Source organism: Populus nigra, chromosome 17, assembly GCF_951802175.1.
Source record: "Populus nigra chromosome 17, ddPopNigr1.1, whole genome shotgun sequence".
Taxonomy (NCBI): Eukaryota; Viridiplantae; Streptophyta; class Magnoliopsida; order Malpighiales; family Salicaceae; genus Populus; species Populus nigra.
In genome coordinates, this window is record NC_084868.1 from 2017344 (window position 1) to 2078291 (window position 60948).

Sequence of the window (60948 nt, forward strand, 5' to 3'; positions counted from 1 at the left end):
TTATTAAAGAGCATATATTTTTATTTGGGAATGCAATTGAAATTATATTTTTTAAAAATTATTTTTATTATTTAAAATTATTTTTTTAATATTTTTAAATTATAATATATTATATTATAAATATTTTAAAAAAAATCAACTTGACTTAAATACAAATATACGAGTTGAGTGGTTATTAATGATTACTGCTTGACATTCATGTGCTGTGCTTGCTCCAATTCACTCCACTCCTTTTCCCTTTTTTTAGCTTTTCTTTCATACGAGTCACGAGATTTTTGTTTCTTGTGAAAGGAAAAGGGTACAATTTGTAATTAATGAAACTATTAAATTTAGTTTTCTTTTTCTTTTCAATGTGTGTAAATATTATAATTTTCATTTTATATTTATCTCTAAATTAAAAATTTTAAATAGGATAATGTCATTAAAAATTAAAATCAGTATCTTATTCATTATTTAATAGATAAAAGATTGAGATATTTATATTTATATAAATCATAAAATATAAATATTAAAAAGAAATTTGTATCTCAAGCCGGATTAAAGAAGACTCATATTATACTCTGTCTATTATGTATTAAATAAGGTAAATACCTGAGAATCATACTTATTTAAATCAATTCAAATCAATATTCATATAAATTGAAATGTCGTCCTTGGAAGTCAAGAACCACCAAAGATTCTAAGTAGTAAACAAAAAAGAAATTGGCATCCTATAATTAAATAATATTAACGAGTTTCTGTTTATATATTCGTGGGCTTGAAGAAAAAGCAAGTCAAAGGAGTCAACCTATCAAATACCGCAGACAAGTACTGTTAAAAAAGCGGGTTTGGTGTGGCTTAGCTGTGCCCTGGTTTTGAGCCCTGTTTCGTTACTGGCTAGATTGCAACAGGACCTGGAAAGGGACCAGTGGCCACCGCTCTCAACTCAAGAAACCCAGAAAACGGCGTCGTAATTACGGGTGAGACTGAAACCACGTACGAGCTCTTCCAAAACCACTTGTTTCCCAGAAAAACCAGTGGAGTTGCTGGTAATTAGTGGACAGCTGCTGAATTAAGAATAAGTGGGCTAATTAGAGCATTCCACGTGGATTGCATCAACCTGTACATGTTACTGGAGCTTTCCACTTGGTTGATCGGTGGCTGAACATTGACCCAAGGATTGAGACGAGCGAGGTAGCAGGACAGAGATTTCTTAGGCTGGACACTTTTTTTTTATTATTAAAACACTTTCATCCTTGAAAAGTTTTATTTTTATTGTTAAAAAAATAAAAAAATAAAATCGGGAATTTCCTTTTTATCTGATATATTTTGAAGCTGTATAATATTACAGGAGATGTTATTTTTTAAAATGTATTTTATTTGAATATGTAAAATATTTTTTTATTTTTTAAAATTAATTTTTTATATTAATATATTAAAATAATCTAAAAACATCCAAAATATATATTTTAAAGTAAAAAAATTAATTTTTTTAAAATTATTTTTGAAATTAAAAAAACCGAGGCTCTTTGTTTGATCCTAGAAATGTAAAATGATTGATATTTTTGTTATTTTTTCTCAGTAATTATAGGAATATGATTATTTTATCCTGGAAACAAATTATGATATTTTGAGGAATTAATTGCTCTTTGTTTTATCCTAGAAATTATTTTTTCTCAGTAAAAAAAACAAATTATGATATTTTGAGGAGGTTGGCAGCACCGCAGAGCAGTGCGAGAATATAAGCTTTGCGTTGCTGCGCTGCGTGGCATCGAATATCACCGCAGATTGGATCACGTGAGCTCAGTGGACAGGAGAAGGTTTCCGTCAACAAAAGCAAGAGTCGCGATGGACAACCGACCATTTCACCTTCCTTGAGTCACGTGACAAACGAGAGACAGCATCAGTATAAAGTTGAAATCTTCAAATATTATAATTATTAGCTGCGTGATTGATGTTTTTAGCCAATCAACCACATGTTGTGTTCCCTCTTTAAAAATATATATATTTAATTACTCAAATTAAAATAATATATTATTTTATTCTAAATATGAATTAAAAAAATTAAAGCTTGGTATAAACTTAAAAAACACATATACTTTTTTTTAATAAAAATAGAATTTAAATCATCATTAGGAAATTATTTAACGCTCCTAATCAATCTATATGCTTCATTTTTTTTACAATTTTTTACAAGCACTTAAAAGTATTTTCATAAAAAATAGTATTTATTTAATATATTAAATTAATATCATTGATTTTTATTTTAGTATTATTAGTTGCGTCATTGACGCGTGATGTCGAGCTGCCACTGTTTTGGGTTTCTTCCTTCCCCGGTTGTCGGTAGAACCAGATAGCTATCGGAACGTTGGACTTCAAATTGTGAAAGGAAAAGCATATTCAAGGTAGATACTATATTGGAGAGATAAAATAATTTTTAAAATAGTATAAATATAATTTTTTATTATATATTATTGAAGTGCAAGAAATAAATTCTTTTTTAAATGAATTTGATGTTATTTTTTATTTACATGATTGTATTTAAGTGATTTATTTGTTTTGTTGACACCACTTTGTTGGTTTTGATTTTTTTAAGAGATATAGAAGAATAATATTTTTGAGATAGAAAATACATTTTAATATTTTATTTAACATTCCTTTTTGAAGCATGTAAAATAAATACGGAAGAGCCAAAATCATTTTTTTTTTATTTTTTTGCTTTACAGAGCACCCTTTGAAGTTGATCTAGGGTTTGTGTTTCGAATAATATTAAAAAAGATTAAAAATATTTTATAATATATATTAATGTTAAAAATATTTTTTTAAAAAAAATTATTATAATATATTTTTAAATAAAAACAAACAATTACTATCACATTACGTGATAGTTACGGGAGAGGGTTTATGCTTTCGTAAGGGGAACAAATGAGATTAGGGTCACGTCTATGCCACCTAATTATTTCTTCTAATAAAGTGTAGCTTGTTCAACTCTCCTTTGGTTTATTTCGTAACAATATTTAATGTAGCGCTGAATAAAATCGGGTATAAAAAAGTGTAAGGCATAACGAATCTCTATGCATTGATTCGTATCAGATAAATTTTTATTCTCTATTAAGAGGATATTTGCTAAAATATATATTAATAATTTTTTTACTTTTTAAAAATTATTTTTAATATCAATATATCAAAACAATTTAAAATATATTAAATATATTAAATTTTAATTAAAAAATTAAATATTTTAAAAATATGGTGCAACGTATTCTTATAATGATAAGTTTTTTGTTTTATTTGCCAGGATCAGTCACACAGGGGTCAGTGTTGTGGTTTGGTTGTTTTCGATTTTAATTAGAACACCATACGGGATGTCTTCGGTGCCTGATGGCGATCTTTTACTGGTCTGGGCTACTTCCTTCGAGCTTCTTCTAAAGAGTCCTTGGTCGCTTCTATCTCGCAGTAGTTGCCAGAACGCTAGTGGTGGGGGGAGAGCAGCACATGTTTATTATAGTTGCGGTTGAATTAGTTTTTATTAAATTTTAATTTTTTTTAAAAAAATAATTTTTTAATTGTTTTGATACGTGAATATTAAAAAAAATAAAAAATAAAAAATAAAAAATATATATTATTTTAATATATTTTGTGAAAATTAATTTGAAAAAGAACCTCAACCACATTATCAAATAAATTCTTAGTTATTTTGTTTGATTTGATAAATTCAGTTTGGTTTTTAATTGACCTAGCTTTTAATATTAAAATAAATTATTAAATTCTAATTTAAATACGAATCAATTTTTTGATGAAATCTCAATAATTTTTAATACAAAAAATGATTTTATAATTTCTTATTTCTTTAACACCATTTTTATCATGAATTAGATTTTTATATTCATTGATATGTTAAAATATATCCTTTTAGATTTTTTTTCTTGTCAATTATATTAGAAAAAAATAAGAAAAACCATTCCAAAATTTCAATTAATTACAAATAGCATCAAAGAACTAAACATCCAAGTCAAACAATATAACACATAAATATAAACATAAAATTTATTTGAAAATCAACTTAAAAAAGAATGAAAAAAAATCACAAAGAGTTTAACAAATAGGGTAGTAGTTTTATATGAATTCTTAATATTAAGGTTATATATGAGTGTTATTCGGTTTTCAGTTACTGAATTAAAACTATAAAAAAACTGAATTACACTATTCGGTTTTGAAAAAACAAATTGAAAAAAAAAGAGACAAAATCTTTAATTTGGTTAGATTAAACAATTTAAATCGAAAAGGAAGGATGATATCAGTAAAACACATAATGCATTTGACGTAATAGTAAATCTAACTGTGGTTCAATATTTATTTTCCGTTTAGGATTGTGATCTAAACAAAGATGAATTAAATTTAAATTTATTTATTTTTTAATATGCAGATATCAAAATTAATTTTTTAAAAAATAAAAAATTATTATTTTAATATATTTTAAATAAAAAATATTTTAAAAAATAATAATTACCACACTTTTAAAAGCATCTATCAATATTTTGAAAGCCATGTTTGAAATGAGGGGTTAGATCACTGTCGAACCTCCTGATAGAACATGGACTGCTGCTAACTTGAAAAACGTTGGAGAAAGACAAATCAATGTTCTGGTTAAGAACATGGAATTATCAAACTTCTATCAACCCACGATTATTCTGTATGAAAAGAACCTAGAATCTCAACTCGATTACGTACACCATCTAGACAGTGCCTACCTAAGCAACCTATCATCATTTGGAAAAAAAAATACTTGTCGTGGTAGAAAAGAAAAAAGCTTTAATAACTCGATTCCTCCTTTGACTTGGATACGTGAAAGCAATATCGGACATCAAGTTTCCAGTTTCCACAGTTCTACTTGACTGTCTGCAGCATAGCCTTCCCACCAGAGTTCCTACAAGGCTACAGGCCGCCCTCGTCAACTTCTACCGCTTTCCGCACGTTCTGCTAACACTAACAGCGTATATAGGAAGCATTCATTTTGACAAAGCTTCGTGGATAGGGGTGACCACAGCTTTAGAAGCTCTGATTATGCACCACAAATTGATTTGAGTTTCGGACGTTGGTATTGCAAGGAGCCATGCCGAACCTGCACAGAAGTTTGATTTGTGCAGCTGGACTTCCCAGAAAAGCGTGTTTGACGAGAACAAAATCACAAAGATATCAACACGGCACTCACTTTGGTCCGTAGACGCCAACAAAACTAGAAAATGTTTGCTATGGAAATGTTTGAAAACGTGATGCAATAAAAATTTTAAATATTTTTTTGTTTAAAATAAAAAAAAAATTATTTGCTATTGCAGTTAATATTTGAAAACATGATGAAATAAAAATTTTGAATATTTTTTTTGTTTAAAATAAAAAAAATTATATTTTCAGATTATTTTAATATTAAAAAAAAATTTAAAACATAAAAAAAATTATCTTAATATATTTTCAAATATTTTCAAGCTCCGCCGCTAGTACATCAAACTTCAGCAAGAAATTGAAACGGCGCAACAAAGTAGGGTAATTAAGTTCAGTTAGATGACAAAAATAAATAAATAAATAAATTACAGTCTCCTGACAACTGTGAGTTTGGGCTCCAATATGTTTTGACAAAATCTCTTCCCAAGGGCAAGAACTTCCCTGCTACTAATATGTAATATCTTGATATTGTGACACCACGAGAGATGGTACCTGGGGGAAAAGGACCAGTTCTTATATGTATATCTACTATATAGCAAGATCATGCATTTGATGATTCTAACTCTACGTAAACTTCACAAATCTAAGTAATACTGGTTACTAGCAGCTCTTTCATTTGAGGACAGGCTTCTGTCTTGTCTTGGTAAACTGCACGTCCCCATTAACAACAGAACTGATAAATTTTTCCACCTCTTCTGCAGTCATTTCACCTTTAAATGCTGCAAACTTCTGCGTCCGAGGTTTATAGGCTAACAATAACTTATCTGACGATTTGTATCCAGATTTGTCAAATGCGTTCAAGAATGATGGCTGCTTGGCAACATCTAAAAGAGTGTAAGAAATAGAATGCCCAGAGACAGAAGCTGCATTCCGTCGCCTTGATAATGATTTTTGAGAGACCTAAAACCAAAATCACATGACAAACAAAAACCTAGAGTCAGAAACCAAACGTTAAATTCTTTCATGTCCTTTGAAAAATCAATTTAGCTTATGTATTAGGGCAACATGAATTCCAATGGCAACTAAATCAATGATATGTGCCATAATGGTTGCCCATCTTGCTAGTACTTTTTGGTGCCTGGAACCATCTAGAAACCCATTACGTCAGATAGCAAATTGTAACATGCTCTTAAGTCATAATACAACAAAACATTTTCTTTTGTAACCATCTAGAGCTTAAACACCAAGCTAATCAGCAAGACAAAACCGAGAACTTTTAACTATTAAAGTGACAAATCTACAGAAAATTTCTGTTCGCTACAGTCAAAGACGAATACCCAACCTATACCTTCCCACCCTCTCTTCTTAGACCAGCAGGGTAGAGGCATTGGGTACCATACCAAGTTTTACAAGTTTCTAAGTGCATTAAAGCTGAAGTTCTTTTCACATCCATTGTTTCAACTTTCTTGTAAGTTGCAGTGGTCAAGTGTGATCATAAAATGACTTAAGCGAGGAGTGAGGATGTGAGGATATGGAAACATACTGTGCGAATCATCTATAAGAATTACAGTTATCTCCATCTGGAAAAAATAATTTGAACAAGATATCCACTTACCATGGACAGGATGTCTTCCAGCTTCTCCTTTACTTTCAAAGATCTGAAACCACCTATGATGCAAACAGGGGTTTTTCCCCCGCATAGAGCATCAAAATTTGATCCTGTCAGTAAAGATACATGTTTCCCACCAGAATCAGCCTGGGCTTTTCTATCCTTACTCGCTGCTGCTTTCTTGTTCTTTTTTTCAAACCCTTCAAGTAAGGTACTAAGATCATGAACAGCAGATTTCAAATCTTTCACAGAAATCCCCGACTTTAAGACATGCTTCTCCCCGTTTGATAACCAACCAACAATAGCTGGAAGCGCATCAACTCCTAACTTCTTTGTCATTGGGTCAGTAACATCGCGAACCTGAATAAACAACAACCTGAATTATTTTTCAGGGAGGGGGAGGGGGGGGGGTGCTCATTTTATTTTAAATATACTCCACATAAATTAACACTCAAAATAAAATATTAAGTTGAACTATTAGTGTGATTTTTGAAGAAATATATACTTGTCTAAATATCTTTCTACATTGAATTCTGACAGGCTATTAATTTCTAAATTTCTCATTCAAATGTAGAGGTGTAGATAATCTATCAGTTGATAATCAGGTCCAACGTACCTCCACGTCATTGAAAATGAAGCGTTTATGAAACAAACCACTAAGCGCACGCCAGATCACGGGTGTATCTTTTTTGGTGGAAAGAAGCACAACTCTGGGTAATTTTTCCTCCTCACCAGAATAAGACTGAAGATGTTTCAGGTCAATCCGCTTTGAAAACCTTGGTAAATGGTCTTGGCAAAAAGATTTTAAAGTTTTTGCGACCAAATCACCATTGTACTCCACCAAAGAACCCTTATCGCTTGCTTTGTTTGAATAAACAAATACCCTAGGCACTCGTCGTGGTTGAGTCCCAAGTTCCTTACAAAAGGACATTTCAGTTTCACAATTTATGCTCCCAACCTGCATAGAAAGAGAAAGAGAATGAATATGTAAACAGATCAATATAAAATCAAATGATGGAAATCAGTAGAAATTATGAAAATACCTTTAAAGCTCCTTTTAATGAATCAGCGACCTCCTGTATGATTGATTCATAAAATTGGCTCCCCTTCAAAGAGGAAGTATAAGATAATAAAAGCCAAGTCATTCCTTGGTCAGCAATTTCATTATTGAAGGCTTGAGAATTTATGGCTTTGATGCTCTTGGGAGTACTTCGAGAACCAGTTTGAGACCTAGATTGAGACCTGGTTGAACCACCAAAACCACCAAACTGCCCGCCACCAAGATCACCCCCAAAAAAATTGGAAAAAATATCATTCAGGCCAAAACCAAATGAACTCTGAGAACTGGGACCACCAAAGGAAAATGAAAACGACCGGGAATTTCCTTGTTCCCCCATATCCTGCCAGTCACCTGGTCTGAAGGTATAACTATTTTGCCCCTGTCCACCATTTGTGAAATAAGTATACCCACCCTGGTCCCCAGGATAGCCAGCATTAAATCCAGGATTGCCCTTCTCATCTCCATATAGATCATAATTTTTCCGTTTCTCTTCATCAGATAGAATCTCATATGCTGATAAAAACAAGAAAATAAAAATCAACAATATGACTGGAAGATTAGCAAAACTATGACTAAGTTTATTTCCTTCTAATAGTTAACCCCTTAGCAAACCATTTAATCCTGTCATGCCCATAAGATGCTGCTCAAAAACCAATTCAGCTCACGCTATAACTGAGCAGGTTTGATCAAGAAAACAAATACTAATACAGACAATATATCATTATTTCAATAAACCAAACACTGTCCATGGTTTTGCATATCAATATAATTGATGCATCAGCAAGAAATTATAAACATGCAGCAAAGTAAATAGCAACAAGAAAAAGGTTAAAGAAATAACATGACACACAATAAGAAAGAAAAATGAAATAAGTGTACAATACCATTATTGATCTCCGCAAACTTTTCTTGAGCGCCCTTATTTTTATTCTTGTCAGGGTGATACTGAAGAGAGAGCCTGCAAAATGACAAGGGCTCAGAATGAGAAACTAGAAAACATGCCACACAATTGTTTGTGTGCGTTTGTGCTATGTTGGTGGCATTTAAGTTTTCCCCAGTTTGTAAATTCATGTTCGTAATAAACTTTTGCTTTCAAGAAGCATGTATGGTAATATTTGTACACGTCGTATACAATTTCTGTCTGGTCAGACAAAATATCTCACCCCAAACCCGACATATAAGAAAGCAAGCTAACGTCTTCCACATAAATCCACTCACACGCAGCCGTGTCTATCCAAGACTTCAAAGTTCCCTCAGTGCACAGTACAGCACAATCATCATCTCTTCAAACGCTCAATATACCACAAAAAAACCCTAAAGAATGGTAACACATCCTCAAGCCAAAGCCAAAACAACTAATATTCACACTTATGTAATGTTTCAGCTTAGACCTATGGCCATTCATAACAAACTGTATACTTAAAAAATGTAACTTTTCTTCATCAACTAAGGTCACTTCTTGATATGCGCGCGCGCGCGTAATAGAGAGAAAATGCAACTACCATTAAAAAAAAAAGGGTACCAGAGAAGAAACAGAGAGCAGAACATACTTGTGGAAAGCTTTTTGTATTTCTCGTTGACTTGCGTTTTTCTCCACTCCAAGAACCTGGTACAAAAAGCACCGTCGATAAAAAACTTCAAAAAAGGAAAATCATCACTGGCACAAATGTTTTACTTAAACAAGCGAAAAGGACCAAGTTTTCTTCTCCCTTCTAAGGATTAAAGGCCTCTCATTTTATCAAGCCTCCATTCCTTCTGTCCTCAATTTACCACCTCTGCCCTACATCCTGCTCCCTTAAAAATCGCAAGCCACTGCTGACTAATTAACTAAAACATAAAATCCTTATCTTTGATTAACCAGTGATTAAATCCTCATTAACTAAACATTAAATACCCTAAACCACTTCAAGAACAATTAAGTAATTTTTTTATATATAAATTTGAATTAAGCAAATTGCAAATATAAATTAAAACAAGAATTTCGAAATTGCCAACAAAATTGTAAATATAAGCAGCAAAATTCGGTCCAAATAAATTATAAAAAAAAAACGCAGATAGAACTCAAAATTTTAACAATGTACGAATCATGTATCAATTTGGAAGTTAATTTTCCACAAACATCCCTAAAAAAACAATCAATCATACCTTGTAAGGGTCAACGGTTTTCGCTTCCAGCGTTAACAAAATCAGAGACAAAAGGAGGAAGAACGGCACCGTATATCGCGTTTTCATCTTCTGTTGTGCGCGCGAAAGAAGAGATTTTATCGAGCGTCTGTGCGGTGCAGCGAGCAAGTGAGAGAGAGAGAACGAAGGAAGAACTTAAGGTCCCGGCATTAAAATAGTTAGGCTTGGCGGGGTTGAGAGAAGCTCTAGATACTTCGGGTCGAATGCCGTTATGCATACGTGGCAATCTTAAAAAAATTACACGCCCTCTGGCCAATAGGATTTTAGATTTCTTTTATTTTGCACCGCTCCTTGTAGGGTCAAGGGTGACGTGTCTTGTGGGCCAATATCTGCTCCCAAGAAGAACGATGGACTTTTTTATTAGTATTTTGTCAGATTAGATGCTTTTTTTATTATTTATTTATTTATTTACTGTTTATTTTATTTTAAAATTTTATTGTGGGCTTATAAATAAATATATTTAATAATATTATAGCTATAAATCAGTGCTAGATAAATAATAAAAATTAAAGATATAATAAAGTAAATATTTTATGATGAAAAAAATAGTTGTATTGATGATTAAAAACTTAGAAACTGAATAAAATGATTTGTAGCAATCTACAGTATTTTTTGAGGAAATATACAGTCCTTTTGCCACATAATTTAGCTTTTCAGTTAATAAAAAAAATTACAAAGCTAAATTCTCTACCAACTTAATATTAAAAAAAACCAACAAAGATAATTTTGGAAGGAAAAAAACCCATGAGAAAAAATATTATAGCAATTGACAATGTTTTGTGAGGAAAACTATAGTGTTTTTTCCAATAAAATAAAATAAAAAATCATTTAGAGAAATATTATAACAATCCATAGTGTTTTGTGAGAAAAACTACAACGCTTTCCTCATATAATTTAGCTTTATTGTAATTATAATTCTTAATCAACTTAATATTAAAAAAAATCGATAAAGATAATTTTGAAAAAAATCATAAAAAAATCACATGGAAAAACACTATAACAATTCACAGTGTTTTAAAGAAAAAAAATTACAAAGCCAAATTCTTAATCAGCTCAATATTAAAAAAATTTGACAAAAACAATTTTAGAAAAAAAAATTAACAAAACAAACACTAAAAAAAGAGAAAAAAATCATATTGGAAACACTGTAGCAATTCACAGTGTTTTGTGATGAAAGGTACAGTGTTTTCTCACATGATTTAGCCTTATTTGTAATGACTTATAATTGTAATTCATAAACAACTCAATATTAAAAAAATAAAATTGAAAAAGATAATTTGAAAAAAATTATAACAAAAAAAAACAACGTGGAGAGACACTGTAGTAATCTACAATGTTTTCCCCATATGATTAAGCTTTATTACAAAGTTAAATTCTAACCAACTTAATATTAAGAAAAATAAAATCGATGAAAATAATTTTGGAAAAAACATTACAAAAAAAAAAACACAAAAGAAACTGGAAAAAAACCATGTGAAGAAAAACTGCATCAACCCATAGTATTTTGTGAGAAAAAAACCTGTATTTACTTGTAATTGCAATTCTTAACCAACTTAATATTTAAAAAATAAAATTAACAAAAATAATTTTAGGAAAAAACATAATAAAAACAGGAAAAAAACATTGTAACAATCAACAGTAAATTTCTAAGAAAGTTACAGTGTTTTTCCTCACATATTGTAACTGTAATTTTTAACCAACTCAATATTAAAAAATAAAATAAAAAAAAGATAATTTCAGAGAAAATCATTAAAAAAATCATACGGAGAAACATTGTAGCAATCAATAATGTTTTAAAAAAAAATTACAAAACTAAATTTCCAATCGGCTCAATATTAAAAAAAATCGACAAATATAATTTTGAAAAATAAAGAAATAAAATAGAAAAATTATGTCAAAAAACATTGCAGCAATCCACAGTATTTTAAAAAAAAAATTACAAAGTAAAAATTTTAACCACGTCAATATTTAAAAAGTAAAATCAACAAAAAAAAATTTGGAAAAAAAATAAAAAAAAAATAATTTAGAAAAAAAAAAGAAAAAAAAGGAAAAAGTTAAAAAAAGGGGAGGGGGGAAGAATCACTGTGGATTACTGTTGTAATCCATAGTGATTTTGGTGTGGGATAACTGTGATTCTCCCACACCATTTAGAGTATGTTACTAGTTAAATGACCCGTGCGATGCCGCGGGTCAATAGTTTTTGCATAAAAAATATATATAAAAAGTTAATGTCTAAAAGTATTAGGTCTTTTTGCAAAGTTATTATACCCAAGAGTTTTGGGTGTGGCTGCAACGCTTGACCCAAGAGTAATATTTATAATATTAATAATAATATTAAACTTGTATGACCCAATAGTTTTGGAAGTGGGTCTAGCTGCAAGGTCATGTCATAAAAACGTGATAATTAAATAGATTAATTAAAAAGAAAAAAAACCAAAAGGAAGAAAAAAATTAATGAAAAAAATGAAAAAAAATATGAATTAACTGGGTTAACCCTTCAAATCAGGTTAACCCGTCAAACCTTGGATTCATGTCGTGAAAGTTTGATAACTAAATAGAAAAAAAAATATTGACAGATCAACACAAAATTAACTGTGCTAACCCATTAAACCCGGGATCCGTGTCATGAAAATTTGATAACTAAATAGGAAAAAAATTGAACATTAACAAACTAAATTAAATGAAAAAAATTAATTAAAAAAGAAAAAAACAAACAAAAAGGCGTCAACTTTTTCACTGTGGACTCCAATGTGCAGTCCACAGTTAAAGGCATAAAAACAGCAAAAAAACAAAAGGAAAAAAAAAAGAAAAACTAAAGGCATCAGTCGATAACTAAATAGAAAAAAAAATTAATATTGATAAACTAAATTAAATAAAAAAATATTAAATAAAAAGAAACAATAAAAGAAAAAAAAACTTATAAGAAGAAAAAAACTAATGAAGAAAAACAAATCTAAATTAACTGGATTAACCCGTCAAACCTTAGATCCGTGTCATAAAAAACTGATAACTAAATAGAAAAAAATTTAATATCAACAAACTAAATAAAAAAAATAATTAAAAAGAAAAAAAGAAGATATCAGCCATTTTACCATGGACTGCACAGTGCAGTCCACGGTGAAAGGCATAAAAAAAGCAAAAAAAAAAAAAAACTAAAGGCTCTAGCCTTTCACTGTGGACTGCATACAATATTAAAAGATGAAATCGGGAGAACAAAACTAATGAGGAAAAAGAAAAAAAATCTGAATCAACCTGGTTAACTTGCCAAATCAGGTTAACCCGTCAAACCTGGAATTTGTGTCATGAAAGTGTAATAACTAAATAGAAAAATGATTTATTAGTAATGAAATAAATTAAAAAAATATTAATTAAAAAGGAAAAATCAAAGAGAAAAAAAACCTACAGGAAGAAAAAAACTAATGAAGAAAAAGAAAAAAATATGAATAAACTAGGTTAACCCATCAAACCTGGGATCCATGTCATGAAAGTCTGATAGTTAAATAGAAAAAAATTAATATTAAGAAACTAAATTAAAAAACAAAAAAAAAAACTAAAGGCTGCTTTTTCACTGTGAATTGTATTGCGCAATCCACAGTAAAAAGCTTAAAAAGAAAAAGAAAAAGAAAAAGAAATACACGTCATGGGTTAAATTTTTTTTCTTGCATAAAAAATATCAAAAAAAAGCAAAAATCTAAGAGTGTTAGGTCTTTCTACAAAGATATGCCCAAGAGCCTTTGATTTAGCTGCAATGTTTGACCCAAGAGTATTATTTATAATATTAAACTTACATGACTCAAGTTTAAGTGAGTCTGACTACAACACCGAACCTAAGAGTCTTGAATGTGGGTCTGACTGCAAGGTCGTGTCATAAAAGTATGATAATTAAATAGATTAATTAAAAAAATAAAGAAAAAAAACCAATAGAAAGAAAAAAACTAATACAAAAAAGAGAAAAAATCTGAATTAACTGGGTTAACCCTTCAAACCAGGTTAACCCGTCAAACCTGAGATTCATGTCATGAAAGTTTGATAACTAAATAGAAGAAAAAATTAAAGGGTTAACCCGTCAAGCCCGGGATACATGTCATGAAAGTCTGATAATTAAATAGAAAGAAATTTAACATTAAAAAACTAAACTAAATGAAAAATAATAATTAAAAAGAAAAAAAACAAAAAACAGATTTCGGGTTAACTCGTCAAACTTTTAAAAAATAATAAAAAAAAAACTACAGGTTAACTCATCAAATCAGGTTAACCCATCAAACTTGGAATCCCTATCATGAAAGTTTGATAACTAAAAAAAAAATAACATTAACAAACTAAATTAAGCAAAAACATTCATTAAAAGAAAAGGAACACAAAGAAAAAAAGCAAAAAATACCCATAAAGGCATAAAAAGCAAAAAAATAAAATAAATAAAACAGAAAAAAAATTAAAAACAAAAAAGAAAACAGCTTAGCGTTTCACTGTGGACTACACAGTGAAACACTGAACAGTTTTAGTATATGTTATTAATTAAAAAGAAAAGAAAAAAAATTCGGGTTAACTCGTCAAATCAGGTTAACCCGTCAAACCCGGGATTCGTGTTATGAAAATCTGATAACTAAATAAAAAAAATTAACATTAACAAACTAAATTAAACAAAAAAAATTCATTAAAAGAAAAATACACAAAGAAAAAAGCAAAAAAAAAAACCCATAAAGGCATAGAAAACGAAAAAAAACAAAAAAAAATGGGAAACAAACAAAAAAAAAAGAAGAAGACTGCTCAACATTTCACTGTGGACTTACACAGTGAAACACTAAGCAGTTCTAGTTTATTATTAATAATTCTAGCATGGTAAAAGTGATTTTACTATATACGAGACGTGCTCGTGCAAGTCAATTAGAAGAATATTTAGCCCAAGATAGATAGTACATATCATAATCTAATTTTTTTATCCTATTTTTTTCAAATAATAAAAAAACTTAAAAAATACATTTTCAATAAACATATTTAATTTTAAGCATTATTTTAGTCACGTGTAATATTTAATTTTATGTATCAAGAAATATCGAGAATATAACAAAATAAAAATAAAAATGATAATATCTATATATATAACACAATAATAAAGAACAAAAAAATACAATTGGGGTAATATTTGATAAATAATTGAAATTAACAAGTCAAGGATTGAGTTTGAGAAGTTAAAAAAACAAATTTAGGAATGATTTAGATTGTGTTTGAGACTTAATTAAAGAGAAATTGAATAGAAATAGCTTAGTTTGGCTAAGATTAGAAAAACTAAAGAACCATGGATGAATTTTAAATAAATGGACAAATTAAAAATTTAGCTAGGGGATTAATTTAAGAAGAAAATTGAAATTGGGAGCCAAATTGGTCAGAATTATATAATTTTGAAAACTAATGACTAAACTGAAAAGTAACCAAATTAGAAGGGTCAATTAATCCAATTTAGGGATTAAATTGAAAGAATATCCAAAATTAAAATGAAAATTGAAAAATCCATAAGTCAGGGACTATATTAAAAAGACAAAAACATTCCAGGATCCAATTGAATTTTTATCCTACTTTGTTTTGGTCCAAAAATTAGTCTAGCCTAATTTTTCCAGTCCAATTAATTCATAATTTTATTCAAATGAAGTCAGTTCAAGCAAATTAATCATCAATTCTAGCCTTTCAATCTCAAATCCTAGTTAATTCTCTAAAATTCCAGTTCCATTTTAGAATTCCAACCTAAACTGACTGTATTCAATCAATTCTTCAGAAATCCAATACCAAAATCATCTCATGATTCTAGCTCATCTATGTTAAAAAGACCATACACCAATAAATAAAGGAAACAACAACAACAATACTAGGGAGAACACCATCACTACCCAATGTGCATCTCTTCCATACTAATATCTTTTCTATTCAAACCCTCACTCAAGATCACAAATCATTTCAATCAATACACCCATTATTAACTAACAATTTCACAAAACCATCTTTCCTAACCATGAAAACCACTAAAATTTGGTTTAAAACATGGTTATTGGCCCATTTGAAAATAAATTAAAAATTAAGTCCATTTACTTTAAGTGCTAAAACTTTGTTAAAATTTAATGGTCTATTTGAAAGTGTGATTGTGGTTGCTTTTCAAAGTGTTTTTCACTTAGAAATACATTAAAATAATATTTTTTTTATTTAAAAAAATCATTTTGACATCAGCACATCAAAATAATTTAAAAATATCAAAAAAATATTAATTTGAAATAAGAAAAAAAATAAAAAAAAATTAATTTTTTTCAAAAGCGCTTTTGAAACACAAAAACAAACATCTTCAATATAAGCTATTTAACATGAAATATTAACATGTTTCAAATAAATTATAGGTGAATATAAAATTTCCAAAAAAAATATTTCAAAATAATTTAAAAACACCAAAAAATATTAATTTAAAGTAAATAAAAAAATAAAAAAATTTTAAATTTTTTTCAAAAGCGCTTTTGAAACGCGAAAACAAACATCTTCAACATAAGCTCTTTAATATAAAATATTAACACGTTTCAAAAAAATTATAGGTGAATAAAAAATTCCCAAAAAAATGTTTCAAAATAATTTAAAAACACCAAAAAAATATTAATTTGAAATAAAGAAAAAAATAAAAATTTCTAAATTTTTTCAAAAGCGCTTTTGAAACACAAAAACAAATATATTCAACATAAGCTCTTTAATATGAAATATTAACATGTTTCAAACAAATTATAAGTGAATAAAAAATTAATCTCGAAGAATCCTTGGTTTGCATGTTTGGTAAAACCCAAAACTCTATAAAATAGGAAGTTGAGAAGTTAAAATTGTTAAAGGACATCCGAGCTTTTAGAATGAAAAAGTCTTAAGTAAATTGAGCTTTGGGCTTAAATTTACGGCGCACACTCAGTCTAGTTTGTGCTTAGCCTGGTTAGTGTGGATTACCGTTGGAAGCTGAATAATTAGACAACTTGTGGTTTGCGACAACTCAACTTTTAAAGAATTATTCAAAGTCGAAGAAAATCAAATCTTTAGGTAATAAATCCCCAAACAACTCTAGATTTGTCTAATGAAATTCTAGAAACTCCAAAATAATATTTTTTTACTATTTTTGCTGCATGTGTAATATTCAAGAACCCAACAAATATTTGGTCTTGATTTTCTAATATACTTGTTAGAAAATGAACCTTGAACCTAATCCGAAACGATGTCCTATTCTAAAGTTTCTTATTGGAAGGATACCGTTATTAGTGAAATTGAATCAATTATGAATAATCATACGTAAAAAATAACGAATCTTTCATATGAAAGTAAACCATTAGACCATAAATAGATCTTCCAAATAAAGATAAAAGTTGATGATACTATTAACAAATATAAAATCAGACTTATTGTTAAAGGTTATCAACAACAAGAAAGTATGGGTTATTTATACACATATTAACTCATGTCAATAATAATTCCCTTACAAATATTAATAGTCATTGGAGCTATTAACAAACTTGAAATACATATGAATGTAAAAACAACTTTATTAAATGGTGACCTTGATTAGAAGATGTACATAGAATAACCCGAAGGGTTTATTGTCAATAAAAAAGTTTGTAAATTTGTCAAATTATTATATAGTTTGAAACAAACATTTAAACAACAACATCTAAAATTTGAGAAGGTTATGTTGTCAAATGAATTCAAAATCAACTAAGTTGATAGATATATTTATATGAAAAACATAGATAAATGTTATATTATTATATGTCTCTATATGAATGATATGCTAATTCTGGACAACAATGATTACATGATCAAGTCTACTAAGAAAATATCAATTAATAAGTTTGATATTAGAGACTTGGGTGTCGCAGATGTCATGTTAAAAATAAAAATCTTTAGAATATTTGATAAACTTGTTTTATCCTAGTTTTAGTTTTAAAATATTAAGAAGATTCTCGATATTTTTTAAAAAATAACAATAACACTATCAAAGTATTAATTGATATAAGTGTATATATGTCTAACAATAAAGCTAAAAGAATAAATCAATTAGAATATTTTTGAATAATTGAAAGCCTAATATACATTATGAACTGTATAAAATATGCAAAATTTAAAACTTCAATGACCAAACTGAAGTTTTTCACGCTTTATTATATTAAAATAAGAAAAAAATTGTTTTTTTATTTTTATTTTTCTAACTATAAAATAGAACTTTATTTTATAAAATTGGAATAGAAGAATTGATAGAATTTATTTAGAAGTGCAATGAATTTTGTTTTTTTGATATTATTTTAATTTTAATGTGTTAATAATAAACATAAAAAATATTTTAATATGTATAAAAAAATATTTTAAAAAGTTAATCCAACTCAATACTAATCATACAATGAAAACACACTTTACAAGAAAGAAACTAGACTCGTCCGCACATGACCCGAGTCCCCAGATTTTCCAGGTTATAGAGACCACCAGAAAGGAACCCAAACCCATTATAAACTGCGCCCAAACAGCATCGTACTTCTTTCTCTTTTTAGCTCCTCCTCTCTCCTGTCCGGTTTCTCTCTCGCTTCATTATTCAGCTTCTAGAAACACCAAGAAGCACAATCACAAACATCAATCATTAAAGTACCATTTTAATGAGCACAAAATTAATTAAATCTTCAAAAAATTAATTCAAAATCACTTCAAATTTTTCTTCGATCCGATTCAAAGCGAGAGAGAAAAGGCTAAAAAGGAGCAGCAGCTATGGCGCTCTCAGCTTCCGATTTAGGCACGATATATTCTTTATTGACGAATTCAATGAGCGGCGATGAGAGCGTCCGTAAGCCAGCCGAGGCGGCGCTCTCGCAGTTCGAGAGTCGGCCTGGTTTCTGCTCCTGTCTAATGGTAAACCCTCTCTCGCTCGCTCTCTTCGGTTTTGATTTTGTATTTTATAGGGTTTAAGTTCAGTTCAAATTGCAATGCACGTGTGAATAATTGAATTTATTTGTAGGAAGTTATAACTGCAGCAGATTTAGCTTCGCAAGTCGATGTTCGATTATTAGCTTCGGTGTACTTTAAGAATAGTATCAATCGGTACTGGAGGAACCGGAGGGATTCTGCGTAAGACTCTAGTCTCATTGTTTTTATAATTTGAGCTGCATTTTTTGGATTTTTGTTGATTTTGGCGTAGTTTATGAGATGATATTTTGGTTTGTGAGCAGGGCAATAAGCAGTGAAGAGAAAAATCACTTGAGACAAAAATTACTGTCGCATTTGAGAGAAGAGAACGATAAGGTGATGATCTTAACTTTGTAAGTTGGAGCTCAAAAGATTGGGTTCTGATTTGCTTTGCTAATTTGTAATTCAAATGTGTTTTTTTTAATCGATGTAGATAGCTGGACTGTTGGCTGTTCTTATTTCCAAGATTGCTCGCCTTGATTATCCAAGAGAATGGTATGTGTTTGTGGCATTTTATTTCTATATCATATGCTTTCATCGGTGGTTGTTTTTCTAGTTGCTGGTTTTAGATTTTTTAAAAGGATATTTTGTTGTAAGTACATTTTAGTGTGGGTTGCTAATACTTGCCTGATGTTTCTTTGTAGAGATTGACTGTTGTTTCTCTCATGGAAGTTTCACTTTGATATTGAATATTAAATTTAGGGTGGAATACTCGTTTTTTTATACTATTTTTAGTTTTTTACTTTATGCATGAGCAGGGGATTCGGGGTTTTAGGGGGTGGGGTGGGGGTTGAACAAGATGCAGTTCCCTGCAAACAATGGGAGAATATAGTCTATTGTAATTCTGTTTCAATGTTTGTCATCCTTATCATTACTGTCTTGCTATCAATGAAAAGTTATGAAATTATCTTGATGAATATAAAGGTGAAAATAGGGTAAAAAATGCAGTTGCTTTTCTTACATAAGTTTTTGTGACAAAACATCACAATCTTTGACTAGCAACTACAAATAGATCCAAAGTTGTTATGGATGCTCCGAGCTGAATGATTTTTTTTTTTAACTAATGGTTATGCATTTAGTGATTTAGATATTGTTGAAGATTTTTTAGTTTGGCAATCTTGTACTTTTTGTAATTAGTGCTAACTCCTGTATTTATATTGCCTGTTGTTGTAATTACTGATCTTTTCCCTACTAGTAGTTCTTTCTTCTTTTCTGTTCTAAGGTACCTGAGTTACTTCATTCAGCTAACTTTATTTCTTGATCTCTCATTTCAATATTTTTAGGCCAGAGCTCTTTTCAGTTTTAGCGAACAAGCTTCAATCAGCAGATGTCCTTACTTCTCACAGGATTTTTTTGATTCTGTTCCGAACTTTGAAGGAATTATCCACTAAACGTCTTACTGTTGACCAAAGGAACTATGCAGAGGTATAACTTCCGAGTATTATCCCTTATGGTAGTATTCTTTATCCCATTTCCTTACATGCTATTCAGTTTCAAATGTCATCCAACCTGACAATGAAAAAAGTGCACTTCATCCAAATGTGAATGAAGCATGGATGGTAGGCCTGTTGTTGATGACTTTGTTCCTGAGTGGAACAGCATTTGTGTAAGCCTTGTGCCAGAAGTATCAGCATTTCAGGCTGCTGGATTCAGAATGTTCATAGATATCAGTACTGGCCTTATAATGAGTTAATGATATCAGTTATGGGTAGGCATTTCCTAGCAATGGTCATGATTTTTATGATCTTGCAACTAAAGTGCACAGATAGAAACTTGCTCTCAAACAAATAGTTATGTCTTATATCACAGAGTTATGGTCACATGTTTCACATATCACCATTTTTTGTGGCAGATAACATCCCATCTCTTTGGATATAGCTGGGGCCTTTGGCAGAGTGATGTTCAAGCTATATTAAATAGTTTCTCTACACTTGCACAAAGCTATACTTCTAATACTCTGGAACATCATCATGATGAGCTGTATCTAATGAGTGAGAGATGGCTATTATGTTTAAAAATAATTCGCCAATTGATTATTTCAGGGTTTCCAAGTGATTCAAAATGTGTACAGGTAGTTATTCAGTTCTTTCTCTTTATTTCCTTTCTTCAAATTTAAGAGTTTGGCACACTCTGTATTGCAATTTAACCTGGGAGATTAGCTTTTGATTATTTTTTTTTAAAATCTGTCAGGAGGTCCAACCAGTCAAGGAGGTTTCCCCTATACTCTTGAAAGCCATTCAGTCATTTCTCCCATACTGTGAGATAATGCTCTTGTTTTCAAACTTTTATTTGTTTTGCATATCCTAGCGGAGAGCTGTGGTAATCTGTGTTTGATAAACATCCCCCCCCCCCCCCAAGAAAAAAAAAACGAAAAAAGTAGTTCTAGAGATCCTATAAGCCATGCATTTGGAAAACGTGTATTGTGGCTACATATAAATTTTAAGTGTTGACTATTCAGTTATACAAGTAAGAATGTCCTAAACTGACATCAATTTTCATATTTAACAAACACTTTATTAACTAGAAAGAGCAGGAGAGAAAGTTATATAGAAATATTGAATTGGATTCATTATCCTGCATACCATTCCATATTTATATGCCAAGAGTGTTATTTCCATATGCATGTATAATTGAATGGAGAAGAAGCTTAAGCAGGCTCTTTTATTCTCAGCCTTTCCCTTTTCTTTCTTTTTCTCTTAACAGGTTACTTATTTAGGAATAAACTAATTTTCTTGTGCTGTGTTGTTCGACAGATTCATCTTTCCAGAAGGGACATCCTAAATTTTGGGACTTCATAAAGAGGGCATGTACCAAATTAATGAAGGTTTTGGTCACAATTCAGGGCAGACATCCTTATTCATTTGGTGACAAGTCTGTTCTTCCTCCTGTCATGGATTTCTGTTTAAACAAGATAACTGATCCGGATCCATATATTTTATCATTTGAGCAATTCCTGATTCAATGCATGGTAATGGTGAAGTGTGTCCTTGAGTGTAAGGAGTATAAGCTAAACCTAACTGGGCGGGTGATGGATGAAAGTGTGATTACAGTGGAGCAGATGAAAAAGAACATTTCCAATGCTGTTGGTGGTGTCCTGACTTCTCTTCTTCCAACTGAACGAATAATACATTTGTGTAATGTGTTAATAAGGAGGTAATGATACCTCTACTTGTGCTTAATTATTTTGCCTATAATTTATAAGAATACTCAATTTCAAATGCATGGGGGTTCAGTTCTTAAAATTGATTGAATGAAGCTCCGCAGCTGTATAATTTTTTTTTTATCTTATGATTGCTGCTCTAGGGTTTGGGATTCATAAAGGAAACAATTTAGCACTGTTGATAGGTCATCTCTGTATTTTGATGCGAAGCATGTACTCCAGAATCTCACATCTTTGATTACCCAAATCTTGGGCTCTTTTTCCCCTCTTTGATTTTTTGAAGAAAGTTTCTATACTCCATTAAATACAGGTTCAACTTCATGCTAACCATTCCTCCAAGAAAAGTACTTTGACATTCATCAAATCTAACTGCTACTTTAATATTCATCAATGTGTGTCTCTCCATGTGGGATATGAGCCAAATCTTGTTGCTCTAATCACATCTCAAGTCAAACATTGCTTCCCCTCCCCCCTCTTGCAGAATTTCTATTTGCTTCATGGATCTCTACGTGGTTGGGTAATTATAAGAGATATAACATATGGCACCAAATGCTTTATGCATATCTTTCAGCATTCTGGATCTCCTGTGTGATGATTATCTACTTTTCAAATAATTATGTGAGATTGATGTTTTGTCAGGTATTTTGTTCTAACTGCTAGTGATTTGGAGGAGTTGTATCAAAACCCAGAATCTTTTCATCATGAGCAGGATATGATTCAGTGGACTGAAAAACTGAGGCCTTGCGCGGAAGCTTTATACATAGTATTGTTTGAAAACCATAGCCAGGTAGGTGAAGTTTCAACTCTAGAATGATTGATATTAAAAATCTGCAAAGCACTCTGCTAACAGATGTGAGCTCATGTTGTTTCTTTGCTATTTGTAGCTGTTGGGTCCTGTTGTGGTGTCCATCCTTCAGGAGGCAATGAATGCTTGCCCAACATCAGTTACTGAAATCACTCCTGGGCTACTTCTTAAAGATGCTGCCTATGGTGCTGCTGCATATGTTTATTATGAGCTCTCTAACTACCTCAGCTTCAAAGATTGGTATAAGAATTCTAATCTATGCTACTGCTGTTATTTAATCAATCCGTATGTTGTTTGAATTAGTTATCATTAATTGCAGTCACATTAAAAGGTATTGGTTTTAAACACTAATTGTTTGCTGGTGCCATTTGCTTTAGAATTTTGTTAATGAAAAGGGGTTTGTCATTTGGGGATTACCACTTGCATGCCTGTAGTATCTACTTGCAAATTTAGTAAGCGTGGTTTTAGGGTGTTTGGATAGGCATGGATTTCCAGATTCGATAATGCTTCTGGAAATATGTAGAGGATATATTTCCAGATGCAATAGTTGTTTAAGGAACATGATGTCTGAGGAAAATGAGTAGGATATTATTTGATCACTAACTGCATGTGTTTTTCAAAATTTTTGGAATTGAAGTCACTGGAATTGTACTAGCTGGTTAGATTGTGGTTTCATAACCAAATTTAATCTACATGGTATATATTTTGATGGGCTATATGATGATCCATCCTTCTTTATTTCACTTAAACAATTCATTACAGGTTTAATGGTGCTTTATCCCTTGAACTGTCGAATGATCATCCAAATATGTGTGTTATCCATCGAAAAGTTGCACTGATACTAGGACAATGGGTTTCCGAGGTAATGGCACTTTTTAGCTTTTTGGTAGAGAACTCTTAAGTACTTGTAACATTTCCTTTTCCTCCTCAAGAAGAAAATGAAATTGTTATACCTCATTGTCAAGAATGAAGTGTGTATGCGTTTTGTCCTGTTTCTTCTCAGCATGTTGGTTCCTAGCATGATCTCTAGAAGTTGCCATATTGTGGCTCTATGCATGCTCAGGAGTTAATCTAGAATATTGCTCCTGTTCTTTGGAAATAAAGTAGGCTGATGTTCCCATGTGCTGACACATTATAAAGTTATTCTGGCTTCTGTACCAAGAGATTTGATATTTCCTGCTGTGGTTGCTCATTTTTTTTTGTTTGCAGATTAAAGCTGACACAAAGAGACCAGTGTATTGTAGTTTGATCAGATTGCTACAAGACAAAAACCTGTCTGTTAAGGTATGATGCTTGAATTAGCCTATGTTATGTGCCTTCACATCTCTCCTTTTTCCTCTCTTTTGGGGCTTTGAATGTTTTGTTTGTTCTTTGCATTTTCTGTTTCAACTACTGAAATTGTAATTCATTGCACTAGCTTGCAGCTTGTCGGTCTTTGTGTTTGCATGTTGAGGATGCAAACTTCTCAGAGCAAGAATTTGTAGATCTCCTTCCTATTTGCTTTGATTCGTGCTTTAAGTTGGTTGAGGAGGTTCAGGAGTTTGACTCGAAGGTAAGATGATACTTGTGGTTCACCTTGATAGTCATTGCATGCGTGGATACTTATGCTTGCTTTTCCTATTAACCTCCTGCATCTCTTTAAGGAACATAGATTATTGCCCTTCTCCTCTTTTAGCCATTCCAAATTATATACTCCATCTCCCAATGTGAAAAAAAGAAGAAGAAAGGGATGTCAAGCATTTATTATCATTGATTTTGGATGAATCTTAGGGATGGGTGTCCAATCGTAAACTAGATATAAAGCACCCTCCCTTATTCCCAACAATTGTATTTTTTTAAAATGCCAATCCCATAATTTTCTTTAAATGTCTATTTAGAAGCTATATAAAACCTTAAATAATATAAAAAAGATTTCCTAAATTATCCTTAAACTACATAGTACCTTATCGACACTATATTTTGACCATCAAAGCTTTAAAATGCTTAAAAAATAAGACAGTAAATATAAAAACATCAAAATTCAAAAATAATAATATTAATCCATTCAGTAATTATATTAGATTTTTTTTGTTTTACCTTGTCACTTTTGACTCTAATGTAGAACTTTATCACACCTTTAGATAATGTAATAAAAAAGGCATTTTATAAACTAAAGAATTCGTAGAACTTCTATCCATGCCCTAATTTTTAACTTTTTAAAACACAAGCTCTACCAAAATATTTGATTGTAGAAGTTTTTAGGGTATTTGTTTTCCCTACCTTTCAAATAAGTTATTCTAGCCAAGAATCTTATCATAGAAAAAAAATGTTAGTGCTTCCAGCCTTTGAAAAAAAAAAGAGGATCGTTATCTTCACCATTGTTCTTAAATACTTAATTTTAAAGAAATTATATGGAGCTAGCTAGAAAATTATTTGTAAGGAAATGAATCATTTGAGTGTTTATATATTTAATTTAAATTATTTAGATGCAATTTTTTATGTTGTTCATAGCTAGTTCAATAGTTTAAATATTTTTTAAAAAAACATAGCATGTTTCTTATCTCTGTAAAAGTTAGTTAAATGAATACTTAATTTCAAGAATTTGAAAAATGCATGTGTGGATGCATGTTCAGAAATCATTGATTCTGTACATCAATCTGATTTTGGATATATTCTATTTCAAGAATATCCTTCCACTTCTTTGTGATACCATCTTTAAATGCTTAAAATTTGTGAACCACACATTTCCAATCTGTGATGTGGGTAGCTAAAGCATCAATTACATGAATTATTTATGATTTCAACTGCCATGTTATTCTTACCTCATTAATGTGCTCTTAGTAGTTTTTCTATTCTTTCATGTAATTTCAGGTTCAGGTTTTGAATTTGATATCTGTTCTTATTGGACACGTCCATGAGATCATTCCATTTGCAAACAAGTTGGTGCAATTTTTTCAGAAGGTAGTTGACAAGCCATTATATTTTCTGTTATTCTAATGCTTGAACATGTTAGTGTTGTATACCATAAAGAAAAACATTTTATCTCATGTCTTTTTACATTGACAAGAACACAACATTTTTGTTAAATAAAGGTGTTCTGCTGAGTGAACTCTTTCTGAATTTCTGAGCGGTTAAGTTCAGAAGAACTCGAGTTAAAGTATGTGGAACTAAGAGTTTCACTCCAGTGATTCTTGAATATAATCATAGCATGCACATTTCACACATACTGTGGTTCGGCCTTTCTGATGTCATTGTTTTTCTTGATGCTGTTTGAAAGGTTTGGGAGGAGGCTTCCGGTGAGAGTCTTCTGCAGATTCAGCTTCTCATTGCTTTGCGGAATTTTGTGGTTGAACTTGGCTACCAGTCACCTACTTGCTACAATGTGCTATTGCCTATTCTGCATGGTGGGATTGATATAAATAGCCCTGATATACTCAATCTTTTAGAGGATGGCATGCTGGTTAGTTTCCCATGCCTTATTTTTATTTATTGTTTGAGTCTTCCATATGCTGCCTTCAGTAGTTAATTGATAATAGCAAATTTAACTGGCATAACCATGCAGTTATGGGAAGCTACACTTTCCCATGCGCCTGCAATGGAGCCTCGACTGCTAGCGTACTTCCCATGTCTCATGGAAATCATGGAAAGAAGTTTCGACCACTTGCAGGTTGGATTTATTGTAGTATCTATTATATTATTCATGTATTTAATGCTCAATGCAAGTGGTGTGCCTGTTCTTGTTGTCTTAAGTATAGCTCTTTTGTTCTGCGTCTAGTTTTGTCAACAGCAAACCTGCAGTTGCTATAATTGTTGATGAAATTTTGTTGACTTTAATATAATTGCAGGTCGCTGTAAATATCATGGAGGATTACATAATTTTGGGTGGGACTGAATTTCTAAGAATGCATGCTTCCAGCGTTGCCAAAGTTCTTGATCTGATTGTTGGAAATGTTAATGATAGAGGCCTATTATCAACTCTTCCTGTCATTGATATATTGATACAGGTACCTAATTTAAATTTTCCTGAATCTAATTGCAGCCTTTATCTGATATTTGAACTTGAAACAGCTCTTTATTTTGTTATCTTTTATGACAGTAAGTTCATCATTTATTTCTATGTTATATTAAGGAGGGAAAGAGAGGCTGTGTGCTGATTAAAACTGCAGGCTGCAGAAACTTTTGTGCTCTTAAATTTATCAATGTCCATCTCTTGATATCTGGCAAGTGCCTCGGTAAACACAAATTCTTGCCTGATGCTCTTAGATTATTTGATATATCTATACTGACTTAATCTTTGGTGCCTCAAAATTATTGCTGTCTGGATTTGTCTTTTTCAATCGAAACACGTTTGACCTATCTGGTGGGTCATGGTAATGTTAAACCCTATATGTTAAAATAGCTATTTATGCTGGTATTTTCTCTCTTTTTCTCAGCCGAAAAATTCAGTAAATCATGAGGCATCTTCTGGATTATGCCCATGTAGTTTTTTTCTAATCAAACATGCCAAAAGAAGAAAAATTGACATCAATCTGTGCTTCACGGAATACTCCTCGTTTGTATTTTTTTTCCTAAATCATTGCATCACCAATCACATACTTAAAATGCCCTACAACATACATACATAGTTTAATTATTTCTGCTTGCCAAGTTACATCAGTGGCACAGCCTATGGTTGTTATTGTGTACTGAATCATGAAGAGATAACAGTTTATTTTTGTACTCCTGGCACTTTAACCTTCCATCTTATTGAAATCTGTTATCCTGTTGTGTTAATGGAATTTGAAACAGATCCTTGTTATTTTTCATGGATCGCCAACTAGATCTCATATGCACAATCCATATAATGAGTAAAATTTTTGGTTACCATGGCATGTTCTGCAATATCTGTCATTAAATGACCATGACCAAGGAATATGTAATTAGTTTGTTTCTGTTTAACCTTTGGAGTAATATACTTATTAACTTCCTAACTGTGTCATGCAAAATTATGCTTTCAATAACCACTGAGAATGCTCTGATAGGGAAAAAAAAAAAGGAAAAAAAATGTACGATGAAAAACACAGACCATTTGGGAAGTTTTTAATTGTGAAAAAATTGTCATTTTTGTAGAGAATTGCTAGAGTACAAAATTGAAGAAAATGTGCTAATTAGTTAAAACTGAAAACTGTTCCCTGTAAAATTGGAATCTTTGAGCTTTTTGAGAACCTGGAAAACAAGGGACATGCTTGGTTTACATTTTTAATCCCTTTGTCAATTAGTCATTTAAGGGTGATCTTTCTTTCCTATTTTCAAAAAATAATACCTGGTAATGTATTTTCTTATTTTTCTGAAGAAATGTTTCCGTGATAGAGACAAAAATATAGATGAGAACTACAGAACTTTTTTCAAAGTTAAAGCAGTCTTGGTTTACCAGGGACTCTAAATTTTTTGTGATGATTTTGGGAGGTTTTTGGTCGTTTTAGCCACTGGAGGTTGTTTGGTAGTTGTGAGTACTCAGCTTTGTGACTTGCCTTTCTCATTTTGCAGTGCTTCCCTGCTGAAGTGCCCCCGCTTATTAGCAGTACTTTGCAAGTAAGTGCAGTTCATGTGTTAGATTCTTGCAACCTATTATCAGTTATGTGGTTTCTGTTTGATATGTTTCGGATGTCTTTTAACCATTTGTATGTTTTTTTGGTAGAAACTAATCATGATATGTTTAAGTGGAAGAGATGATTTTGAACCTTCCAAGGCAGCTGTTAAAGCATCTGCAGCTGCAATTCTAGCAAGGATTTTGGTGATGAACACCAATTACCTTGCCCAATTGACAGCAGAACCATCACTTTCATTGCTTCTCCAGCAGGCAGACATTCCAATTGAGGAAAATATACTTCTTTGTTTGGTTGACATATGGCTTGACAAGGTCAGTAAATCATGCTTTCATTTCAAAGATGCTTTGACTGATTTTGATGTTTGTTCTTTTCTAATTTGTTAAATTATTTTAGTTTCTACGCACATCCATTGTGGTGTATTTTGCAAGTAAATAGTTTCAAATGATGGTTAGACATTCCCATGCATAGACTGCTATAATTAACTGCAACTCATGCCATCTCTAGAAGTGAGGAAATCAATGTGCTGAATCTACCATTGATATATAGACTCCAGCATAATGCTTTTCTAGTGTTCATGGCCAGTGTGCCTTGCCGCGTTAACTTTGTCTTTGTTTTAATATTATTGTACAGATAGATAATGCATCTTCTGATCAGAAAAAGACATTTGGGTTAGCACTTTCAATAATTTTGACACTAAGACTGCCTCAAGTCGTTGATAAACTTGATCAGATCCTCAGGTGCAGTTTCAAATTTGAATTTTGATATCATTTGCTACAACTGCTTTCAATGACCTACACCTGCTTCATGAGCTTTAATTCATGCAGTGTATGTACAAGTGTAATTTTGGGTGCAAATGATGATTTAACGGAGGAAGAGTCAAGGTTACCTCCCTTGTACAATCCAATTTGATTTGGTGTTTACTTGGTTTTTGTAGTCTCTTGACTTGTTCTTAACCTCCTATAATAATTGCAGTGGTGATAACATGAGCTCCAGCAAGTTTCATGGTGAAGGCGTAATTCCAAGTAGAGAGTACAGGAAAAGACAGGTTAACATTCTTCTGTTTTACCTGAGGCACTGAATTTCAATGATGAAATCTGTGACAGTGTGTGATAATTTCTCTAACATGTTCTTCTCCAGATTAAATTTTCAGATCCTATAAAACGATGGTCTTTGGAGAACTCAGTAAGAGAGAATCTTCAAACATGTGCTACTCTTCATGGAGAATCTTTTAATTCAGCTATTAGTAGAATGCATCCAGCAGCATTTGCACAGTTGAAACAGGCTTTGAAGATGCCATAGACAGGAATAGTACTTTCCTTTTTGCTTAGTGGTCACGTATCAGGGCCCCTTCAATTTTTTCTGTCCCATGGTGAGAAGACATAGGGTAAGTTCTTGCTCCCTTTTGATGCAGAGGCCATTTTTCATGTCTGGCATTCATTTAGCGTTTCTATCTGAGTTACTTGGAAATTCTAGTGGTGGCACTTAGAATTTTGCTGGCTTGCATCTAACTGTGCACCTTGTTTGTTACTCCAGGTGATGTATTGGTGGATTGGATTTGTGGTTTGACATTCTTCGTGTTATTTCTTTGTAAGAATGAACTGGGTGGTTGCTTTACAACATCTACATTTCAACTTTCATTTGTATACGCCCCCTTTGGCAACAGGAAAATCTGTAAATAGCTTGCTGCTCCTTTCTTGTTCCAGATTTTCAAGGCACAAGGGTCGCAGCATTGAGGTCATAGGTTTTTGTCACGACTCTACAAATGAAAAGAAGATCTTATAGAATTGAAGAAAAGATGTACATTGTGCTGTTGAGTTGGAATTCGTTACCTGTTTTTGTTCTCACATGCCAATCCCATGTACTGCTTATGAACTCGAATGTTTGAAAAATATGTTCAGAAATGAGTGTTTATACGTAAATATCTTGGGAAAAATGCAAATGGACAAGAAAGATGGATGATCATTTATAATTCCTATTGACTTTTATGCTCTTGAACTGTGTTAATTCTCCCTAACCTGCGTCTTTCTCCACTTCTTTTTCTTTAGCAGGCCTGAGGTTTTAATACCTCCCATGTTGAGTTTTGATACTACCATGGTGCAGCCCCCGAGAGTCTGGGTGAGGCTGAACCTGTCGCCAAAGACCCGAAAGTGCCGGTCAGCTGCAAAATGAAATAGCACCTGGGGCTAAGTAAGAATCTATACCCCCATAACACCCTCGCTCAAATCCATCCATTGATTGCTTAGGTGATTTGTCTCCTCTGATCAAACTTGAAACATTCCGGCATTCTTTGATTCCAGGTCATTAATTGATAAAAAAATAAATGGGACGCATCACACGAGTGATCTTGGTTGTTGCTTTACGAAAAAGAAAAATCATCTTGATTGTAGCACGTGTCTGTATGTTGTTGCGGTGATTATTTGTATAGATTAAGACCTTTTAGTATGCAGAGAAAAAACAAGAAATTCTTGTTTTTTTATTAAATAATAAAACTATGAAGTTACCATCTAATATTTTAGTTATTAAAAATTATAACAATCTTCAGAGTAAGATTAATTTTTTATACATAGAACAATATTACTATTTAGTATATTTTATGCAAGGAAAGTTGCATTACTCGTTTCTTTGAAAATTATTAATGCACTATTGTGGTTTTTTTTTTAATCATTGATTTGTTTATTAGTTAAAGCATTTTCATTCTATTAGTGTGAATCATGACTTTATAGGGTAAAGTCTAAACATTTTTTTGCATTTTATTTCTTTTAATATCAAGACTGTTTTATGTACAAGTTTGTAATACTCAATATTAGAAATAAACAAATTAATTTTTTTGTTGTTTTTTAAATTTAGGTAAGCCGTCGTTGCTTTAATAAACTTATTATTAAAATCATAATGCATGCAAAATATAAAAATTATTTTTTATTTTTTATTTTTGTTTTAAGAAAAAATGCTAAATAATACAATTTTTTCATATTTTTTGTATTAAAATGCAAAAAATATTTTTTATTCGATACTTGACCATATGTAATTTAAATATAAATGTATTTTTGATAGAAGAATTTTTTGTTGTTTTAATATTTTTTAACAAAAAAAGATTTATTTAATATCAGAAAAACGCCTTACATATAAGTCTATAATCTTAAATATTAAATATTAAAGGGTAAAAAAATAGTGTAAAAGATCTAAAATTAATTGCAAAACCATCCTAAAAAATATATGAGATTTAATTGATATTTGAATAAGACCGTGTTTGATAAAACACACAAAAAAAAAAAACAGAAGTACAAGGCCACTAAAAAAATATTAGGGTATATTTGTTAAACATGATTTTAAAAATCCTAAAACACATTTTTTTTTAATAAATTTTCATCTTGTCAAACATGATTTTAAAACTCAAAAGGCTCAATCCATCCACATGGACGAGGCTTTCTAGCCTGGTCCAAAGACCAAGAACACAACTCACACTCTTAAAAGTAATAACAAAGATAAATAATAACAAAGATGAAATGAATATTTTGATTGAATTTTATCAAGAATATAATGAACATCAATATGAACTTAGAAACCTAATCGGAGATTCAAATTGATTACATCAAATAATAGGTAGAGAAATATAGAACATGGAGGATCAAAGTATTATAAGGCATCAAATATGAAAAATAGAGTATGAGATGCATGAATCAAAAGTTAAAAAATATGTTTATTAAAAGCTCGATTTATTTGTTCATTAAACAATAGAGAATGATAATATATAGATTTAGACTTTAATGTAAGCTCCCAAGAAATGCTAAAAAACTAGTTTATAAGAAATAATAATAAAAAAAGGGTTATGAACATTCAAATGAAAACTTAGAAAACCACAAAAAACTAACTAAACTTAGAAATAACTAAAAATCTTGAATGGTGACCTAAATCTTTTCGGCACAACTCAAACATGTCTATTACAGTTTGCTTGAAACATCAAAAACTTAAGAAAACTAAAAAACTACAACAATTACCCAAATCAAATCACTAAAAAATAATCAAAAACACATCTCTTCAACCATATACACCATTACATTGATCTAACATATGTTTTCAATCAATCTTAACACTAACAAGACTTGATTAAACCTAGCATCTTATAAAGAATAGCCTATAATTATATTTTTTATAAATCATTTATCAACTACTTAAATATATTAATTACAAGATACTAATAGTCATGAAAACATCAAACTATGCATTTAAATTCTTTGGAGCTTACTTTTCCAAACAATGCATATCATCTCCAAAATATATTTTGTTATATTAAAACACAAACATTACTTTGAAACTAATAAATAATCACTACAGATAAACAAATAATAAAATGTGAATTTAATAAGGGTGTGCTAATTGAGTTACACCCTCTTACAATATCCCATTTATACCTTTTCCACAATGTTGTTCTTTTTCTTTGGAATTTCTTGTTTCTTTCTTTTTATTATTAGCCCTTAATCCTTGGTTTCTGTGTTCTTCTTCCATTCTCCTTTCTTCTTCCAACCTTTTGCACTCTATTTTTCTATAAAAAAAAAACCTCTAGTATTTCTTACTATTTTCTTTGTAATTTTCATTTATTTTTATCCTTCCTCTTATTAAAAAAAACATCATCTTTTATAAGCAAAAAAAAAAAAAAACAAGAGATTACAAAACCTTGGTGGTTTTTTAGAATCTAGGTGGTTATGCCATTTCCCTCTCTCTTGTATAACATATTCTCAAATATTACATTGTTTTCTTTCCCTTTTATATGAATACTAATAGGAGAAAACACCTTAAAAACTTATTTTTATAGGGTTTTTTTTCAGTCAAGGCTGACTATGTAAGGTATTTTGTTGAAACTATTGTGGAACTTAAGACGTCAATGTGCCATTAACATACTTGAATCATGTAGGGGGGGTAAACCTATCATTGAAAACAAATCACACTTGATTTGGAGCTCTGTAACTTTACGTTCATTGATTTGAAGATTGGTTCTCAATCAGCTTAGATCTGTTCAACGCAAAAGAAGCAGATTGAAAATAAGATGTTGTGATTTAGTTGAGCCAAATGGAGTGTAAACATTTTTAGTAGATGGCTGAAATTTGTAGGTGAAGAGTTTCTTAGTAGTTTGGTGTCATGGTTAGAAACGATATATTCATTTATCTGAAGATGACTTCTTAATTAGCTTTTTAGGTGAAGAAAAGGAAGAACATTAATTAAATGACATGTCATGTGGTTTCTTCATTGAATTTCAAATGACATGTCGCACATTACTAAACCTTGAAAATTAGAGTTTTTAATTAGGATTTTTGATATTTCTATTTCGTCCTTGTACTTGCATCCTTATAATTATTGATTGGAATTCTTTAATCCGTACGTCTCTTACATTTTAGTCTTTGTGATTTTTTTCAATTTGATCCTTAACCAACTTTTAAACTTTTAAACTTTGAATCTCTTTCAAGCACCAACTTTTAAACTTTTAAACTTTGAATCTCTTTCAAGTAAGCCTTGGTTGCACCAATTAGAATCTTCAAAATTCAATTGGATCCTTGATTTTTCAATTATTGCAAATTAATCCAAATTAGACTTCCTTCAATTGAGTTCTTGATTAAGTCAACTAAACCTAATAAAAGTTTAATTAAATCTTTAAACTTAATTAATTCTTTCAATTTTAGTTAAATTAACTTTCAAACTAAATTTTACTTCAATGAAATCTTTAATTAAATCAATTAAACCCAATAGAAATTTAACTACACCATTAAACTTAATTAATTCTTTTATTTTTAATCAAATTAAATTTGAACCTTAAACTTTACTTTAATTAAACCCTTAATTAAATCAATTAAGTCATTTAAAAATTTAATTACACTATTGAAATTGATTAATTCTTCCTAATTTTAACTATCTTTCTAACATTTTAACTTGTTGCAACTTAAAAACTCATCTATTTGTATCCCTATCTTCATGCATCAATCATAAAATTCTTCAATGTTAAAAAAATATTTTTTTAAAATATTAAAAAATCCAAAAATATTGATTTTAAATTTATGATTTTTTTGGATTTTTTAATATTTTAAAAAAATATATTTTTTACATGAAAGAATTTTATGATTGATGCATGAAGATAGGAAGACAACGAATACTATGGCAACGGCATGTTTTCTGCTTTAGAATCGGAGGTTAAAACGCCAGCATCATCTTGTAAACAAGACCTCTAAAAGCATTGGAAAGAATAGATGAAAACACGGTTTGGGAGAAGAAACAAGATGACCTTGCAAGCACTCGTTCAGTCTTTCAGTCTACGGACCCAGATTTTTGCCAAGGAAAATGTTCTCTGATAAAATCTATTAACAATGATCCTATTTGACCAACAGGCAAACCAAAGCCAGCCGCCTTCCACGGTTCCAACACAACCACTGAACCGAATACATATACTGAAACCCGAGCAGCTGAGCTCCCTTTCATTTCTCTATGCAGACGAAGCAGGCTCGTCCTTCTTTTCTACCTCTGCCTTCACTTTATCGTCTGTAGTTTTGCTAACCTCTTTGACCGCAACAGGTACCTCTTCCTTTTCTGTTTCTTCCTTTTTACTATCCTCAACACTCAACTTCTCAATGAGTCCAGCAGCATCTGTAGCATCTTTACTCTCCGCTTTCTTTCCCTGAGTCTCAGCCACCTCTTCAACAGTCTCCTTGAAGGTCTTGCAATCTAATAAAAACCAAAGCATCAAAGATATCACAAACCCACGCTCCAGAAATAACTTGCTTCATACAAGAGAGAGAGAGAGACAATTGCATAATTAATTATGGTTCAAGATCAACATAAACAGAGATCAGCTTCACCACGGTTCAGAAGTATGTCAACAAAAATGTAAGACAAAATCAAAGAGAAAAATGATGTGATATCAAGGGTGTGTTGCTGAAAAACAGATTTCATTTGTTGAAAAAGACAAGTTTTTCACTGAAAAAATAAAAAATACATCAAGATTACAACTATTTTTCATAAAGAATAAAAACCATAATTTATAATAGTCATATTAATATCTTGTATTTGTGATAATCTAATTGTAGAATATTAATTTTATTTCATTCAAATTAAAACTTATCATGGAAATATTAACTCAAAAAAATATTTGTATTAGATTTCTAATAAAAATTAAATTTATGACTAACCACATATGAAAGTGTAAGAAAAAATAATTTTAATATTTTACATTGCGAAAAAGTGTTTGCATGTATATAAATGGGAAAAAAAATGTATTTTCCATGTCTTTTCTTTATTTGAAAAATAATGGAAAACTTGTAAGGCAATATGAATTTGAAAAATTGAAAAACTAATTTTCAAGTATTTACCAAATCAAGCCACAAACACAGGAAGTCCTCAATTTATTGTCACGCAATCGTTAAAAACTTAAGGAAACAAATCTTCAAATTGATGAAAATCAGGGGTAAACTGCAGCTTCAAGAAGTTTTAAAAAAAGGAGCTTTTTTGCGAGAAATTGTGCAATATCAAGTCTAAACTAATATGAGTCATGTCTATCAAACTTCTTGTACAATCAAAATCAGATTTAATGAGTTTGATCACTGTTTTATAACAAGATTCGAAATGCATTACGATGTTTATTGAGTGTTACATTTAATTGAACTACATAATTTGAGATACTGAAGTTGTGCTTGAAATCCAAAAGTGCTGAGCCCATATGTCATACTCAATCCCGTGGGTGACCAAACTTGCTAATCAACTACATAGCTATGCCCTTATATCACCTAAAATGCTCTTAAGTGAATTCATACGCATGAAAATTAGCAAATACATCACAATGCAAAGACAATCAACAAAGAACCTCTTTGCAGCCAACCCACCAGGCAAAATACACATCCAGAAAAAAGTTTGGATTCACTCATTGTTTCAGTTACATGAATTTACCAAGACACATGGCTACGAAGAAACTCCAATTATGCTTTCATTTCCCTTCCTCTCTCAGGCATTACACATCAATTAGTTTCTGCTGAGCCATTATTATATAAACCATAAAGCACGTCTAAAAAACTTTCCTACTTGGGAAATATTAAATGTTAATCAACATTCAAATTTGAAAAGAAGGCAATGACGACAGTCAAAAACCCTAAACTTCTACGAATTGTGACGCCGTAAAGCATGAAAGAAGACATTCTCGACATCAGAAGATAATGCAAGTAATAGCAGATCAAAGAGTAACTGATACAAAAAAGCACATACTTTCAACTGACGGAAATCTTATGCAGAAAAGCTCATCCTTCAATTCCCCATCAGCAAAATCAGCAGCATGCCACAGACATGATTTGTCATTTCCTTGATGCTCTTGCACATTAATTGTCGGCAGAACTGAAATGCAACATTCATGCAACACAATAAGGCAAATACTTGCCAAAAAACAAACATCACAGGAGAAAAAAACGACAGCCCATGTCCTGTTTCTACGAATTAAAACCATTAGCTTAATACATTTATAATAATATTAGCAGACAAAAGAAGAGAAACCCATCAAGAAATTGAAGAGTAAATTAGAGTTGATTTAACAAGAAAGACATGCAGACCTAGATGGTTAGCGCAGATCTTGAGAGTCTTAGATTGGCGAAAAACAAGACGAACTTTGGCAGATTCTTTATGTTTCAAAAGCTTCACAGTCCCAACTCCTCTCTCTTTCCACTGATTCCCTTCTTTATCAAATCTATACAACTTCGCCTTCCTAAAAAAAACCCCATCATAAACCATTCACATTGTACTCAAAAAAATACAAAATAAACCAAAAACGTACAGATCAAGGATGGCTTCTTCATCTTCCTCGCCAGTAGTAACAGCGACTTCTTCCAGCTTCACGATAGGTGCAACTTGAGCTCCAGTATCTTCATCCTCCGCTGCTCTAGTTGAAGTTGCATTCTCTTCTTCTCTTTCTTTGGTACTGTGCTCTGGCTCGCTTGCAGCTGTGGCGGAGATACTGCTTGCCATTTTTCAGAGGGAGAGGGAATTTGAAGGATGATTTTTATTATAATTTTTAGGGGTTTGGGAGCGGAGCCGGAAGAGAAAGGCGGATTGATGGGTGGCGATGGGTGGGTGGGGATGCCTGTGCACTGCACCCTTTATATTATTTGCTGTGAAAAGAGGAGTGAGGATTGCGGCATTGCATGCGACGTGGGTCCAGTTTTATTACCTTCTCTTTTGCGCTTGACAGGTGTAAGACTATTTTGGTACTGTGCTTTCCTTCCTTTTTGTTGTTTTTAAGATTGATATTTTTACCGTCTCGTAATTTGATTCGTGGCTACTTAGATCTTTCGCAGCGGGCTGAAAAAAAATATAGATATAAAAAATACTAGGATAAAAAAAATTCAAACCTCAAGTTACTGTGGTAATTTAAATAATATAAATAAATATATAATAAAAAAAATTGATAAAAAAACAACAAACAAAAATAAAATGAACGAGATTTGAACCTATGAAATAATTAAAAAACCAAATACTAACCTAATAAAAGGTAAAAGTAATAAATAATAAAGCAAAAATTAAAAAAAACAAAATCAGCTCTAAAAAAACAAAACAAAAAATTTAAATGAATCTTTCTAATTTTTAAAACTTGTAACTCGTTAAATCTTGAATCTTAATTTAATTAAAAAACTTAGCTTTCAATTAATTTAATTTTAAATGAAAAAATTGTTAAAAAAATAAAAAAATTCACAAAAAAATAGAAAAAACAATAATAAAAATAGGTTTTAAGAGAGAAAACTCCAAAGATGGAATTTAAAAAAAAATTCCATCCAAACAAATCAAATAACAATTAAAAAATTAAATTTAAAGATCAAATTAGAATGATTAAAAAACCATGCTAACCAATTATATGCAATGCACATGGTCAAATAGGATCAATCGCAAGAGCTTTTAAAAGCTAAGTGTGATTTACATAATTAAGCATTATAAAACCTAACTTTAACTATGACGGACTGGGTGTATCAATCCAAAACGTTAGGATTGATGTCTGATGAGTAAATTTTATTAAGTTTTTATTTAGCTTTTATTTGGTTATTTAAAATATATAGATTTGGTGTACATGTCAGACCTAATATATTTAAACTTAACAGTGCATTAAGTTCAAGGTAGTGTGGATGTGAGACGCTTGCTAGACTTAAAGCTGCTTGGACTTTACAGTCAACCAAATCTAAGGTAGTGCGGGTCTGAAATGCATATCAGACCCAATATACTTGGATTTAGCAGTCAACCAAGTCTAAAGTAGCTTGAGTCTGACACGCATGTCAGATTCAAGGCGTTTGGTACAAGCTAAGCACAAGATAACATGGATCTGGTGCTTAGATTTGACAGTTATCCAAGTCCAAGATAATGATTATTCTCCTTTGGCATAACTAGCCTCTCTTAGGTCTAATCTCAGAAAAAAAAAAAAACCCTAGTCTCTATATGCTTAGCTACACTTGACGTCTTAAACTCTAATCTCCATATATCTTTTTAGGTATATAAAAGTATTTCAAGGACCTATTATATTTTTATCGGATAAGGGATATTTATCCCTCATTCAATGCTATCAAAATAATTACATTGCAGACCTTTCTTTTCATAAGATCTTTAGAATAAAGGTTCACGATTTTTACTTTATATATATATATATATATATATATATATATATATATATATATAAAACATCTCTCTCTATAATATTCTTGTGTTTTCTCTTTCTTAAAAAAACTTATCTAAGCATTAGAAAGTTTTTATTTCCATCAAATGAGATCTTTTGTAGGTACTAACTACGAGTAACTTTGACCTATTAAAGATTAAGTATAAGCAATATACTTTAGCTAAAAACAATGAAAGATATTATTAGAATCAATTGATTAATCGATTGATCAGGAATTTTTTTCCATGCCAGTAAAATTTTGAAAAATTATCATTTTTTTAAAAAAATTAAACTAGATCTCACCCAAATTTTGATCATATTTGACTCAATCAACTCCTTCCCAGCTATGAAGCTCAACCCCACCAAGTCTTAAATCTGTGAGTTGACCCACCAGGAATACTGGTTGCAAAAGAATGCTACTGCATTGCAGGAATTTCATGCAATAAATATGACACGAATCAATGGTTACCAGGAATTTTGTGTGATATTCATAAATTCGTGCCCCGTATCATTTCCCAAATCAAAATAAATGAAAGAACTTCCTCCAAAAGGTCCTTGCAGTTCTAGTCAGGGCACATCAAGAAAAATTATCAAAAAATTAATACAGTTTATTGAATCTCAGCAAACTATTTCTGAGGATCATCTGAAATTTCAAATTCCATAAAAAAAAAACATTGATATAAAAAATACTAAGATAAAAAAGAATTTAATCCTCCAGTTATTGATTCAAGTGGTAATTTAAATAATATAAACACTATATATAATAAAAAAAACAATAACAAAAATAAATAAAAAGAACCAAACTTGAATCTATAGTCCTATAAAGAGAACTAAACAACCAAATGTTAACCTAATAGAAGGCAAAAACAAATAACAAAAAAAATAGCTTTAAAAAAAAAATCTAGATGAACTTCTTAAACCTGATCTAATTTTTAAAACTTGAAACTCGTTAAATCCTGAACTATGGTTCAATCACAAAGCTTAACTCTCAACTGATTTAATTTTAAATGATGAAATCGTTGAAAAACTATTAATAAAAAGAAATTACAAAAGAAAAAAAAAATTATGAAGATAAAATTTGAAAAAAAAAATGACCTAAAAAAATAAAGATCAAATTTAAAAAATTAAAACGTTATAGTGAGTGAAATAAAAAAAAACATTTGTAATCTGATAGATTATTTATAGCTTAAAAAATTATAAAGGGTAAAATTAAAAAACAAATTGTAGAGGGTTAACCCAATAGAATCAAACTGCAAAAAATATGAAAAGTAAACAAATAAAAAATGATAAAAAGAAAAAAGAAAAATCAGCTGAAAAAAAAAAGAAAAAAACAAGCAAAACTCGGACAAAACTCCTAAACCTGGTCTAATCTTTAAAACATACAACTTGTGCATTTTGGATATGGGTTCAATCAATAAGTATAAATCTAAAAAAATTAATTTTAAAAGATGAAGTCGTGAAAAGAATATTAATTACAAAAATAATGAAGATAAAATTTGATAGAAAAAAACCCAAGATGATGAAATTTGAAAAAATATAAAAAAATAATCTCAAACAAAATAAATAGTAATTAAAAGAATGATGACCAAATTTAAAAGATAGTAATTAAAATAAATAGTAATTAAAAGAATGATGACAAAAAAAATATAGAAATTAAATTTTAAAAACATTTATAATTTGATACTCTATTTATCCAAAAAAAATAATCAATTTAAAGACTTACAAGTTTAAATCACCAAACACAATTTAAATATTTAAAATACAAACCAAATTTAAAGTCAAATATATGAAGGTCAACAATCACAATTAATATTTAAAAAAAAATACAAGTCCTTGTAGAATGTGAGTTTTTCAGTATTCAAAAGAGATTTTTTTTAGCTTCGTTGACCTAATTGGGTTTGGACAGTCATTTAGATCACTAAAAATCCAACCAAACCATGTCCAACAAATTTTGCAGTTCAACCCGCAACTACTGAGTTTTACAATCTATCAGGTTCCACAATATCTTTTACACAGAGAAGGGAAAGCAATGAAAAGTGCAACTAGACCGTTCACTTCAAGAGCTCGGCCCCATCATATAGAGGAGCTTTTGATTAAAAAAGGATCGTAAGATTAAAGCCGTAAAATTATATTTTGGTAACATGGCATACCTGCTTGCCATTTAATATGGGTATGAGCGTACGTCTTAAGATGCCTTTAATGTTAGCATTATTATGAAGGCAACTGAAAGGTGCGTGCATTTTCGCTGCCCTAAGGGTGATAAAAACTGGATCTTGATATCATGGGCAAAGGGTACTAATCCAAGTGATTAACTATTCCACTTCTCCACTTTTGGATGAACACCTAAAACAGGGGCGATACAGGAAAGGTGAGTCATGGCAAGGCATATGCAAGAAAAAATCGAATTAGGATCACTGTCTAGACACTACTATATTAAATCATCTCAACCAACAAGAGGTACAACGAGGTGAATGGAGTTGCAAAACTGAACAAAATGGGCACTTGTATATAGAGATACATTCCTAGACGGCGGTGGCCCCATTTGTAGTTGCATCCATGGGTTCGGCTTCTGTTGCCTCCTCAGCTTTTTCGCCTCCTTTCTTAGCTGCAAAATTCAAGAAAAATAGAATTTGTATGTCAACACTGTTCATGCTGAACGATGAGTTTTTTGTACTCCGAATTATGCATTTGTATGATCACCTTTCTTCTTTTTCCCACCGCCCTTCTTCTTTGTCTTTGTACCCAAAGCTAGCCACGCCTTGATTTCAGGATCATCTATCGTTTTTGTAGGCTGCAACTCTTGCAGAGTATGTGATGTGATCCGATCTGATCCATTTGGCATTAGCAATACTGTGAACTTGATATGAGCAACGCAATCACCTGCAACATAATCAACCAAAGTCCCCAATTAAGCGCAGTGCTAGAGCCCATAACTAAAAGACACTACTAAGGAAGAATGCAAGGAAACAAAGATACAAGGCAACTCTTACCGGGCTTTTCATGAAGAACTGGATATGGCTGCAGTAGATCATGATTCACACATTCGACTAATCCCAGCCGAGCCCTTTTCTCTTCGAGGGCTCTATTACAAAGAAAACACTAACATGAATCTAAATTAATGGAACAGAGGAAAAAGAACAAAAAAAACAATTTAGCAAGTGTAGGAAATACAAACCTAGCAGAGAATGGCATGATAGGAAATTTCTGATTGATTTCACTGAAAATGAATCTGGAAGATTTCATTTTCAAGTGATAATTCTTATCTACAGCTCTCTTGTAAATTGTAGTCGTCTTCTCATCCAACAGCTTTGGCTGCAAAATCAATACAACATATATTTGAGCATGCAAGAGCACAAAATTAGCAACAATGAAGTACGGGTCATTTCATTATTACCTTGCCTTCCCCTGTACTTGTAAAGATATCCACTGCATACACTTCATTTTCCTCGAATTCTGCATCATCAACTCTTGTGTCTGGATTAGAGACACTCAGAATTACCTTGTTTCCATCTATCACAAACTGCTTCAGCTGGTGGCTTAGGACACCCTCAACAATTTTGCAGTCATAAGCAGCAGCAACTTTCTGAATTGCTTCAGTTACATCTTTATTCTGCAGAAAAATGAAATTCAATGAACAAAAAGATTGAGCAGAAAAGGCAGGAAAAAAAATGAAACATAATATCACTGACAGAAAAATTGACAGTAAAACATCAGTAATCAGGTGTAGCAGATGTGCCAATTCAGATTTTAACCTTCCACGTATCAAAATCTATTCAGTTTTATTACCTGTATTTTTCATAATAAACTACATGCAACCTCAAAAGGTTGAAATGGATGAAAGAAAAGCAAGAAAAACACTCAACCATACAATAGATTTAGGATGGATGATACAAAAGGACAACATATTTCTAAGTCAAAAGAAAAGAAGACAAAAAACATATAGGCTAAAGATGATTGAACATAAACCAACAATTGATAAAAAGGGTCCCAAACAATCAACAGTAGCCAGATTCAATATAGGCAACAGGAAAAGCAGTAAATTGATATTTAGCATCAATAAACTCGGCGAAGTTGCCTTTCTTTACACCTATGAATGTGCTCAGCTAACACTGTCTCACCTTTAAAGTAAAGCCCAACTAGGAAAACACGAAAATAAAAACCCAGGACAAATTAAAAAAAAAAATAATGCTTCCCTATCAGAGTAACTATGACATAAAAGCCTCACTTGGATGTTGGTCCATGGCTTTGGAAATATATTCATCATTTAGGGGCAATAAATTTTCAAAGATAGCTCGGCAAAATCAGATGCTTCTTTCAAAACAGCAACAAAAGGCTGAGTAAAATAGGGGGGAAAGCAACATAAAAACACAAGGAGTTCTGAATCAACTTGTTATGCAAGATTCACCATGGGGATAAATTGCAGTCATGCATAAACACTCCTGTTTTGAAAGAGACCATAAAAAGAACAAAATGATGCGCTATCAGCGTAACTATGACTGTAAGATGCTTCATTGGACTTTAATCCTTGGCTTATGATAGTTTTCATCATATAGAGATCATCAAATGTGGGACGGTATAAGAGTTGACTCGCCAAAAAAACAGCAAGAAAAATAGAAAGGAACTGCGGAATGAATCAAAACAGACACTAATGTTACAGACAAGAGATTCAAATGCTTGAAGAAAACAATTATCATGAATTAGCACCATATTATCATTAAAAAAATAGTGCAAACCAATATTAAGATGTAGTCTTTTACAATCATAAGGTATAATCTACATTGATCAACCTGAAGTGATTGGGTAGGACAATCTATCATATCGGCAACAGGGAAAAGAGGAAATCAACAGGCAATTGATCACCTCGGCAAAGTTGCCAGCTTTTTATTAATTTCATGAGTGAGTTGATTCTTGATAATTTTCTAAACTTCAAATGTTCCATTTTAGCATAAGCTAAACCCAAAATAACTACCCAAGTAATATGTTAGAGAGTGCAGATATTGGTCTGTACATGAATCAGGTATAATTTAAAAAAATCAACCTAAAGCACTCATGTACAGCCATAATAATATTGGCAACAGGGAAAAGAGGAAATCAACAGGCAAGTGATCACCTCGGCAAAGTTGCCACCTTTTTATTTTTGGTTCTTGAATTTGCTACTTAATAGTTTTCAAAAATTGCAAAGTTTATTTTAGCATACGATTAAGTAAAACCACTACTCTAATAATGTCAGCAACAGGGAAAAGAGGAATTCAACAATAGATCACCTTGGCAAAGTTGCCCATATTCCCAGCTCTTAGTTTTACAGGTGCTGTAGGCAAATCCATTTTGAATTGTCAAATAACTTCTTCAAAGACTAATGGGTGAGAATAGATACAAAACCATACCCACAACATTGTCTAGTCTATAATATGTTAAACCAAAAAAATACACAATCACCCAGAAAAAAAAATCGCCGTCCCTAATACTTTCTAGGTTGAAAAGTCAAGGCGAAAAAAATGATACATCCAGAGCTGATTGATTACTGCACAAAAATCCTCCCTGTCAGAGTAACTATGACAGAAGCTTCATTTGGACATAGGTCCATAGCTTGTCAAAATAGTTCGTCATTAGGGAAGCCAATCTCAAACAGAAAAAAAGGGAAATAACAATCAGTGGCATGAAAAAGAAGACTGTTCGGGTGCAAAACAAGAGACAACTCAAGATGGGTGGAAGTTATGATTAGAAAAGAAGAGATGTTAGCTTGAAGTAATGAGACAAAGGCTACTTATTGATTTAGCAAAATTGTCATGCGTATAAAAAATTGCAACTTGCAAAAACAACTCAATTTCACTGTTAAAAACAATTAACCTTCCCAAGAATAACAAGACCAATGAGCACAAAAAAAACAAGAACACGTAAAGAAACTACCACAGCACAAACAAATAAATTACCTTCTTTCCAGGCCTTACAAGCCTCAATGCAACTTCAGCCGCAGTGTTGGCTGCTGCAATAACATCAGCTGCCCTACCCGTTACTGGCCCTGACTGAAGAACATGGGTATGTCCAACAACAGCAATAAATCCATCTATATGACATCCCATGTCACTGCACACCAAGAAAACCCAAAACGCATGAACATAAAACACACAAAAACCAATCCAAAACACAAAATGACATTAATAGATGGCTTACATCTTGACAACATCTCCTTCTTCTAAGACTGATTCATCACTAGCAAGCGGAGAAAAATGGCAAACAGTGTTGTTGACAGAAACACAAGTAGGAAAAGCAACTCCCCTTTCAATCTTCTTCTTCACATTCTTATACATATTTCCAGATTGCCTACATATTCACACATAAAAATCAAAGCCCATTATTTCTTAATCAATTTCATTCCAAAAAAACACTATAAATTCAAAGAAATAAGAATCATTAAATGCGTACTCTCTGATATACGAATCTCCTTTTTCACAAATATCAACAATCTTAGCCTTCGGCTTGCATTCTGATATCGCTAACTGCAATGCCTCTGTCATAATTACCAAAAAAATATTAAAACCAGTAAAAAATCAAATTTAAACGAAAAATAGCATTTCAATTAAAATACATAGGGAAAGAGAGTTAGCGACAAACTGTTGACAATTTCAGCCGCGCTTTTGTATTTGGTGACGACTTCAGGGGAAGTAAGATCCAACTCTCTCTCCTCTCTCTCGTCGTCTGACGACATCGTACTGAATCCTTTCGATATCAATAACCGACTCCTACAGCATAAAAAAAATACCACTACTATTATTATTATAAGAAGAATTGATTGGATAAAAAAGCGAAGAGAAGATAGAACTTACAGTGGCGATAATGGATTAGCGGCGGTGGAGGAAAGGAGGGAAAGAGGATGCTAGGGTTTTGAGAGAGAAAAAGAGAAGCAGTTAAGTTGTATAAAAGGATGGTGAGACGGTGAAGTGAGCTCTAGGGTTTTGGTTCTTTGCGGCAGCATTTGCCTTATATAGGAATTTTCTACACACTCTTGCCTCTGTAAGTAGGGTTTTTTTCTCTGTCTTCCCTTTCTTTTTCAAAATATCTTATATTAATTTACCAATGTGCCCTGCTTTATTTTTATCTTAGGCATGTAGTGGTATTATTCAAAGTAACAGCGTTATGATGATGTAGTCATGTTTGTTTCTTGAAATCTATTTTTTAAAATATTATTTTTAAAATTTTTTTGTGTTTATTTTTATTATAATAGTTGATTAATGAAAAATACTTTTCGGTTAACGAAAAATACTTTCTAGTCAATAGAAACACTTTTCGGTCAACGGAAAACACTTTCCAGTCAAAGAAAAATTTGGTTTGGTTTATAAGAAAATATTTTTCCTTTTAGCTGTGTTTATTTTCCAGAAAGTGGTTTTCAGAAAACCACTTTTCAAACTTTCATGTGTTTGTTTGCCATCAGAAAAGTTGATCAACGAAAACACTTTCTAGTCAAAGGAAAATTTGGCTTGGTTTTCAGGAAAGTGTTTTCCTGAAAAATTTGGGCAAAAAACACTTTCCGGAAGTTGTGAAAAATTTAGAAATGTCATTATTTGCTGATTATATCAAATTTGATTCTCAAACTTTTGATTGCTATATATAATTTGTTTTGAATATTTATTTTTCAATCTCATCTCTTAAAATTTAATTTTTATATTAATTTTGGTCCTTATTTTTATAATTGTTATTTGCTTTTTCCTTATCATTTTTTTATTGAAATTTTTTATCTATCAAATTTGGTCCTCATTCTTTTGATTTTTACTTATTTTATTTGAAATAATTTATGAAATGTTAATTATTATTATTTTAATTTCTTAACCTTTCATTTTTTTTAATTTTTTAGATTTGATCTCTATTATTTTGATTATTATTTATTTTATTTGAGATAATTTATGAAATTATATTTTTTTTCAATTTCATTCTCATTCAAATTTTTAATTTGTAAGATTTGTTTCTTATTATTTTAATAAACTTGAAAAAATAAAACATTAATAAGTTATTTTCCAGCTTATTTTCCATAACATAACCAAATACTGGAAAGTGTTTTCCAACTTATTTTCCATTACACTACCAAATATCGGAAAATACTTTTCCGGAATTCACTTTCTCCGGAATTCACTTTCCAAAATAAAACTACTTTCCTGCAAACAAACGGGGCCTTAATACGTAGTTATAATTATTTTTTAAAATATTTTTTTATTTTGAAATATATTAAAATAATATTTATTTATTTTAAAAAAATTTAATATTAATATATTAAAATAATTTAAAAACATTTAAAATATATTAATTTAAAATAAAAAAAATTAATTTTTTCAAAAATATTTTTGAAACACAATTTCAAATAGTGCTTTAATAATTAATATTTTTGTGCCAAAACAGGGTGTAATTAACTAGCTAGCCACAACCTGATTTATAATGATAAATAGTGATGAGAAATTTTTTTATAAAATATTAATTTTATAATTGATGGTAGAAGTGATTTTTGTGTAGAATGAGATTAATATGTGTTTGTTTGTGCATTCATAGTATTTGATATGTTAGATAATAATAAAACTGAACATGATAATTTTATATGAAGTTGTTTGATGTACCTTTAAATAATACAAAAATCTTTTTTTTTGTTATATGTACAAGATTATTTTAGTGGAAAATTTTTTGTCTTCACTGAAAGAAATAGGACAAGCTTGTCTAATTCTTTGCACAAAAATTCATGTAGTTGACCTAATTTAGGGGCCATCCTGGAACAAGGCCCAAGTCACGAGCAAGTACCTTTGATCCGGATTGTAAAGATAAAAATAGTTTTTATTATAATTTTTAAAATAAAAAATAAATGTACAAGCAAATCATTTTATTTTTATTTTGAAGTGGACATGCACTGCCTAACCTTTTTATTTTGAAGTGTTTTCATTTATTTTATCTTGACATGTAATTATTGTTGATAATAGCAAATTATTTATATTTTTATAAAAGTTTCATTCAAATACAGCTCTTTCATATAAAATATAAGAGTAAACAAACTCATGGAAAATCAAAATACAAAATTTATTTAATTTGTTTAAAAAACAAGAGAGAGGGCATACAACGCTATTTAAACGGAAACAGTTAATGAAAGGAAAAAGAAAAGAAAAAAAAAGAAAGATGTTTGGTGTTGATGGGTTCAAGCCCATATACCTGACCTGAATACAAAAGCGCAGGCATATCTTTTTTTATATTTTTTTGCATGGGATTGGATGGTGTGTCCACTCTTATCTTTTTCTTTTCTGAAAAGAAAAATTAGATGATAGGTTTCCTGCAATGGTGAGCGATATGTCACCTATTGTGACATTTTTCAATCACCTTTGGTGATTCTAAAATCAGGGTCCATTTTTTAGATAATGAAAACACAATTTCAAAGTTGTTTTTTACATAAAAAAACTTCAAAATCATTATAAAATCCTCAATAAACCACTTATTAACTTCAAAACATCTCCGAATCACTAAAAAAAAAACCAATTGATTCCAAAAAAATATAATCAAACCCTAATCAATTTTTTTTCAGGAAGATAATGGCCAAAACCACCACCATCCAACTCATCTCGCTTGATAGAACCCTATAACATAAAGTCTGATCATTTTGATTGTCGGGATCATAACAACTTATGACTCTTTTTTTCTTATATTATTTTCTAGTGATTTTTTTTGCTTTCTCTCCAATCCAGGAAGTGAAAAATAAACAAAATAAATATTTATGTCAAAATAAAAACTGTCATGGATTTGGGCTTACATATATTTTTATGTTTTATATTTCAATTTTTCTTAATTTGGTTTTTCTACCATAATTTCAAATTTAATATAATCCAATTAGGTCATAGAAGAATTCAATTAAAAAAAAAGAAAATTAAAAAAAGAAAAAAAAAAAGAAGGTTAGCTCCTTCACTACTGGTGAAGGAGCTTGGATGAACTCTTAATATTGTAATAGATTAGATCATATAAAGTTATGTTTTTCATGGATTTTAGATTATGATTTTAATTAGTTTTTATTAAAAAAATAATAAATACATTTTTTTATATAAATAATCTTTTATTTAAATAAAAGACTTGTTGATAAATTAAGTCAAATTATGATTTTAATAATCAAAAGTTAAAGTTTGAATAAAATTAGATAATTTCTTAATAGACAAATTTTTGTTAAATAAGACAATTTCTTATTAGATATTTTATGTATGTTGTCAGATGATGTTACAAATCATGTCAAAAATCGGCGTGAATAAAATCACGATGAAATAAGTTAAGAATAAGGCAATTATTTAAAATATAAATAGCTTAATGTACATTAATATGACTATTTTATGTATTTAATTAAATATGATGTGAAATTTTGTTGTTTTAAATTTTTTTAACTTTTTGATTAAATCAAAATTTTGACTCTATAGACTTTTGATTCAAATTCAAAATTGTTTCTAATCAAATGTATTTTTACTCAATAGACTTGATTTACATTAATACTACTCTCATTGCAATCTGCAAAGTACTCGAGCTTAAATGAGTAAAAAGAGAGCTTACGAACTCATTATCAAGCCAAGATACTTCTGAGAGTTTGTAAAGCAAGCAAGATTGCATATGGCTACATGAAAGAAAGGTACTTCCCAACATGACATGTAAAAAGGATACAATAGCTTCTAACGCAGCATAAAAATGGAATGCACTCGCCAAAACTGAAACTTCTCTTCGTATACTAAGAGGGCAATTTAGCCAAAAGATATTGTTAGGTGCCAACATGATCAGGGTAAAAGTTTTTGTTAAACTTAGAAGCGCTTTGTATGACTCCGTGATCCCCAAGCACTTCAAATTGTTGATAATGTATCCTAAGCAAATTTCATTTAGAAAAGCCAAACCAACTCAAGAAGGAAAAGTTAGGAATTTATGAATTTATGCTTGCAGTGGACTTCAAAACCAGATTAAGCAAAACAATACATGCAATACCATCAAAGATGCATTGTCTGGATATCTCCTCTCATAAAGACCAGTAGTTTTGCCAGGTAAAGCTCACATAATGGCCTGATCAGGTGGTATTCTCATAAGCCTAGGCAGTGATCCCTTTCCACAAGGCAAGACACCCCTCCTCGGCACAGATTGTTGTGATAGCATGAACTAAGCCTTTGCATTTCAATTCATCCCCGTCTCGGCTTTGAACCATCAGCCTTGTTCTGACAACATCAAATTGGCCTGTGCAAACTGGATCTGCAGTTCCAGAAAGGAAACCAGAAATCATAGACCACCATGGTTGGAGGACTTTCCATCACCTTCATGTTTCTTCCACAAGAACATATCAAAAGCATTTCAGGCTGTGAAAATGGCCGCATGCTTTGTCCCAGAAATAGATCAGCTGCACTGCTAATAGGTTGGGATGTGATGAGCAGGCATTAGTGTTGAGTAGATAACAGCAGACATCAAATTAATCGCTAACATGGTTGATTAAAAGGAGGGAAGAAAGGGGAATGGCCACGTAGAAAAAGAAATGGAACTAACAAAAATCATTCAAGTAACTTGCCACATAAAGCAGCAAGGAATTCAATCATCAGACTGTAATCAAATGTACATTAATTAGATGCCATGTGTTGATATCATAACCTTATCCTTAGTATAACCATGAGAAGAGAATGTATTGCCCCAAAAACTGTTTTTATTCCAATACTGATTCCTACAGTTTTTCACTTAATGTGGAAAGAAGATATCCAGTCCTGTTGAAAATTCATAGCTGTCATTATGTTTCCTATATAGTGATCAATCTATCAAGTTTGGGAGCAAAACAGTTTCATTAATTATCAACAATTTAAGTTTTATAGTTTAGAAGAAGACCAGTAACACAGGGAAAACATGGTATGACACGAGAAACTTCGCAAACGATGAATGAATGCTACCCCTGAAGGATTTCAAAGTACCAAATACATAATATGTAATGTAATAAGTAAAGTGAACGAGAGCCGGGTATGAAACACGCAGACCTGCAAATCATTGGAGTTTCAATTTGATTGATAGTTGCATGAACCATTCATGCAATCCGTTGAATGTCTTCTAGAATTTGTGATGCATGACATCTAACTCTTCAATAGGGTGCATTACAATGGAGATGTATCAAAAGGATTTCCATATCCATGCTTGCACATCAATCCCGCTACTTGCTCAACCTTATACCATTGACCACAATTCAAGTAGGCTTTATACAATATCCAAAATGTCTTTTTTGTGCGGGGCAAGTTGCAATTCTCCATCTCAATAAGAACACTTTCCATTTCATCCAAGCGCTTTTGTGTTCCATACATGACCATTTTACAGTGAAATAGAGGCCGGATTATTCTCCACCGCGCATATGTTGCACGTTTTATAAAATCTGTCAGCTTATCAACTGCATTGCATCTGAAATAACTTGTGATAATAGCCTGCATAATGCTTACAGTTGATATAGTGATTCTATGATTAAATGCCTCATTTATTGAGTTCTCCATCCCCTCTAACCTATCTTCTTCAGCATAAAGCTTAATCAACAAAACATTCAACCAAGGTCTATATTCCTTTTCTGGAATCAGCCTCATCAGTGCCTCAATCTTTTGAACTCTTTCTGGTATAGAACTCTTACAATAGGCACAGATCATGGCCCTAATCAGTGTTAGTCTCCTGGCATTAACATGGTCTTTTATCAATTCATACACCAGTTCCATCTGTTCCAGATTCCCAGAATGAGCATATCCTCGCAGCATTAGCAGGTGGGTGTTAAGATCTGGCTTAACTGGGCCTGCATTCATCATTTGAAAAGTTTTTTCCATACTATCCCACATCCAAACAGTCACATAACCACTAATTAAATTGTTGTATGTTGTCAAGTTTGGTGAAATACGTGAATCCTCCATCTCCTTGAATATTGCCTCCATTTTATCAACCAGCATCAAGCGGCCAAAGACTGATACAAGAATGTTATATGTTACAACTGAAGGTCTACACTTTACGTCCCTTTTCATCTCCCGAAACAATGATTCACATTTACCAGCAAAACCATTACACATACAAGTAGTCATCAGTGCATTATACATGCTGGTCGTCTTAATGCACTTTTTTATAGCCTCATCAAATATCTCAACTGCAAGATCCACGTTCTTATCTGTACCCGCAATCATAATACCCTTGGCATACTCCGCTGCTGTCATAGGAGTATCATTCTCAGCTTGCGTTCTTTTCCAATTAAAAATCTGCGTAAAAATTATTTACACAAATTCCACTCTAAGAAAAGGAAAAAAAGAAGAAGAAAAACAGCAATCCTTTTCCCAAGGGATCAAACAGCAGTGTAAAAAAAAATGTCTACACCAAAATGAGATTGGACCCATCATAGTAAACTAGCTTGCTTCACTCATGCTGTTCATTTTGCTTTAAATGGATCGACAGGGGAGATAAAAGATAGCAAAAGCAAAGATAAATAACAGAAGAACGTTGAATGTCAAAATCGACAACAGCCCAGATAGATAACAATTCCAAATCATACAAAAAACAAATTAGAAGTAAAATTCATTCAGAAATAACTAGATAAATAAATGGAAGCAAAAGGCAACACACCTTGAGGGCTAATTTAGGGGAAGAAAGAAGCAAGAGCTTCAAAAGCTCAAGAAAAGCGGATGAATTGGTTAACAAGGAGGGGTCATCTTTTTTCGTCTCTTCCAAAATCTGAAAAACCATGTCAACATTTTGAAGCAGCTCGTCCCTCAAAGAAGAAATCTTATTGACCAGATCCTCCCTCTTCTTGGATTTGAGGTCGTTATTATTGTTCCTCAGAGAAGAAATCTTGTTGGTCGGATCCTTCCTCTCCTTGGATTTGATGTCGTTATTATTGTTATTACTACCACTATTATCATTAATAGTGAGCTTGTGTACAAAAAGTCCGATCACGTTGGAAATGAGGTGTTTGGCGGAGGCGGAGGCGGAGTTGGAGGGGGGTGAAGATTGGAAAAATCTGTAAAAAGGGGGCTTGGCAAGGATTGAAGAGGAAGGAGAAGTGGTGATGGTTCTGGGAGTCGGGGAAGGGGAAGGTCTTCGGAGGCAGATAAGCTCTGCGTCTGAGAATTTGAAAAATCTTCGCTTCATTTGGTTGATTGATCTGAGAGAGGAGGTACGAGGGGTGGGATTTTTAGGAAGGTTTTACGAGACCAGACGCAGAGGTAGATATGGAGGTGTTTGGCTACTTTGATTTATCAATTCAAAACTAGTTTCGGGTATTGCTTTTTGCTCCAGTAGTGTTTGCAAACCCGAATAACTAACAAGATTTTAGCCAATCATTCGTTTTCATTTTTTCAATCAAAATGATAATAATTAAAAAAACTCATTAGTAAATGGTATCTTAAATTTTGAGTATTATAAAAGATAAAAATAACTACAATAATTACAAATTGTCAGACCGATTTGAGGGTGTAACTTAATAAATACTTTGAGTTATTAAATTGTTAAATTAATTAATAAGTTATCAAGTTGACTAAATTACTAGTTAAGTTATTAAATTAGTCAAGATTAATAAAATAAATATCAAAAATATTTTTAAATCAAGTTCAGAATTATAAATTTATTAAATAAATTTGATAGGCTATATCAAATTTAATAATTATGCTGCTATCAATATACTAATTTTTTAAGCGGGTTTGGGCGACAAATATATGTTAAAAAATTCTATAGAGTGATCCTATTTATATAATAGATTTAGGGACAGTTTGGAAACGCGGTTTAACCCGTGTTTTTAAAAGTTTTGAATTTTTTTTACTTAAAATTAATTTTTTTAGTGTTTTTTGATTGTTTTAATGCACTGATATCAAAAATAATTTTTAAAAAATAAAAAAAATATTATTTTAATGTATTTCTGAGTAAAAAACACTTTGAAAAGAAATCACAATCACACTCTTAAACACACCCTTAAAGCAATACCTATGGACAGTTGTTTGCTTGAGTGGCATATGATTATTGTTTTGGGACCGATAAGATAAAGAAAACAACAAAAATAAAAATAAAAATTGAGACAGAATTGTATTGGATAACAATATACAAGATAAAGTTATTGTCTTTGTATCTTGTTTGATCATGGTGAATAAAACAAAACAGAATATGAAAAAGTTTATTCCACATTTAATATATATTATTGTCAAACTTACATATTTTAAAAAATTATTCAATATTTTTTTTTACTTTAGTTTATATTGAGTGTTGAAATTAATAATATTATAATAACCTTAGTTATAAGAACATGACTGACTTCACGAGTTGACCCGGGATCTAGATTGATCCAAGTTTAAGAAAAAACAGAGGAAATATTAACTTAACTTAGCTTGATCAAAAACCAGCTCAACCCGAGATAAAACACAGGTCAAAAACCCATTGAATTTTTTAGGAAAAAAAAACTTTGGTCAACCAAGTTGACTCTCCTGGCCCGTAACTTGAACCTTGTCTCGAGTCAACTCTTAAGTCGGGTTTTAAAACTATGATAATAATTATTTTTATCCATACATTGACTTGAGTCAACTCATGTTAACCCTCTCTACCTATGACCTGGGTCTTATCCCGTTTGATCATCGAGTCGAGTTTTAAAACTTTAATAATAACAACTTTTTATCTTTACATTGACCTGGGTTAACCTTCTTGATTCATGACTTGGGCTTTGTCTTAGATTGACCCTTAAATCAAATTTTAAAACTATAATAATAATCACTTTTATTTTATATTGATCCGAAGTCAACCCGGATTGACCCTCTTGACACATGATCCAGGCCTTGCCCTGGATCGACCCTCAAGTCGAGTTTTAAAATTATAATTATTTTTATTTTTATCTTTATGTTGACCTGGGTCAATGATTATCTCCACTTGTGCCCCGAGTTTTACCCCAAATCGACTTTTAAATTGAATTTTAAAATTATAATAATAATCACTTTTAGTATAAGAATAAAAGTAGTTATTATCATAATTTTAAAAATCTAATTTTAATGTGTTTGCTCTTGACCAGTAACCTGAGCTTTGTCCTGGATCGACCTCCCAATTGAATTTTAAAACTTTATCCTGCATGTTTTAATAGAATAGTTTTGAAGTTAGAGTTTTTTACAATAATATTTTAAAAATAAAATCAAAAATACAAAAATTCACTTTAAAATTATTTCAAAAACAATTTTATTTTTATATCTTTATTTGCCTTTTCAATCAAACACACGCTACCTTGATGACAAAACCGAGTCTCTTGTCTTCCACACTTTCTTGATGAAGTCACGCGGTAACTTGGGATAGATCAATGAATTTGATTCCTTCCTTGTACTATGCTCGAATTGCATGAAATTAGCATAATGTTTTTGCCAAGTGCAGCAAAACCCGCAATTGCAAAGTGCAAACATGGGGTTCAAACTCAAGACATCATCACCTCTGCTTTCTGCTTGAACTGCATGAAATTACCACAAAATTTTTTCCAAGTGCCAAAACAAATGATCAATTTATGTAGAGAGACACGCCACCTATACATAATGGAGCTCACGCAGTTACATATCAGAGCACAACTCCATCAAGCCGGGGAGATAGCTTTGCAAAAAGATCATGGCTGGCATTGACATTTTGGAGCTAATGGTGACATTAGACAAACAGAATTACAGAAATTTCTTTTACTTTCTTTTTCGTTTTTTTATTAGCAAGTAAACTAGACAGCAAAAAAACTCATCGCTTGAGCTAAAATAATGGACTTGCTCGAGTTTACAAAGCAACTAAGTCTGCAATAGGCTACATGAAAGAAAAAGTTTCGCCTACATGACAAAGTAAAAAGGATACAAAATGATCCGGCTTCTAACGCAGCCAGAACAACAAAAATGCTATTACTTCCATCAACTAACAGAACCCCAAAACTGAGAACTTCCGGTTCCCCTTACAATCGGAAGGACAGATGATACCCAGAAATCAATAGGTGCCAGTAGGATCAGGCTAAAACACCAGCTTGTAAGTTCAAAACATATCCTCATATTACATGCTGGAAATTGTCAAAAGTGTTCTTGTAGTGACTCTTCGTTATCCCCAGGCACTTCAAATTATTGATGACGTCTTTTAAGCAACATTCGTTCAGAAAAGACAAACCAACTCAAGAGGAAAAGTTCAGAAATTTAACTCAAGAGGAAAAGTTCAGAAATTTATTGATCTTATGCTTGTAATGCATTTCAAAACCAGAACAAGCAAAACAAGGTAAACAATACCTATGAAGGTGCAATGTGTAGATATCTTCTCTCATAAAGACCGATAATTTGGTCAGCTACAGCCCACATAATGGCTTGACCAGGAGGTATTCTCATAAGCCGAGGCAGCAGTCCCTTCCACAAGGCAAGAAGCCCTTCCTCAGCATATATTGTTCTGATAGCGTGTACCATGCCTTTGTACTTCAATTCACCCCCTTCTCGGCTTTGAGCCATTAGCCTTGTTTTGACAACATCAAATGGACCAGTGCAAACTGGACCCGCAGTTCCAGCAAGAAATCCAGATATCATAGACTGCCATGGTTGGAGAACTCTCCCATCACCTTCGTGTTTCTTCCACAAGAGTACATCAAAAGCATTTTTGGCTGTAAACATGGCTGCCTGGTTTGTCCCATTACGCATGACAGTTGGGGCAGCCCCTGCCCAGAGCCCAAGAAAACCTTCTTCACGGATGATCGTACGAGCACAATGTATGGGACCCTTGTACTTCAGAAGCTCATGACTCAGCCCTTTCTGCTGCTGCAGTCTAATTTTTACAACCTGCACCAATCAGAAATCAGATTAAATTCAAAGGCAATCACCTTTTTTCCCTGAAGAGTTTGTGTAGATAGCTGCTACATTTGATGTAAATCATATTAAATTCAAAGCTAAGCACCTTTTTTTTTTCCAGAAGAGGTTTGTATAGATAGCTGATACATCATTCATCAGATGTAGCAGCACCATACAAAAACAGAAATCCTTATGAATAAAAATCCAATTGCTCTAGCTAAGAGATCAATCTTGGCACAATGGCCAGCCATAAAACCACATATGCACCGAAATCATGAAAATTATATTTCTTTTTTTAATCCCAATTTCCATTCAAGTCAGCATACCTTCTGAGGATATAAGATTCCTCTGACTGGGTTGCTGCACAGATGAGGCATGTGATTGGTAGCACTTTAGCAGCTAATAAATTAACTCTATTAATGGCTGTCTAATTCTTTTGTATCAAGGAACAGTGTGTACCTGGGTTAGTGATATTATTTTTAATTTCCTGGTTAGCAAGTTCCAAGTTGATCAGATGAAAAGTTACCTTGGGAAAAAGCTTAGTGACCTCAGTATATCAGACAAATGTAATTCCATGGAGCCATGGATTGTTCAGTCAACTTTAGATTTTAACATTATTATCCAACTTAAGAGAAATACATACTGATAGAAACAAAAAATTTAAAGAAGGACAAGGAGATGAGGCTTGGGGGAGGTGGGATAGGGCATCTAGGAACCACGGCACCAAACCTGAGAGTAAAGTCTCATACTACAATTGCATCATAGTTTGCTTCCCCTCACACATAAGAGGTCCAAACTCTTCAGGAATCAGTAAAACAAGCTAGCATCAAAAATAAGGGATGGCCAAAGCAGAACCTAGGTGGTTGGCCCTCCGTAAATGGATTTCCAAAACTGTACCATGATAAGTTGCACTTTGTGAAATCTACAATCAATAAAAAATAAACTGCAACTCAGTTTTTCAGAACAAAAAAGAAGCACCCCCGCAACAAATATCATGATCCTGCATGTGTAAATGAATCTTGATTCATCTACTTTCATCATATACTAAGGCAAAATCCCATGTCAAAACACTCCACTTAACTAGATCAAGAGAAGGTCTATTTTTTTTCTTTTCCCCCAATTACTACCCGCATCATGAAATATCCAATATAATTCCTCTTAACACTTCCACTTTCAAAAATTTCCTTGTTGCAGAACTTCAAAAAGAAAAGGCTAAAACACTCATGTGGTTGCCCACTCAAATATAAAGACTCAAAAGTCCCCTTGAACCCACTCGGTAACATAAATACTAGACTATTAATAACCCGTCATCTCACAAGCCATACCCCATTGCCATTTCCCACTAAACTAATAAGAACAAGACTGGGAAAACCAAGTACTAAAAGCTGAAACATGAGCATCGAAACAAAATCATCCTGAGAAGCAAAATCTCAGAAGAAAAATCAGATTCAAGTACAAGGAACATTCGTTAAACATCAAATTTCACAGTTCTCACTAAAACAAATCCGCAAACAGACATTCACTGACCTCAAAAGGAGTAACAATAGCAAGGGCCTCAAGAACTCCAGCACCAAACCCGGACATCAACCTCCCTTGATTACTCAACTTGCCAGTTTCCGAATCCTTAAACGCGGACTGAAACACCGCATTAGACCCCATACGAAGCGCATATTTCAAGGTCAGGTGAGTAGCAAACGGTGTCAGCCCTTTCCATAAAGCCCGGACCCCTTCCGTTTTCACAATCGTCGACCCACAATGGATTATTCCCTTGTAATTCCCACTCCTATCGAGCTGCAATCTTGTCTTGATAACATCAATTGGCTGCAAGCAACTCGCCTCTACAGCCCCTCCTAAAGAACCTGATATAGCTTTCATGTATGGAGGGATTGTTGGTTTCTTGTCATTTGATGATTCTTGGCTCATGGCTTTGAGATTCGGGAACCAGAGGAGGAGGGGTTTTGCTTGTTGAGTTTCTTGGGGGGTTTTGTTTGCAGCCAATGGAGAAGAAGGCGTGGGCTTTCAAAATTCGAAGGATGATGAGGAAAACATGCCCGAAGAGTTTTGTAGCTTTTGTTGTCCGTGTTTGACAGAGTTTTGACGTGGGTTAAAAGGGTTTATTTTTTGTCATGGAAAGTAATTAAGCTGTGGTTTATTTATTTTAATTATACAGTAGGATTAATTTTTAAAATATTTTTTTAATTAAAAATATTTTAATATAATATTTTTTTAATTTTTAGCATTTATTTTTTACATTAGATATCAAACAATATAAAAACATAAATAAAAAAATAATTTAAAGTAAAAAATATATAAAAAATTTTAAAATGTAAAAACAACCATATTTTTAAATGAAATTGAATTGTTGCATGTATCAACTCAATTTTTAGCATGTTCAAATTAAATTGGATTGTCTTGGATTCATTTTTATCAATATTATATTCAACTCCAATCCAATTTATATAGATGTAAAGATTCACTGATTTAAGAGTTTTTTTATTTTAAATAAAGAAAAAAATAAAATAAAAAACCTTAAAAATAGTATTATTTGATGTAACATTCACTTTAAATTAAAAATTCACTGTCACAGTAAACTTAATATTACAAATGATTTTTTAAAAAATAATATATATAAAAATAAAAATGTAAACAAAATGTTTTCCCATCAATTATTACAGATAGTTCTGATCAGGTTAGAGTTTTAGAGGTGCTTGACATGGTTATTACTAAAAATATTAAAAGACTTGAAGTGAAATCATTTACTTGTTTATATAAACGGTAAAGTAGGTTTTTTTATTTATTTATTTTATCACTTAATATTTAACTTATTTTAAATTGAATTTATAATTTATTTTAGTTTATTTATTACAAAGTTATTACAATTTCAAACAAGCATCATGTTATTTAATTGATGCTTGATTTTATTACTTAATTTGTTTCTTATAAGATTATACTTTTATTATCGTATAATTAAGTAAAATAGTTTTGAAAAAATAAACTTATTAAATCTAGTGGAGTTCATGATTTAAATTGTAAATTTGACGGGTCAAGCCACGAATCGAGATTAATCTAATTTATTGCCATCTCAAAATTAAAAAAGAAAAGAAAAGAAAAGAAAAAAAAGATAGGTGATCTTGAATTATTTATATTAAGCCAAACTATATTGTTACTATTTATCAAGATTATTTTTATATCAATTAAATTGATTGAGACACTTTAAAATAATTCTCATATGATTTGATTTAAAACTAAAATTAGATAAAATTTTAAAGTATAAAATTATAAAATTTACCCTTGTTAGGTTAGATTTAATAATAATATTATAGAGTAAGGTTGTTAAAAAAATATTTTTGACACGGTATGAAAAATACAAAATAAACTCAGATCGTAAAAATATAAAATCATAAGGAATTTTTTTATATATACATAGTTCAATCATCTTAAAAATATATGGTTCAAATAAAAATTTATATATAGTTCAAATTAGCCTGGTAATAAATCCAAACCAAATATAATATGATTCTAATTAAATTTTTGTTAAAAAAAGTATCATAATACATATGTTATACATAATAATTTATATAATCCAGAAACATGCATAGAGAACTCGTAAAATGTTTTCCTCTCAATTTTACTCGGCAATTCTGTTTTTTCTTTTTTTGTTTTCCTCCCCATTTCTAAGAGCATAAAATAAATATATGAATAAATTGAACATATTTTTTTTACTGAATTTGCCATCAATAAAACAAACGAAAAGGAGACAGAGCATAAACGAGAATATGAATTTTTGAATAAAAATTAATTACCAAATCAGCAAATAAAAAATTACATATATTTTTATTTAAAAAACACGTTTAACTAGTTTAAGAGGACATTTATTTGCGTGGTTGCTTCTGTATTTAAAGCAACCACAACAAACATGATGTTTAGTTCCACGAAAAACACAATTTAATTTTAGTGAGTCCCATACAATTTCATGTTTTGGACGTGAATTTTGCAAAGCAGCTCATGCCTGCTTTGCAAAATTCTGTGTTTACG

The 60948-nt window shown here is 31.3% G+C and overlaps 6 protein-coding genes across 12 annotated transcripts; 1 reads left to right on the top strand and 5 right to left on the bottom strand.

Annotated features, from left to right (window-relative positions):
- Positions 1-5539: 5539 nt before the first annotated feature.
- LOC133676947 (dnaJ protein ERDJ3A) lies at positions 5540-10163 on the bottom strand. The gene is made up of 7 exons (XM_062098765.1): positions 9954-10163; positions 9359-9414; positions 8693-8766; positions 7792-8321; positions 7365-7706; positions 6755-7108; positions 5540-6099 (listed from the first exon to the last, which is right to left on the bottom strand). The coding sequence occupies exons 1-7, from the start codon at positions 10038-10040 to the stop codon at positions 5812-5814; spliced, it is 1731 nt and encodes a 576-aa protein (XP_061954749.1). The 5' UTR covers positions 10041-10163; the 3' UTR covers positions 5540-5811.
- An 8314-nt stretch (positions 10164-18477) lies between these two features.
- Positions 18478-30470, top strand: LOC133677138 (uncharacterized). 4 transcript variants are annotated; one of them, XM_062098977.1, is made up of 25 exons: positions 18487-18893; positions 19000-19109; positions 19211-19283; positions 19381-19442; positions 20231-20372; positions 20800-21018; positions 21138-21204; positions 21701-22100; positions 22747-22894; positions 22992-23152; positions 23675-23774; positions 24122-24196; positions 24330-24464; positions 25763-25852; positions 26169-26351; positions 26454-26558; positions 26737-26895; positions 28418-28462; positions 28569-28790; positions 29110-29216; positions 29304-29360; positions 29452-29524; positions 29617-29863; positions 30013-30066; positions 30183-30470. In XM_062098977.1, exons 1-23 carry the CDS (start codon positions 18753-18755, stop codon positions 29776-29778), a joined length of 3036 nt encoding a protein of 1011 aa, XP_061954961.1. In that variant the 5' UTR covers positions 18487-18752; the 3' UTR covers positions 29779-29863; positions 30013-30066; positions 30183-30470. The 4 variants fall into 4 exon arrangements, with proteins under 4 accessions (XP_061954962.1, XP_061954964.1, XP_061954961.1 ...); XM_062098976.1 differs by having other exon boundaries at positions 30013-30470; XM_062098978.1 differs by lacking the exons at positions 28569-28790; positions 29110-29216; positions 29304-29360; ... (2 more) ...; positions 30013-30066; positions 30183-30470 and adding an exon at positions 27021-27123 and having other exon boundaries at positions 18478-18893.
- A 4254-nt stretch (positions 30471-34724) lies between these two features.
- On the bottom strand, positions 34725-37602 carry LOC133677227 (ran-binding protein 1 homolog c-like). Its single transcript, XM_062099132.1, has 4 exons — positions 37274-37602; positions 37053-37204; positions 36715-36840; positions 34725-35184 (listed from the first exon to the last, which is right to left on the bottom strand). The coding sequence occupies exons 1-4, from the start codon at positions 37462-37464 to the stop codon at positions 34946-34948; spliced, it is 708 nt and encodes a 235-aa protein (XP_061955116.1). The 5' UTR covers positions 37465-37602; the 3' UTR covers positions 34725-34945.
- A 3919-nt stretch (positions 37603-41521) lies between these two features.
- Positions 41522-46125, bottom strand: LOC133677226 (ERBB-3 BINDING PROTEIN 1). The gene is made up of 10 exons (XM_062099131.1): positions 45958-46125; positions 45746-45873; positions 45557-45641; positions 45305-45454; positions 45064-45217; positions 42528-42743; positions 42309-42445; positions 42124-42215; positions 41834-42013; positions 41522-41738 (listed from the first exon to the last, which is right to left on the bottom strand). The coding sequence occupies exons 2-10, from the start codon at positions 45837-45839 to the stop codon at positions 41656-41658; spliced, it is 1191 nt and encodes a 396-aa protein (XP_061955115.1). The 5' UTR covers positions 45840-45873; positions 45958-46125; the 3' UTR covers positions 41522-41655.
- Positions 46126-50020: 3895 nt separating this feature from the next.
- Positions 50021-53351, bottom strand: LOC133677434 (pentatricopeptide repeat-containing protein At2g30780). 4 transcript variants are annotated; one of them, XR_009835787.1, is made up of 3 exons: positions 52727-53351; positions 51127-52365; positions 50021-50507 (listed from the first exon to the last, which is right to left on the bottom strand). XR_009835787.1 is itself a non-coding variant. In XM_062099491.1 (2 exons), the coding sequence occupies exons 1-2, from the start codon at positions 53249-53251 to the stop codon at positions 51241-51243; spliced, it is 1650 nt and encodes a 549-aa protein (XP_061955475.1). In that variant the 5' UTR covers positions 53252-53351; the 3' UTR covers positions 50021-51240. The 4 variants fall into 4 exon arrangements, 1 of the variants encoding a protein (XP_061955475.1); XR_009835786.1 differs by having other exon boundaries at positions 50021-50512; XR_009835785.1 differs by having other exon boundaries at positions 50021-50515.
- Positions 53352-55824: 2473 nt separating this feature from the next.
- On the bottom strand, positions 55825-58998 carry LOC133676804 (mitochondrial succinate-fumarate transporter 1). The gene is made up of 2 exons (XM_062098549.1): positions 58441-58998; positions 55825-56904 (listed from the first exon to the last, which is right to left on the bottom strand). The coding sequence occupies exons 1-2, from the start codon at positions 58834-58836 to the stop codon at positions 56368-56370; spliced, it is 933 nt and encodes a 310-aa protein (XP_061954533.1). The 5' UTR covers positions 58837-58998; the 3' UTR covers positions 55825-56367.
- Positions 58999-60948: the final 1950 nt, after the last annotated feature.

Bases quoted from the DNA above. Each gene is read 5' to 3' on its own strand.
- LOC133676947 (XM_062098765.1), bottom strand. From the start codon at position 10,040: ATGAAAACGCGATATACGGTGCCGTTCTTCCTCCTTTTGTCTCTGATT. The intron at 9,415-9,953 runs GTATGATTGATT...TTTTTGTACCAG, and splicing joins AAACCGTTGACCCTTACAAG to GTTCTTGGAGTGGAGAAAAA. The intron at 6,100-6,754 runs GTAAGTGGATAT...TTTTGGTTTTAG, and splicing joins TGGAAGACATCCTGTCCATG to GTCTCTCAAAAATCATTATC.
- LOC133677138 (XM_062098976.1), top strand. From the start codon at position 18,753: ATGGCGCTCTCAGCTTCCGATTTAGGCACGATATATTCTTTATTGACG. The intron at 21,205-21,700 runs GTGAGATAATGC...GTTGTTCGACAG, and splicing joins TCAGTCATTTCTCCCATACT to ATTCATCTTTCCAGAAGGGA. The intron at 26,559-26,736 runs GTTGGATTTATT...ATATAATTGCAG, and splicing joins GAAGTTTCGACCACTTGCAG to GTCGCTGTAAATATCATGGA.
- LOC133677227 (XM_062099132.1), bottom strand. From the start codon at position 37,464: ATGGCAAGCAGTATCTCCGCCACAGCTGCAAGCGAGCCAGAGCACAGT. The intron at 36,841-37,052 runs GTCTGCATGTCT...GTTGCATTTCAG, and splicing joins GATCTGCGCTAACCATCTAG to TTCTGCCGACAATTAATGTG. The intron at 35,185-36,714 runs GTATGTGCTTTT...GGTTTTTATTAG, and splicing joins AAGATTTCCGTCAGTTGAAA to ATTGCAAGACCTTCAAGGAG.
- LOC133677226 (XM_062099131.1), bottom strand. From the start codon at position 45,839: ATGTCGTCAGACGACGAGAGAGAGGAGAGAGAGTTGGATCTTACTTCC. The intron at 45,455-45,556 runs GTACGCATTTAA...GTGAATATGTAG, and splicing joins GGAGATTCGTATATCAGAGA to GCAATCTGGAAATATGTATA. The intron at 42,216-42,308 runs GTTTGTATTTCC...TCTTTGTAATAG, and splicing joins ATCATGCCATTCTCTGCTAG to AGCCCTCGAAGAGAAAAGGG.
- LOC133677434 (XM_062099491.1), bottom strand. From the start codon at position 53,251: ATGAAGCGAAGATTTTTCAAATTCTCAGACGCAGAGCTTATCTGCCTC. The intron at 52,366-52,726 runs GTGTGTTGCCTT...ATTTTTACGCAG, and splicing joins CCCCTAAATTAGCCCTCAAG to ATTTTTAATTGGAAAAGAAC.
- LOC133676804 (XM_062098549.1), bottom strand. From the start codon at position 58,836: ATGAGCCAAGAATCATCAAATGACAAGAAACCAACAATCCCTCCATAC. The intron at 56,905-58,440 runs GTCAGTGAATGT...TGATTGGTGCAG, and splicing joins CTATTGTTACTCCTTTTGAG to GTTGTAAAAATTAGACTGCA.